This window comes from Canis aureus, chromosome 6 (assembly GCF_053574225.1).
Source record: "Canis aureus isolate CA01 chromosome 6, VMU_Caureus_v.1.0, whole genome shotgun sequence".
Taxonomy (NCBI): domain Eukaryota; kingdom Metazoa; phylum Chordata; class Mammalia; order Carnivora; family Canidae; genus Canis; species Canis aureus.
This window is the reverse complement of record NC_135616.1, coordinates 61,350,788-61,422,876: the sequence shown is the minus strand read 5'-3', so window position 1 is coordinate 61,422,876 and position 72,089 is coordinate 61,350,788. Positions and strand designations below refer to the sequence as shown.

Genomic DNA, 72,089 nt, shown 5'->3' with positions numbered 1-72,089 from the left:
TGTATATTTAGTGTTCTGTGTATATTTTATATATATATATATATATATATATATATATATATATATATATATATCAGACTTTTTTTAAGTTAGTCTCCAAAATGTATTGGGAAATTCTCTCTATGAAGAAAAAATAAGAAAGCATATTAAAAATCTGCCAGAGTATTCTGTTGAGTTTTACTGCCCCCTTCTGCTGCTTGAATTTCTATCAACTTCTTTTTCTTTGTGATGCTGTGGAGATTGGTAGGTAGATTTCTGTGTCTGATGTCATAATAGTCACAAAAGTCTACATGTGCAGTACTTATTTTAGATTTAACTCCTGAGTATACGGAAAAGGAATTAAATATTTATTAATTGAATAAGCCATTATATGAGTTAAAAGAAAATTTAAAAAAAGTCTTAATACCCCAAATTCTGAATGGGTAACATTTTTTAAAACGATATTTTTTTATTCATTTGAGAGAAAGAGAAAGGAAGAAAGCAGGGGAGTGGGTGGACAGAGGGTAAGGGAGAAGCAGATTCCCTGCTGAGCAGGGAGCCAGCTGAGTGGGGCTGGATCCCAGGACTCCAGAATGATGACCTGAGCTGAAGGCAGACTGTTAACCCAAGTGCCCCCTAAATGAACTAACGTTTTTGAGACACATATTTTTATTGTTGAACAGGGTTTTACCACTCAGACATGCAAGAATGCTCTGATCTACTATCTCCGGCATGGAGGCTCTTTCCATGACCCTCCCTTCCACTTTGGTTGATTTAGTGATTCATTCAGAGGGAGTGGAAGTTGCCCCACATCTTTTCATTCATGGCATGCTGGCTTGAAGAGAAATTTTGCCATCCTGCTTTAGGGTTATTCTTATGAGCTTCTTTAGCAAAGGTATGCCACAGAGTCTATCTGTTCCGTAAAGGACAGAAATGCTACTTACAAAAGGCCATTCCTGGCTATATAAAATAGAAGTTTTAAGGCCATAAAGAATATTTTTTTAATTAAAAAAATATTGTCACATAAACCCATGAAGAAATACCAGATAATAACCATTTCTGAGTTTTATGAAAAGCTGGTCTTCTTTCTGTCAATTAACCCTCACCCCTGACTTTTCTTTTTCTTCATTTTTCACGGTTGCATGTCATAACTACTCAGATGAGCCAAGGTAGACTGAACCAGTCCTTGTATTAGAGTTGGGAATCTCAAAAGGGAATAAGGAAGTGCAGGGGTGTGTAAGCAGGTCGAACAGTGGGCATAGTGAGAACACACTCACCTATTAAATATCAGGATTGGGACTTCCAATCTCTTCACCAGTACATAAGGAGCTTGAAACTTACCACTTTATCCTAATAACAAGTAAAAATCTGAACAAACTGAAAGCTCAGTACTCTTCTTAGATCTCTTAGGGCAGTGAGGTGATAGGATAAAATGCTTCCCCTGCCCCCCAAATTTGAGAGATAGGCCATACGGAGAAGCACAGCTTAGCAGAGCAGAAACTCAGATGCAGAAACCTCCATTGAAACCAGTACTGGGACTGGAAAATTCAAGGTATAATTGACAAAGTCTGGATGCTCAATGTGGAGAAGTCTGAGAGTTAAAAACCTCAGGGAAAGGAGCCCATGCTTTTATGAGTTTCACCTCCTGAAGCTCTACCAGGTTCTCACACAGCAAATATCAGAAGGAAAAAAAACCCTTGAGGACCCTTGAGAGATTGATAGGGAAAGGGGAAAAGTAACCATCTTGAAATATGCCAGAGCATTCTGTTCTTTTCAATAAGGCCTGCATTCAAGAGAAACTATTTCACCAGAACCAGAGCCTCAACTTTTGGGATTGTATCAGAATGAAACTAACCTAGGGGAAAGGAAATACCCACCTCCATCCCCTCTAGCCTTCCATCCTGCCTACTTACTCAACTCCAGCTTGGAGCCCTTAGCCCCATCTATAAGACATGGGACTGGGGGACTGAAAAGCAGTGTGACATTCTCAGTTCAAGGGCTTAGGCTCACTAAAAGACTGAGTCCTAATCACAGGATTATAGAACCTTCTCCTCACCTCATACCTCACCACCACATTGCCAGGGTCCTATACGAGAGTTCCTTTCAACCCATACACCATGTCCAGCTCTCAACAAAAAATTACGAGGCATAATGAAAGGCAAAAAATACAGTTTTAAGTGACAGGACAAGCATCTGACCAGACACAGATATAATAGAGATATTGGAAGTAACAAACTCTTACTTTGAACAACTATAATGAACACGCTAAGGTGGCTTGTTAAAAAAAAAAAAAAAAAAAAAAAGGAGATAATATGCAGAAACAGAAAATATAAGCAGAGAGAACGAAATTCTAAGAAAGAATCAAAAAGAAATGCTAGAGATCAAAAATACTGCAACAGAAATGAAGGATATCTTTGATGGGCTTATTAGTAGACTGGACATGGCTGAGCAAAGAATCTCTGAGCTTTGGGATATGTTATAAAAGTTTTCAAAATTGAAAAGCAAAGAAAAAAAATACTGGACCTCCCCCCCGACCCCGCCAGAATATCCAAGAGCTGTGAGACAGCTGCAAAAACTTTAATATATGCATAATGGGAATATAAGAAGGAGAAGAAAGAAAGAAACAGAAGCAATATTTGAAGCAATATTGATTGAAATTTTCCTGAAATTCATGTCAGATACCAAGCCACCGATCCAGAAAACTCGGAGAACACTAAGTAGCAAGAGCCAAAAACAAACAAACAAACAAACAAAAAAAAAACATCTAGGCATATCGTATTCAAATTGCAGGAAATAAAAAAGAAAAAAATCTTGAAAGAAGGTAAAGGAAAAAAAACACCTTACTTTAGAGGAACAAAGGTAAGAATTACTTTCTACTTCTCCTTGGAAACCATGTAAATAGAAGGGAACACAGGAAAATATTTAAAGTATGGAACAAACAAACAAAAAAATAAAAAAATCTAGAATTCTGTACCCTTGGAAATTATCCTTCAAAAGTCAAGAAGAAAAAATTTCTCAGACAAACAAAAATTGAATGAAATTTGTATCCAGTAGGTCTGCCTTGCAAGAAGAGTGTTAAAAGATATTCTCCAGAGAAGAGGAAAATGATGATAACTCAGAAACTCGAATCTACCTAAAGAAAGGAAGAGCATTAGGGAATAGGTGACAGTAAAATCAAAATTTTTATTTTTCTTATTCTTTGTTGATCTAACAGATAAGTTTGTTCAAAATAATAACAAAAATGTATTTGAAGATTATAGCTTATGTGTAAGTGAAATAAATGACAGCAATGATACAAGTGACCAGGGGGAGAAATTAGCAATATTTTGTTACTATAAAGTACTTGTACTACCCATGAAATGGTATAACGTTATTTGAAAATAGAGTTGGATTAGTTGTAAATGTATATGGCAAATTCTAGGGCAACCACTAAAAAATGTTTTAAGAGGTGTAATTGATGCATTAAAAAGAAATAGAATCCTATGAAATTCTCAATTAAAATCACAATTAGCAGAAAAAAGAGTGGGACACAAATATAGGAACACAAAACAAAAAACAACAAATAGAAAACAGTAAAATAAAATGGTAGATATTAATCTAGCTACATCAATAATTATTTTAAACAACAAAAAAGAGATTATCAGGGTGGGTCATAAAAGACCAAACTATATGATTTTTACAAGAAACCCACCTGGCTGGCTGCCTGCTCAGCGACAAGACTATTTCTCCTCCATCTGCCCCTCTCCCCTGCTCGTGCTCTTTCTCACACGCTCTCTCTAAAATAATAAAATAAAATAAAATAAAATAAAATAAAATAAAATAAAATAAAATAAAAAGAAATACCTTAACAAATTTAGAACAATAAAGAAATGTATGCTGTCACACTACAATGGAATTAAACCAGAAATCAATAACAGATAACTGGAAAATCCCCAAATACTTGGAGATTACACAATATGCTTCGAAATAACACAGAAGTCAAATAGAAATACTAAGAGAAATTTTAAAATATTTTGAACTAAAGGAAGATGAAAATACAATTTAAAACTTGTGAGTTTCGGCAAAAGCAGTGCTTAAACATTGAATGCATATATTACAAAAGAAGGAAAATCTAAAATTAATAATTTAAGTTTCTACTTTAGGAACCCTAAAAAGAAGAGCAAGTTAAATCCAAGTAAACAGAATAAAAGGAATAATGTATATTAGAGCAGAAATGAAATTCCAATTTCAATGAAATTGAAAATTGGAAATCAACAGAGAAAGTCAATGAAACCAAATTCTGGTTGTTTTAAAAATCAGTAAAATCCATGTCTCTAGCTAGGCTAAGAAAAAAGAGAGAAGACACAAATGACGAATTTTAGAAATGAAAAAGGGAACATTATGACATATCTCATGGCAATTAAAAGGATATTAACAGAATACTATAATCTGAAATACTTATGATACTGTATAAGTCCAAGTATATGATATTCTAGAAAAGGCAAAATTATGGAAACAGTAAAAGAGTAATGGTTGCTAGGAGTTAAGGGAAGGGTAGGGATGAATAAGCAGAGCATGGAGGATTTTTAGGGCAGTGAAACTATTCTATATGATACTGCACTGGCATATATGTGTCATTCATTTCACATTTGTCAAAATCCAAAGAACCTCCAACATCAAAAATGAACCCTAACGTAAACCATGGGCTTTGAATGATAAGGACATCTCAATGTTGGTTCATCAACTGTAACAAATGTACTACTCTGGCTGGGTTGGGGGTTGATAGTAGAGCAGGTTGTGTGTGTGTGTGTGTGTGTGCGTGTGAAGATGGGGGATGTAGAAACTCTGTGCTTTCCACTCAATTTTGCTGTGACCTTAAACTGCTCTAAATATTAAAGTTTATTAATTAAAAAAAGGAACCTCAGTCTATAAATCAGGGCTTTTGATTTTAGCTGTTTTCTTTTTTTAATTTGTTAACCTATGAATTCTATTCCCCTCACAGATGTTTCACTTCATTTTTAGGGATAGAAGAAAACAATCTCCACCACAGGAGCCACAAGACTGTTTTGCTGGAAGCAGTGCATATTTGTTTACTGACTATTCATTATCATTGATAAACATCTTCCAGGTTGAATGTTGCAGGATGAATAATGTCAGATGCTCATTTCTTAACTAAGATCTTACTCTACCCTAGGGACAACGATTCCCTTGCAAATATCTGAAGAATTTGTTCCTTCTCTCATTCCTTTCCTATCCAGAGATAGCATTCACAAAAGGCCTCTTTCTCCCTTTGTTGAAAATCTATATTCTCTTGTCTTAGATATTTGGTTCCTTTTCAATTGCTTCAACTGGAGCTTGAGTTTCCTGCTTCTAAAGTTGTATCTGTACCTCAGAATCAAATCCAAATTTCAAACCCACTTTTCCAACTGGATCTTTACATTTGACCATACTAAAAACCAAACAGGGTCGCCGTTACTCTGAGGAGAGAAGAGTCAGTAGCGGGGTGCAAAAACGCAGAGTAATAAAACCTTTAACTTGGAGAAGCAAAACCATACTCCAAGGAAGCATCATCAGCATCACCACCAGCAGCACCACCAGCAGCAACAGCAGCAGCCACCACCGCCACCAATACCTGCAAATGGGCAACAAGCCAGTAGCCAAAATGAAGGCTTGACCATTGACCTGAAGAATTTTAGGAAATCAGGAGAGAAGACCTTCACCCAACATAGCCGGCTCTTTGTGGGCAATCTTCCTCCTGATATCACTGGAGAGATGAGGAAACTATTTGAGAAATACAGGAAAGCAGGTGAAGTCTTCATTCATAAGGATAAGGGCTTTGGCTTTATCTATTTGGAAACCCAAACCTTGGTGGAGATTGCCGAAGTAGAACTGGACAACATGCCACTTCGTGGAAAGCAGCTGCGTGTGTGCTTTGCCTACCATAGTGCATCCCTTACAGTCCGAAACCTTCCTCAGTATGTTTGCAATGAAGTGCTGGAGGAAGCCTTTTCCGCGTTTGGCCAGGTGGAGAGGGCTGTAGTCATCGTGGATGATCGAGGAAGGCCCTCAGGAAAAGGCATTGTTGAATTCTCAGGGAAGCCAGCTGCTGGGAAAGCTCTGGACAGGTGCAGGGAAGGCTCCTGCCTGCTAACCACATTTCCTCGGCCTGTGACTGTGGAGCCCATGGCCCAGTTGGATGATGAAGAGGGACTTCCAGAGAAACTGGTTATAAAGAACCAGCAACTGAAGATCCCTGGGTGGCTCAGCGGTTTAGGGCCTGCCTTTGGCCCAGGGCGCGATCCTGGAGTCGCAGGATCAAGTCCCGCGTCGGGCTCCCTGCACGTGTCTGTGCTTCTCTCTGTCTCTCTATCATGAATAAATAAATAAATAAATCTTTTTTTTTTTTTTATAAATAAATCTTTTAAAAAAATAATAATAAAGAACCAGCAATTTCACAAGGAGCGAGAGCAGCCGCCCAGACGTCAAGAAGAACTTAGGAGCTGTACAACCAAGAAGTGCAAAAATGAAAGCAACTGGAGCTCAGACAAGAGGAAGAGCGCAGGCGTGGAGAGGAAGAGATGCGGTGGCAGCAGGAGGGATTCAAGGGAACATTCCCTAATGCAAGAGAGCAAGAGACACGGATGGGCCAGATGGCTATGGGCGGTGCTATGGGCATAAACAATAGAGGTGCCATGCCCCCTGCTCTAGTGCCAGCTGGTACCCCAGCTCCTCCAGGACCTGCCACTATGATGCCAGATGGAACCTTGGGATTGACCCCACCAACAACTGAACGCTTTGGCCAGGCTGCTACAATGGAAGGAATTGGGGCAATTGGTGGAACCCCTCCTGCATTCAACCATGCAGCGCCTGGAGCTGAATTTGCTCCAAACAAACGTCGCCGATACTAATAAAAATGTCAATGTCTAGTTTCCCCAAAACTCTTAAAGGCAGGACCTTTTTTGGACTACCCAGAATTCTGCCCTGGAAAAGTGTTACTGATTCCTCCCAATAGTGAGGTCTTTCTGGCCTGTACTACTTCGAGGGCGTTTACTGGAGGCTGAAGGCAAGGGAGGGGCGATATTTAACAAATCAGTTCTGTGTGGTATATCCTTTAACTAATTGATTTGGTGTGGTGCATTCCTGAAGTCTCATGTGATTCTTAAGGGCCTTGGGGTGGGGGGTGGGCGTGGAACCATGGCAAAATGGATCCAGTTAGAGCCCCATTAATCTTGATCATTCCATTCTTGTCCATCCTGTTCTTTTTGCTTTCTCATTCTTATATCCTCCAACACCACAGACACTGCTACATACACCACAAAAACAAACATCCCCCAATGACCTTAGCCCCATTCCATTCGCTCACAGGTGGGAATTCAGGCAAATGTCCACAAAGATCACAGACAACATACATATGATTCTGTTATATCCTGTATATTACCCCTTCATGTCCCAAGGAAGACCTTTCTCTTAGAGATTTTCATTTTAGTGTATCTTAAAAAAAATCTTGTGTTAGGTTGCCTCCATCTTTTTTTCTGGGTAAGGACAACCCAGGAAAGGCCTTTTTATGTCTATGATGCTATTCACAGCTTTTGATAGGCCTAGTACAATCTTGGGAACAGGGTTGCTGTATGCTGGAGGCCAGACGGTAGCTCTTAGCCTTGCCCATCTTAGGTAGTTATGCCGTGCATTTTTTTTTTTATTTGTGTACCATGTTTGATTTGTCCTTGATACCTTTGGAGTTTTTCTGAGAAATGGAGTAGTAATGCAGCATCAACTTTTAAAATACATTTTAAGCCTTAAAAAAACAAACAAACAAACAAACAGATCATCAACAAAAAGCTATTTTCCTTTCATATTCTTCATTGGAGTTAACGGGCTTACAACCCACCCAGAGTAATTATGTATTTGTATTAATCAACGTTTTACATGCTACCTATTTTACTTAGATACTTTGTTTACTGTTTTTCTTCCCCACCAAATATGTAAAGTTTACAAATATAGGTGCTTTTCTCACTGTTGATTCCAAGTGTGTGGAACAGTGCTTAAATCTTTTATTGAATAAATGGGTGAATCTATCTTTTGTGAAATAGACTTTAAAAATCAGATGACTTTTACTTCATCTTGTAGTCATTTCCTAAAGTTGGAATATCCAAGTCAAAGGAATCTACGTCTTTAAGGCTCTTTAAAATGCAGTGGTTATGGCAGACGCTGTGGGCAACATCTAGCTGTGTGAATCCTGGAGCTGCTTTGGCCGTCTTGTACAAGTCAATATATCAATGGTATAAGAATGGCAGGTTAAGAAATACCTGGGTCCTTGATGGCATTACTGAGATAGAGTCCTGGTCAATTTACCCTTGAGTTTGCCCTACCTATGGATTTTTTGCTAAATGAGTTCCAATAACTACACATACGCAGTTGGGCTGAACATACATCACTTTTACTAATCTTTGTTTTAAAACATATGGTCTTAAAAGCGGTAATAACCATCATGTCCCATCTGTTAGGTCTAATAGCTTCTCATTACTCTTGAAATAAAATCTAAACTCTTTACAATGGCCTATAAACTTTCTCCCTCACTATGACCCAGTCACACGGGTTTTGTGTGTCTTAATCACATCTTTTTGTTGCTGAAAGGCCTTTGGATTTGCTATTATTTACCCAGAGTGGTTTTTCTGAGTTTTTTTTTTTTTTCTTTTTGATTCTCAGCTATCAGCTCAAATAATGTAACCCCAGTTACTTTCTCCATTATATATTCTTGTTTTTCTTCATCTTACTTTTTACAATCTAATTTTTAAAATTTACTTAGTTGCTTATTGTCTTCCTCTCTCAAATATACTCATTGTGAGAGTATCATCCTTGTTTCTTCAGTTCACTCCTGTGATCTCTAACACCAAATACATGTACCCAATACATGGTCTGTTCTCAAAATAATTTTGTTTTGTTGTTTTATATATATATATATATATATATATATATATATATATATTATTAAAGTTCGATTTGCCAACATATAGTATAACACCCAGTGCTCAACCCATCAAATGCCCTCCTCAGTGCCCGTCACCCCGTTACCCCATCCTCCCACCCACTTCCCCTTCCACACTACCCTTTGTTTCCCAGTTAGGAGTCTCTCATGTCTTGTCACCTTCTCTAATTTTTCCCACTCATTTTCCCTCCTTTACCTTATAATCCCTTTCACTATTTCTTATATTCCCCGTATGATTGAAACCATATGATGATTGTCCTTCTCTGATTGACTTACTTCACTCAACATAATACCCTCCAGTTCCATCTATCAAAGCAAATGGTGGGTAACCATCCTTTCTAATGGCTGAGTAATATTCCATTGTATATAAATATATACACGTATATGCCATATCTTCTTTATCCATTCATCTGTTGATGGACATCAAGGCTCAAAATAGTTTTTGAACAAAGGAATAAGAATATGATAACAAGTGATGATCAGAGTGCCTGGGTGGCTCAGTTGGTTAAGCATTTGCTTTCAGCTCAGGTCATGATCCAAGTGTCCTGGGATCGAGCCGAACCCCTCATTGGACTCCCTGTTCAGTGAGGAGTCTGCTTCTTCTTCTCCCTCTGCCTTGCCTCACTCATGCTTGCTCTCTTTCAAAAAAAAAAAAAAAAAACAATATGAGATGATCAAACCAATAGTTATATAAAAAAATGTTGACTAGATAAAATTATTTATTTTTTATTTTTTAAAGATTTTATTTATTCATGAGAGACAGAGAGAGAGAGAGGCAGAGACATAGGCAGAGGGAGATGCAGGCTCCCTAAGAGGAGCCTAATGTGGGATCCAGGATCACACCTTGAGCTGAAGGAAGACGATCAACCACTGAGCCACCCAGGTGTCCCTGATAAAATCATTTTAAATACTTATGTATTTTTTAAATACAACAAAAAATAAGTAAAAGAAAGATTATGGAAATTTTATTTGTCAAATAATTGTAATATTATTAAATAAAGAACACTTACAAATGAATAAAAAAATCTGAACATGCCAATTGGTATACAGGCAAAAGCCACGATCAACTAATTCAATAGACAATTGCTTAGTAATCATAAGAAAATAATAAGAAACTAATCATAAGACTTGGTTAGTAATCCCATAAGAAAGTCATAAGGCAATAATCATAAGAACATATAGTCTGCACTAAGAAACAAAGAAATGCAAATAAAATTCAGAAATAACTGAAAAATTAATAATTAGTAATGAAATGAATACTATGTACATTTTTGCAAACATATCTGTAATGAAGAGAGATTTTAAATGCAAATAAATCTTTTTATATCTTTACACACATATCTGTAATGGAGAGAAAATGGTCACTGTTAGGAATGTTCAAGGAACAAGAAGGCCAATATGCCTGGTAGGCAGGGAGTGAAGGAGCTCTTAGGAGATGAGGTCTGTGAGACTGTGTCCTATCTGGTAGATAATGAGCACTTAATGTTTGTTTGGGAGTAACTATTTCTTAGTGTTGCTACCGAAGATAATCTTAAGTTTTATCTTTTTGCTAATCTTTTGTTTACATTTTTATTTTTTTATTTATTTTTTTGTTTACATTTTTAAACAAATGTATATCACTTTTATAAAAACAAGTATTTTACAAATTTTATTTAAAATTTAAGTGTCAAAAGAGTGTGATACAGTAGACTGTGTTCTGTTAGATACTAAGAATACTTCATTTTGTTCATAGATACAGGCAATTTTTTTTCTTTCTTTGGAGGGTGGGTGCAATTGCATCTTTATTGGGCTGCAAGGGCTCAAATTGTTCCACTCGTTTGATACACATATACACACTGGAATTTTTTAAATTCTAATATAATTAACATGCAGTGTTATATTAATTTCAGGTGTACAGTATAATGATTCAACAATTCTATACATTACTCAGTATCATCACTGTAAGTGTACTCTTAATCCCCTTCACCTATTTCACCCATCCCCCCCACCCACCTCCCTTCTGGTAACCATTGGTTTGTTTTCTAGTGTTAAGAATCTCTTTTCTGATTTGCCTATTTTTTGTTTGTTTATTTTGTTTCTTAAATTCCACATCTGGGTGAAATCATATGGTATTTGTCTTTGACTGACTCTTCTTTTTTTTTATAATAAATTTACTTTTTATTGGTGTTCAATTTGCCAACATACAGAATAACACCCAGTGCTCATCCCATCAAGTGCCCCCCTCAGTGCCCGTCACACATTCACCCCCCCCCCGCCCTCCTCCCCTTCCACCACCCCTAGTTTATTTCCCAGAGTTAGGAGTCTTTCATGTTCTATCTCCCTTTCTGATATTTCCCACTCATTTTTTCTCCTTTCCCCTTTATTCCCTTTCACTATTTTTTATATTCCCCAAATGAATGAGACCATATAATGTTTGTCCTTCTCCGATTGACTTATTTCACTCAGCATAATACCCTCCAGTTCCATCCACGTTGAAGCAAATGGTGGGTATTTGTCGTTTCTAATGGCTGGGTAGTATTGCATTGTGTACATAGACCACAGCTTCTTTATCCATTCATCTTTCGATGGACACCGAGGCTCCTTCCACAGTTTCGCTATTGTTGACTGACTCTTTTCACTTAGCATTATTCCCTCTAGATCCATCCGTATTATTGTAAATGGCAAGAGATTTTATTCTTTTTTTATGGCTGAGTAATATATATTAAAAATTATATATAAATACAATATATTATCAATATATAATAAGCAAAATAATTTATATCATGATTATAATAACAATTTATATAAATATATATAAGTATATATACATTTTATACAGATTCACACAACACCTTCTTTATCTATTCGTCTACTAATGGACACTTGGGCTGCTTCCATATCTTGGCTATTGTAGATAATGTTGCAATAAATATAGGGGTACATCCATATGTCTTCTTTGGAAAAATGTCTATTAATGTCTTCTGCTCGTTTTTCAATTGGATTGTTTGGTTTTTGGGTGTTGACTTTTACAAGTTCTTTGCATATTTTGGATACTAACTACTTACCAGATATGTCATTTGCAAATACCTTCTCCCATTCCATAGGATACCATTTAATTTCATTGATTTTTTTTTTTTCCTTTGCTGTGCAGGAGTTTTATTTTGATGAAGTCTCAATGGTCTATTTTTGCTTTTGTTTTCCTTTTTTTCTAAAGATTTTATTTATTTATTCATGAGAGACACAGAGAGAAGCAGAGGCATAGGCAGAGGGAGAAGCAGGCTCCCTGCTAGGAGCCCGATTCAGGACTTGATCCCAGGACTCCAGGATCATGACCTGAGCCAAACAAAGGCAGATGCTTAACCACTGAGCCACCCAGGTGCCCCTGCTTTTGTTTTCCTTATCAAAGAAGACATATCTAGAGAAGTGTTTCTATAGGTGATGTCAAAGAAATTATGGACTATCTCTTCTTCTAGGATATTTATGGTTTCAGGTCTCACATTTAGGTCTTATCCTTTTTGAATTTGTTTTTGCGTATGGTATAAGAAAGTGGTCCAGTTTCCTTCTTTTGCATGAGCTGCATGGTTTTCCCAGCACCATTTAATGAAGAGACTGTCTTTTTCTCACTGCATATTTGTGCCTCCTTTGTTGTAGATTAATTGACCATATAATTGTGGGTTTATTTCTGGGCTGCCTATTCTGTTCCATTGATGTATGTGTCTATTTTTGTGCCAGTACCATATTGTTTTGATTACTACAGTTTTGTAGTATATTTTGAAATTTGGGATTGTGATACCTCCAGCTTTTTTTTTTTTTCTTTTTCCTTTCTCAAGATTGCTTTGGCTATTCAGAGTCTTTTGTAGTTTCATAAATATTTTAGAATTGTTTGTTCTAGTTCTGTGAAAAGCGTTATTGATATTTTGATAGGGATTGCATTTGTGCTCTTTATCATGTGCTAACAGAAAAGGGCAAAAGCTTCTTGTTTATTAAAAATAAGCTTTGGGCTTTGTTAAGTTTTTAGAGAAAGCTTTACAGATATATTTTTTCAAACATTCTACTTAAACAGAAATGTAAACTCTTTTAGGGAAAAAAGTAGAGCATTTACATAAGGATTTATTTAATAGAGTCCTACAAGAACACTTTTCTTAATTTTTCTCAGGATGTTTATTTCATGACATAATAGTATTTATTATATTATATTATATTATATTATATTATATTATATTATATTAATTATATTCTCACTGTAAAAATCAACCTAGTTAGCCTAGGTATAAACTACACAATGGGTGATTACTTTGGCCATGTTATCTCTGAAAAGAAATTTATACTAGATGATTAATATTTTCCTCTCGCCAAATCACAATTTATTTTTAGCAGGTCAGGAAGCTCATGCCAGATGAAATCTAACGGAAAGATTGTTTTGTACCAAAGAGAACCCTTGACTGCTTGCTTTCAGATATGTGGCATTCTAGCAGCCTCTGGTACGAAGTTGCACTAAATCTTGGATAATGCTTTTCATCTCTATGGGCCAGAGTCCTCACATCAAAAATGTTTTCTAGAGTTTATTTCAGCTATAAAAATTCCTATAATGCCTCTACTAGAAGGAAATAAACAAATTAGAAAATAAAAGAGTGCATTTAAAATTCACGTAGATCAACAATATAGCTTATATGTAGTAAGAAATGCTGAGACATCTATTTATTAATTTGTAAAGCTGAAATTAGAAAAGTGCTAAATTTAAAGAGTGCCTGAAATCAGCAATGATTACAAATTAGACTCTAGATAAATATGATATAACTGCTCTGAGAGCATTTGGGATTGGTAAAGTAACACTAGGGTTAAAGAAACAGCTTTAATAGATAAGATTAAAAATATGACAAATACCTTTGATAAACCAAGAGAAACTTAACAGGAGACCATCACTCCATTTTATTATATTCTTACCTGATTTTTATTTTTATCTATGTATATTTTTTATTTTTATCAAACGTGAGAACACTATCCTCACTGTCTTGCACCATACTTCTATCACTACAAAATATACCTTGGAAATAGTTCCTCAGTACATCTTATCACTTCCTTTAGAGTAGCTGCATGGTACTCACTGCATCATGTTGTTCTGTGATTAAAGTCAGTTACATATTTGTAAACTTTATAGCATTTTCAGTCTTTTAATATTATAAACTGCTGCAAGTAATATCCTATCACAAATGTTTTCTTCATCTATGTGAGTATAACTGTAGGAAAAATTCCTAGATATAAAATTGAAAAGCTAAAGGATATAATACATTAAAAATATTGATAGATATTGCCAATTGGTTGAAAGAATTGTCTTATTTGTTTGATTTATTTATAAGGTTTTATTTATTTATTTGAGAGAGAGAGCATGCACATATATGCATATTGGGGGAAAGGGGGATAGGGAGAGGCAGAGAATCTCAAGCAGCTTCCACATCAAGGGTAGACCTTGAAGCAGGACTTGAACTCACGACCATGAGATAATGACCTGAATGAAATCCAAGAGGTGGACACTTAACCAATTGAGCCACTCAGACTCCCCTGTTTGTTTATTTATTTATACAATCATTCAACCAACATCTTTTAACTAGTCATCTATTGAATCTATTTTTCTATATATGCATCTATCTATGTGTATATGTGTATGCATGCATGTATGTGTAGGGATATAACAGTGAATAAAATGCAAGTTTGAGACTGTTCAATAGACTTAGGTGACAAAAGTTATATGTTCGGAAAATATTTTTTCTACATTTCTTCATCTCTAAATCAAGGCTTTTCTGAGAAATTTAATCCCTCAGCTTTTGGGAGGGCTGGTGGCTAACACCTGTTAGTTCAATGACTCCACTGCTTACTACTACTCCCTTGACCACCTAAGGATGCTGTTTCTCAGAGCATTCTTTGGAAAAGTGCCTTTGTGAAAGCCTCCAGTGTTTCCTGAGGAACCTGAGCTAAGACACTGTCTACTTGTACCCAGCAGGACCCTGGAGCTAGGCGTCAGACATTCAAGACTGGAGGGGAGGCTTTTGAATAGACCCGGTCTCTCCTTGAGCTCTTCCTAACTCCTTCTCATGTGTGATGGTTCATGTCCCCCATGAGGAGAGACTGGAAAGAGAATGAGAGAGAATGAGTTTCATCATCTTCCTTTCTATCTTCCTCAAGGTTTAACCAGGAGTGGCTCAGGCTTTCTCAGGATGAGCTCCTGCCAGACTTGCTCTCAGGGTGTTTTTATCTCACGTAGTTATTGGCACTTATACAAACAGACATGCATACACACATAAAATGTACACAGACATACTGCTATTTGCAATTATACATTTGTGTATACATAGTTGTTATCATTGTTTAGAACTGTTTTATTTTAATGCACTCATATTTGTCAAACTATGCCTTTTATAGTTTGAATGTGAAGAAAGTCATCTCCACTAAAACCCTTTCATGCTTTCATAAAACACTTTTAGTAAAAAAAAAAAAAAAAAAAGAAAAAGAAAAAGAAAAAGAAAAAACCACTTTTAGTTTTTATTTATTTATGTTAAATGTTGGATATATTTAGAATTTATCAACATTTGAGGAATTGGGTAGGAATAACTTGTTTTCTCCTTTCTTAAGTAGCCAAACAATTTCAAAATAGATAGACAGAATATCCATATATTGGATAGTTTGCCATTTTCCACTATTGCAAACGCTGCCTTAGCATAAAGAAATTTCTCTCTTTGGCTCTCATTCTGAATGCCTCCATTGCATTGATCTTTTTTATTTGCTAATATCATATGCTGTAATTACTGTAATTATATAATGGATTTAAATATCTGATAAAACAAAACTAGTCCTTCATTACTTCTATATTTACCTATTCCCATCTTTATTTTTTATACAAATTTCATAGTAAGGTTGTCTTGTTCCCTCAAAAGACATTTTATTTTTATTGGGATTTCATTGCATTTGTAAAATAACTTGAGAAGAGCAAACACAACTATAACAATGAACCTTCTTTTCCGAAATAAATATATGCATTGCAATGCATTTAATTTTGTTTATGTCTCTTTGGCTATAGTTTTCATCATATAATTCTACACTTTTAAGTTTATTCCTAGATATTTTTGTTGTTACTATTGTAAATCAAACCTTTTCTTTTATCACATTTTCCTAACAGGTTATAAAGAAAGGCATTGTAGGAAAACTGTTGATGTTGATATTGCAAATTGATTTGTTCTTAGCCAGCTTAGTTATTTTTATTTACAATCGAAAATCAATTGATACCCTTGAGTTTACAGACATACAAACTTACCATCTGAAATAAATGACACTTTATCACTTGTTCTTCAATTTTTATGACTCCTTTTTTCTTTTTTTAAAGATTTATTTATTTTAGAGAGAGTGAGAGAAAGCTGGGGGAGGCACAGAGGGACAGGGAGAATCCTGAAGCTGACTCCCTGCTGAGCACAGAGCCTAAAGTGGGGCTCAATCCAAGGACCTGGAGATGACCTGAGTGAAACCCAGAGTCTGACTCTTAACCAACTGAGTCACTCAAGGGCCCCTCTTCTTTTTTCTAGTTACTTTGTCCAGTTCTTATTATGGTAACAATTAAGGTAGTAGGCATGCTTATCTTGTTCCTGATGTTAGTGAGCTTATGAATATAGTTTCCTTGTTAGATATGAATGTAATTTAAGTTTGAAAAAATATATTTTATTATGTTAAAAATATATTCTTCAAGATTTATGAAGATTGTATTTTGAATCAGTAATGGATCTTTAATTTTATCACATGTCTTTTTGGCATCACTTTAGTGATGATTATTAAATGGTTTATTTCCTTTGACCTTTTAACTATATCAATTATAGCTGATTTCCTAACAGTGAGAAATCATTGGAAAAACCCCTCTGAGTCATGATGAATTATTCCTTTTATAAGCTTCTAGATTATATTAAATGATTTTTACATTAACATTGATACTTGCATGTGAGATAGATCTGTAGTTTTAAAAGATGTTTCTGTCAGCTTCTGTTACCAATGTCTTATTGTGCATCAGTCTGGATTTTTTTTTTATTTTAAATATTTTTATTTATTTACTTATTTGAGAGAGGGAGAGCATGAGTGTGGGGTGGCGGGGGGCAGAGGGAGAAGCAGACTTCCTGCTGAGCTGGGAGTCCACCAAGGGGCTCAATCCCAGGCCCCCGGGGATCACAATCTGAATAGGAAGGCAGATGCTTAACTGACTGAGCCACCCAGGCACCACCAGTCTGGATTCTTAACTGGAAGAAATGGAAACTTATTGAACAGTGGTAGAAAGGGGATTCATGAAAGCATTTGTGAGGCTCAGAGGATATCTTGGAATACCGAGAACTAGACCAGGAGACTACATAGCCAGAGCAATGACCCAAAGACACTGTCCAGGATAGTGTAGAGAAACTACCACATCTGCCACTGGGGAGCACCAGACATTGTGACTTGAACAGCCCACATGATGAACACGGGAATCTCAATGGTGCCACAGAGGGATCTGCTTCCACCATTATCTCTGGAAAACAGAAATGGCTACAACCAATTCTGCTGTCATTTTATTCTGCTGTTAGATTTTATTTAGTATAGGCTCTGGTTCTGGGTCACTGGCTGACTCACAGTCTACCTGGGAACATCTGCCAGGCAGAAACTAGGTGTTTTTGTTTTGTTTTGTTTGTTTTTAAGATTTTATTTATTTGTTTGAGAGAGAGAGAGAGACACTGTGCACACAAGCAGTGGAGGGTAAGAGCAGAGGGAGAGGGAGAAGTAGACTCCCCGCTGAGCAGAGAGCCCAAGGTGGTACTGGGTCCAGGACCCTGGGATCATGACGTGAGCTGAAGGCAGATACTTAACAGACTGAGCCACCCAGGTGCCCCAGAACCTGGGTTTTATTCTAGCTCTAACTGTACAGGAGGCTGGGAAAATGAGTGACTGGCATTTCCAGTTTCTATAGCGGAAGTAGCTGGCTTGGTGAATGAAGAATGCCTCAGTCAATGCAGAGGTTATAGTGTTGAATGACAAAACCAGAAGCCCTGGCTCCTGAAAAGTAGGAGGCCTGTTTTCTAATATTCTCCTTGGAATAAGTAAAATAATACTGAAGTTATTTGAGTAACTGATAACTGGTATAAATTACTTGAGTGCTTTGTGAAATTGTGTTTATCTGATACCATTTTAGGAAGCAAGTCTTTGACCACTTGCTCATTTTTTTCTATTACAAACTGAATTTCCTTTTCTTTTTTATTTCAGATATGTTTTACAACTTTTGAACACAACAGATTTTTTAAATTCAGATAGTCAAATGTTTTAATAGAATGGAATAAATAATTTAATTTTTATTATTGCAATTTCTAGTACATAAGTGTGATGATTTTTTTCTCTCATTTAGATTTCTTATTGTTGTTTGGGGGATTTTTCCTTTTATTAGCTATGTTAGCTAATGGTTGATTTGTTAATTAGTTTTTGTTTATAAAAGTAGATCATGGGCTTATTATTTAGTTTTTCCCTTGCTCTTATCTGGTTAGTATTTCCTGACTTTATCATGTTGATTTCTTCCTTCTGCCTCCCCCGTGCAATTTATAGTCTTTTTCAAACTTAGTGGATTATTTATATTAATTTATTTGAATTTGTTCTTTTTCTTGTTTGTCAAGAGTTTTTGTATGTAATATTTACATTATTGTTATCTTCTAAATATTCTGCAATTTTGATTCTGAGAGTTTTTCTTATTTAAATATATTTGTTAGTGGTTTGGAATTTTTAAGTTCTGTTAGTATTTATTTTTAATTTTATTACATTGGGATTAGAGAATGTATGGTAGATAGGACTGAACTTTATGATTTATTGATATTTGCCTACTTTTTAATATTTTATTATAAGAATTATCAAGTATGCAGTGAAGTTAACCAGTCTTTACATAGGACCCATTATCTAAATTACACCATTTTAATATACTCACTTTTCACATATCTATTCATCTATAAATCTGTCTATATATCCATCCATGTCATTCCTGTTCTCTTACTTTTAGTCTTCCTTAAATGTTTTTAAAAAATACATGTTTTACATATTCTTAAATAGTAAAATATTTACTATTTAATATAGTAAAATATTTAAAAATATGTAAATATAAAGTAGATAGGTTTTGTTTTTATGATCTACCTGAATTTTATACCTCTCACTTAACTTTTAGCTAACAAATCTACTTATCACTGAGAAATTCTGAAATCTCTTTCCAAAATGCTCTTGATCCCATATGATATTTTATAGTTCAGGGATTCTAGGATTATGTACATGTGTTATTATTACATGGTGAGTGAGTTCATTGTCTAATTTGAGAAAAATAATCTGGAAGTCCGGCTTTTTATTTTAGTTAGTACCTGTCAGGATCCCAAAATTCCTTTGTTTACAAAAGTTTCTCATGCCTTGTTACTCCATAAACCATTTTGGAAATTAAATATAGGGCTATACATATTTAAAGTAATAAAAGAGGCATATATTATACAATATGGAGTAAAATAATAGAACAACTTTGGAGATTTTTGAGACCTCATGATACTTAATCTCATAGCAGTAGAAGATGCTGTTGATCTTTTTCTCTTTTAGTATTTTTTAAAGATTTATTTATTTGAGAGAGAGAGAGTGTGCACATGTGCATGCAAACCTGGAGAAGAGGGGCAGAGGGAAAGGGAGAGAATCTCAAGCAGACACCCCCTGAGCTCTAAGTCTGACATGGGGCTGGGTCTCATAACCCTGAAATCATAACCTGAGCCAAAATCCAGAATCAGATGTTTAACCAACTGAGCCACCCAAGAACCCCAATCTTTTTGTCTTTCAAATTGCTCTTTTGAAGAACACCGGGGTGACTCCAGTGGTTGGTTGAGCATCTCTCATTGGCTCAGGGAATGATGCTGGGGTCCTGAGATTGAGTCCTGCATCAGGTTCCCCACAGGGAGCCTGCTTCTCCCTCTGCCTGTGTCTCTGCTTCTCTATCTGTGTCTCTCATGAATAAGTAAATAAAATCTTAAAAAGCCTACTTATTTCACTTGAATATTATGATGCCAGTTCAGACCTGGTGTATCCAAAATGGGACTAAAGCTTTAAGAGTCCTTTGCCCTCTCCTTATCATCAAATCTGCCTGTCTTTGTTTCTCCCTTTTGAGTGAATTATAGTATGATCTGTTTAGCTAGAAAAGCTTTCTTTATTATTTTACTCCCTAAATATCTTTTCTGTGTGTGTAATTTTTGTTCTAAATCTACCACCACTATTCTGGCTCACTTATACCTTCTGTCTCTCTTATACCTTCCTTTGTCTCCTTTATGTTCCCTCTGACAGCCAAGGATCTTTTTCAAATACAAATTTGACAGTTCATCTCCATAAAACTTTTCAATGTTTGTGGATGCTCTTAGGATAAAGAAAGAATTCTTCACATAGTTGACAAGGTTTGTATAACCTGGTCTCACCTACCTCCCACCACAGCTTCCTCTCTATTACTCATACTCACCTTTTTTTAGTTTTTACATAGAAATGAGCATTTACACAGACTCTTCTTTTTGCCTGGCATATTATTCTTACCTCTCTTTACCTAATGAATTTTATTCATCTTTTAGACCTCATTTAGTGTCACTGTCTCATAAAAAATCTTCCAATTATAACCCCTTATATTTGTCAGCATTCTCCAAGAAAACAGAACCAAAAGGATGCATAAAGCCCACACTGGATTAAATGCCCCCACACTGGGGAAGGCCATCTGCTTTACTTCATTCATCAATTTAATGCCAGTTTCTTCCAGAAACTTACCATTCTGGGTTTAATATCATATCCAGAAATTGTGTTTAATCAAATACCTGAGTATCTTGTGGCCCAGTCAAGTTGACACATAAAATGAACCATCAGACCCTTCATGGTACTATTGCATACCTTTTCTTTATGGTACTAAAAGTTCCATTTTAACACTTATTTATATGATTAGTTGAGTAAGAATCATCTCTCCACCTAGACTGAAACCTTTAAAGAGGACTTGATGGTTTTATTCATCATTATATTCTTTTTTTTTAAATTTTTATTTATTTATGATGGTCACAGAGAGAGAGAGAGAGAGAGAGAGGCAGAGACACAGGCAGAAGGAGAAGCAGGCTCCATGCACCGGGAGCCTGATGTGGGATTTGATCCCGGGTCTCCAGGATCGCGCCCCGGGCCAAAGGCAGGCGCCAAACCGCTGCGCCACCCAGGGATCCCCATCATTATATTCTTAATATAATATATATACTCCTCCAATGATTGCAGGAAAAATTGAATGAATGGTAAATGACTATTGCTATTCTAGACATTAAACTATCATGTTCAAATTTAACATCAGAAATATCTTCTTGGAACAGTTAAACTTCCTACAAAAATGGTAGATAATCTGCAACATGATGTAACATGTAACGTGAAACAGTGTCAATTACTACACATTTTTGTGATTGTGTAGGTGGGCTGTTCCAGCCTATAAGATATAGTTTTATTGAAAAGGGTTAAGTTGTTGAAGCTTCTACTTGAAAACTACATCTATACTAAATATCACTAGAAGAGATGATTCACTTCAGGCAAATGATCTATATTCAGAAGCCCAGTCTTGAGAAATAAGTAAACAATCATGGTCCTTAAAAAGAAAATCTAACGATTTACACAATGCTGTATATTTCCACTCTATTCACCTCATGTGGCATTAATTAGAATCAACAATTTTATGGCTCAGAAGTACGTCATTGTTATAATCACATTAACTTTGGAGAGCAGTTTCAGTGACAACATATGTTATAACTGCAGCCAACATGAATATGTAGAAACATGATATGTGGAGTGAAAATACATGGATAGACTTAAGTTCTAGTTTTGGCTCCATTATTTTTCAGTTCACCAAGTGTCAGTTTTTTTAGTTAGGGAAAAATAATTTCTATCTCATTGGAACGCCTGTGTGGATCAGCAGTTGAGCGTTTGCCTTCAGCTCAAGGCGTGATGCTGGAGTCCCAGGATCAAATCCTACAACAGGCTCCCTGCATGGAGCCTGCTTCTCCCTCTGCCTATGTCTCTGCCTCTCTCTCTCTCTCTCTCTCTGTGTCTCTCATGAATAAATAAATAAAATCTTTAAAAAATTTTCTATCTCATCGTGTTGCTGTGATAAATTGCTATCAAGTGCTTGGTCTGGTTTCTGTCTCAATTCTCTATATTTTATCATTTCAATGCTAAAACAAGAATAAGAGGAAATGTTTATATTCTATAAATTAATCAAGGATTTCCAAATCTAGCTGTTCATCACAATCACCTAAAACATCTTGTAAAAAGATTCCCAGGCTGTATCTATGGAGATTCAGATTCTACAGATTCAGATTCAGATTCTCTTTGGGTTGGGGCCCAGAAATCTATGGTCTTCCAATGTTCTACAGGTGACTCGGATGATGAATCAGATTTTTCCACCTCTGCTGGGGTATCTGGCTCTTTTTACAACTGCCATTGTGTAAGTGTTTATAATGAGGCAGGTACTTTACCTTTACTACTAACAATAATTCCATGCAATTTCTATGATACAGAAATGTTGAATAATTTGTCCAAGGTCCCAGAGCTAGCTAGTTTAGAAGATAGGATGTGAATCAAGTCTTGACAAAGTCCAAAGCTCATTTTTTTTTTCCCTATGCTATGTAGCATTTCCTCTGTCACTCATTTTAAAACATATTCTTGGGGCACCTCAGTCCGTTAAGCATCTGTCTTCAGCTCAGGTTATGATTCCAGAGTCCTGGGATCAAGCCTGAGTAAGACTCCTTACTCAGTGGGGAGTCAACTTCTCCCTCTGCCCCTCCCCCTGCCTATGCTCCCTCTCCTTTCTCTCCCTCTCTCTCAAATAAATAACAATCGAAATTAAAAAACCCTATTCTTGGTAACTTGCTCAAGTTCTGTACCATGTGTGGGTTCTAGGATTATGTCTGAGAAGCTACTTTTCACTGGGAACAGAAGCAACCTTTATGGAATAAGCAATCCCAGACTCTGGGCAGAAGACCAGGAAGGAGTCTCATTCCTGACACTGTAGCTTTGTGGCTTTAGGCAAATCTATTAATTTGTCTGAGTCTTAGTTGTTTCCTCATTTGTAAACATAGATAATATATGATTACAAAATTTCTCATCAAGTTTATTGTGATAATGAGAGAATGTAATACTAAATGACACATGAACATAAGGTATATTATTATATGGGTTTGTAAATCTTGCAAAATATATTCATGGCTACCTTTCATTAGCTTGGGAATTAAGCACTAAAGCATTACCATTAAGATAAACAATACATGCAAAGCAATATAGCTCCTATTTTACACTTTATTCAGGAATTATTCTAATATAAAAAAGTGTGAGAGAGAGAGAGAGAGAAAAAGGGAGAGAGAGTGTGTGTGCACACGTATATATGTTTTAATTAGTTGCTGGTAGTTTTACATTATTTCAGTTTCCTCATCAGTAAACATTTTCTAGGACTTTAGAAATAGGTTGGGTAATTCAACATTTAAATACATTTTTACAAATAATCATATATCATTTATTTTCAGAGAGCTAAAAACAAACCTATGGGTGTCCAGGGGTCATTCTTAAACTTGAAATGATAACAAAATTCCTGTTTTGTATGAAACTAGTGACAGATATGGATGCTTGTTTTCTGGGAATATTAGTTGTTCCCGAAATAAATGAAGCACATCTTTTCTAGATAAAGAATGAGGAAGGAAGTTAACTGAGGAGAGAGTGGGTAACTACACATTTTAAATTAGTCAGTGGCATAATTTAGTACTAAGTTTATAGGGAAAAGAGAGAAGCAATCTGTTGCCTACAGTTGTCACCTTTCATGACATGCTAGTTTAAAAGATCAGATATTAGCAGTCATAGATGGTCTAGATTTCTCAGAGGCTTCTTGAAGTTTTCAGAAGTGATGTCATCTGATAATCTTAAACTATATTTACTATTTGAAGTGTATATTCTTAAAAAAATGAAGTGTATATTCTTGTGTGTGTGTTAAACTAGTATTGTAATTTTTTAGATTGATGGGTATAAGCAATAGAGATTCAAACTTTTGAGCCCTCTATAATGAAAGCTGTTTTCAGATCAGTTACCACCATCTCCAAGAATCTAACAGCTTTATGTAAAAATTTAGAATGATCGAAACCTTTTGTGAAACTTGAAAATATGATCTTTAACATTTATCTGACTCAGCTGATAGGCACCAATTTCCTGTGATTTAATTTGTCCTCTGTAGACAACATAATGCAGGAAACCAGCTTGGCTTTTTCTTCAAGTATGATCATTCTTACTTGAAGTGGGACATTAATCTCAAGATAAAATTATATGTAAGAGTACAATTAATGAGAAATGACGAAACAAAGAGGAAGAGGCCACTAAGGGGAATAAAAGAAAATTTTCTTCATATACTAAAATGCTGATAGATCATTGTTGAAGGATATAAGCTTATAATACTGAATAGTAAAGCTGAAAATGGGTATTTTTGCTATTATGGCTTAATTTCATATTAAAAAGGATTATGACTGACTATAAAATATTTAGTCTCATAATATGTATCAAATGCTCACTAATCTGGCTTCTAACTTCTTAGAGTTTTTAATGTCTCAGAAAATATACCTTCCTTAAGATTTCTTAGGTGATAGGAAGAAAATTCTAAAAATAGCAGTCTTCATTTGTATGAAGTTTAGAGTGAATTTTATTGCAGTATATGTTAGTTATGTGGCAGGGAGACACTGCACTTATCTTATAAGCATTAATACAAAGTTCAATTTTTAAGCAAAGTGTGTTTCCCAAACTGTCTGATATCAGAATATAGATTTTCAGGAAAAGAGCAACACAGTTTCAAACATCAGGTCCCAACTGATAAGGAGTGAATACTGAGGGGGGAATTCTAAGAGATGCTATATTTGAAAACCTTGGCTGTCTAGCAATTTTTTAGTCCAGGAAAATCAGAAAGTGAGGCTTTAATTCATTTAGTGGGCAATCTCTCAGGATCATACCACTCTGAGTAGGGGGTATGGGTACCAAGAAGAAAATAGAGCCTTAGGCCTAGGATGGGGAGGTCCTAGGATCACGTTTCCATTATTAGAAGGCAGCTTCTATCCAGAGTAGAAATTTAGTTATAAGACGTTGGGCACAAGATCAGGTATAGTTTACCATTAAGAATAGATTGATGCAAGGATGCCTGGGTGGCTCAGCCGTTGAGCATCTGCTTTTGGCCCAGGATGTGATCCTGGATTTCTGGGATCGAGTCCTGCATTGGGCTCCCTGCATGTAGCCTGCTTCTCCCTCTGCCCCCCTCTCTCTCTCTCTCTCTCTCTTTCTCTCTGTGTGTGTCTCATGAATAAATAAATAAAATCTTTAAAAAAATTTATTAAAAAAAAAGAATGGATTGATGCAAAATCCAACCATGTGTTATATCTGTTTAGCACATCTTGATTTTGAACCTTGGCTCCACCAGATCACAAGCTGGTCATTTCAGACAAGTAGCTTATCTTTTAAGCCTTATTTTACTCACTTGAATACCTCACAGTAATCATAAATAAATATTAATTTATAATTCCTTTTTTTTTTTTGCAAAATGGAGATTATACTTTACAGAAATGTTTTTTGAGTATTTAACATCATAATATTTGAAAAATGCCTGGTGCATAATAGAATCAATGAATAGAAGTACGTGTCCTCTTTTCTCCGTCATTTGACTTAACCAGCTTAGTCCTGAGGAGTGGGGAATGGGATAAACTTGCAGGCTCCACATTTTAAAGCTTTTATTTTTAAGACTTGTGGAGGCCCATACATGAAATATAAACTTCAAAACAAACCTTGAAGCGACAAGTCACTGCCCTGGTGACTTGCTACAGGAACTTACACATCATCTTTTTAACCTCCAATGTCCATACAACTCTCATTCTTGTTTTCACCTATACTGAACAATTATTCTGTTTTTCCACTATCAGAAATGGGCTTGTGCCATACTCTACCTTCAATCCATAGAAATGGTTTTGACACTTGATCTACCCTTTCTATTTCTTCAAATTGAATCCATTCCTCTTTCTGGAATTCCTGTCACCTCTCTATTTCTTGGACAGAAGTTGACAGAATGGGTTAAGATCTCCCCAGTTTTCCCCAAACCCTTGGCACATGCCTAGGACCTATACAGGAAAGCACTCCACACAGCTCATGTTAGGCTGCATTCTGAAGGGCCACTGGAAGGCCATTTTCTAGGACATTATTGTTCCAACATGAAGAGCCATTTGGGAAATTTATTCAGCACTAAGTTCTAGGAAAACACAGTCTAAAAATGCTACTATGTTTTCTCCATTTAATGCAAAAGACCTAAAATGTAAGCTATATCCCTTTCTATTGTGTTACCGGTAGCTTTAAAATCAGATCTGAAAAAGCACCTATGTGTGATCTATGTTTAAACTACATATTAGGGTTTCTAATTTTTTTTTAAGATTTCATTTGTTTATTCATGAGAGACACACAGAGAGAGTGAGAGACATAGGCAGCAGGAGAAGCAGGCTCCTTGTAGGGAGCCTGATGCAGGACTCGCTCCCAGGACCCAGGATCGTGCCCTGAGCTGAAGGCAGACCTCAACTGCTAAGCTACCCAGGTGTCCCTGGGTTTCTGATTTTGACACACTAATTCAATTCACATTCACTTGATCTTGATTTTTTAATTTATATTTAAATTTTACACTTTTATTCCAAGTTGCTTTTGTTTTTGTCTTTTTCTGAAAATGCATTTGGTCCCTTACAAGAAGTAGGATATGACCAAACAAATGAATCCATCCTACTATCATTCTTATTACTCTAATAATAATTTCTAATGTGTTATTTCCTCCACAAGACTTGAATACATCTTTTAGTTAACCTTTACAGTCCCTGAATTACTTATTACAAGTAAATACCAACCATATATTTATTGTATGAAAGAATAATAAAGCAGCCCTAATATTGGGAGATGTAGATCCTGGATAGTTATTGCCATTCATTTGTTTATTCATCTAAGCTATTAAGTAACTGTAGTGTATCAGATACTCCTCTAAGTGCTAGAGATATATCAATGTAATGATATATATGAAGTGTTATTAGGTGGGGGACCTGGGTGGCTCAGTTGGTTAAGTGTCAGACTCTTGGTTTCAGCTCAGGTCATGATCTCAGGGTCCTGTGATTGAGCCCTGCATCAGGCTCCATGCTCAGTGGAGAGTCTGCTTGAGGTTCTCTCTCCCCCTCTCCCCTTGCCTATCCTTCTGCCCTCTCTCCCTCCTTCTGTGCACTCATATGCATATTTTCTCTCTCTCTCTCAAAAAATCTTTTTTTTTTTTAATGTTATTAGGATCTGTAGGACAGGATGAATGTCACTTCATGGTAGGTGACAAATTCATGACAAGAAATTTGGGGAATGGGGGAAAGCCTGATTTAAGCATGTAAAGGTGAGAGTAATCTATCATTTTTGTGAGAGTGGATCTACTAAGGGATACAGGCAAAATCAAGCCTTCTAGCCTTTTGTATAGAATATAGAATATAACTGATAACTAAGGATTACTATCTATAATATACAAAGAATTCCTAAATATCAAAAAGAAAAAGACCAACAGCTCAATAAACACATGGATATACAGACATTTCACAGAAGAAATACAAATGGTTAATAAATATATGAAAATCCCTACCTCTTTAGTTATTAGGTATATGCAAATTATAAACCCAATGCTATACCATTTATATCTACCATACTGTCAAAAATTTAAAAAGTCAGAGTCTTGAGGGCAAAGACAACCCCTTTCTCTAATTTTGCTAAAAAACTACTGCAACATTGAAAGATAGCAAAGTCTTATGCTTGAAACAATCTTGAAAACATCCTGTTTCTGAGACATTATCCACAAGACTGTTTTTGTCACAAAAATGAGATATAGGTATGTTTTATGTTTGTTTCACTGCTTTATCCTTAGCACTTGATATAATCCTTAAACATATTGTTGAGTGCTCAATAAATCCTTGTTGAATGATAATGAACAAAAATTAACTTCAAATGAGACAAGTCTAACTTTGTATATTTTCAATGAGAATGCATTGTCTCCAAGAAGAGCCTCTTAATGAATCTGTGTTTTTCCATCCTTATTTGAACATGGTGAGAACATGGAAAGTGGAAAATTTCAAATCCTCAGAGACAGTTTTTTAAAAAATTATTTAATAAAATCATGTGCTTTTAATGATCTCACGATTTATGGCTACCAACATGCTCTAGCAGTTTTTCTTTTTCTTTTTCTTTTTTTTTTTTTAAGATTTTATTTATTTATTCATGAGAGACACACAAACAGAGAGAGAGAGAGAAGCAGAGACACAGGCAGAGGGAGAATCAGGCTCCATGCAGGGAGCCTGATGTGGGACTCGATCCCAGGTCTCCAGGACCATGCCCCAGGCAGAAGGCAGGCGCTAAACCACTCTAGCAGTTTTTCATTATAAATAGTGCTGGGAAAATTTAAAGCTTAGCACAGTGATTGTAGAAAGAAAATGGTTTTAATGACTCTGAACAAACTTTCCCTCCTATGATATTTTGATTTATTCAGTCTGGCATGGTAGATGCAACACTGAATTCATGGGCAAGGAAGTGCATCTTAGTAAACATCCCAAGGAAGTGCATCTCACTTCCTTGCCCCTACCACTAAGTCCCGTGCAATTTTATTTATTTAAGTCTTGATGCAAGGTGAGACTCTTGTGACCTTTAAAGTCTCTACAAATGCAAGGAATAGGTTTATCAACAAGGTTGGTTGGTGGAAGGAAGCTTATTTATTGTATGGATTGACTTGGGATATTTATAAAAGTCAGGTACAATAAATGTCATTGCTGGAATCAAAGATATCCCAAATCATAATTTAAACAGGAGAATTTTACTGTTAATGGATCCCATTTCTTTCTCAGTCCCCCTCTTCTGGCTTTCTATTCTGTTTTGGATCATTTTTACTTTGGGACTGTTGGCCAGGCATGTGAGGGATTTTTCTTTCCTAATTTTTCTCTAAAGTCAAAAAAAATTCTGTAATAAAAATCTTACTGGAATCAAAATGTAAATTTCCAGCTTATTATTGGTCTATGATACATCCATGATGCATTTATATGACATCACTCAGTGCCCTTTCTCCTATTCCCAACTAATCCCAAACTATTCATCCTTTAAAGCTCAAATGTTATGTTTTGCAAAATACCTGTTTCCTTCTGCTTTCTGCTCTCGTTTCTTCTCTGCCATTCTTTCATGTGGCTCCCTTCTTGTCACCTGACCTGTCAGCTGTCACCTTAGTAGGGTAGATGCCATACATTGTTCACTGTTCAATACCAGATGTGCCCTGACATTCAAAATAGGGCACATTGAATGAATGAATGAAACACATTGAGTCTTTATTGTCTGAAGAGGTTTTCCTTCGGTACACTCTCCTTTCCAGATACTTACTCAGCATATCGTTTATTGCTACTAGGCCCTATTACTTATACCTCTTGGAAAAACAATTCTGCTAAAATTGAAAGGTAAAACTTGTGCTCCGTCCCAGGATGTTTATTGAATGAGTGAATGGTGGAACAATCAGTAAAACCATTTCCTAGATATTTATGAATCCTTTTAAATTTCTTCTGCATTCTGCTTGTATTTCTGTTACAAGCAAATGATGTTGGGTTGAGAATGGTCTGCTCTAAGTACAATGAAAATTGTGAATTTGTTGTGGTGGATTGCAAGTGTTAATGAATGCTCTGACCTTCAGGAGGGAGCTTAGAGAAACATAAGCTTCTGCTAGGTCTAAAGCTTTTGGTGGGGATAGTAAAGGAATTATAAAGAAAATTCCCCAAATATTTATCTTACACTTCTGTGTCATGAAATTCTTGTGAAATTGTAGGCAACCTATGCATGGGTTCCCATTCAGAGTCACCATTCTTTTTCTTGCAAAACTAGGAAGGGACGAGTAGTAGAGCTCAAGAGAAATACTGATTAGATTCATGGTAGTCCAGGTTAACTGGAACAAAACTATATTAGAGTAGAATGAGATTGGGTCTGGGACCCAAGACTTGAGCTAAAAATAAAGAATAAGATACATTTTGTTGCTCTTTATGATATTGTTCTTGCATTTCTAGCTGTGGTATCATTCACTTTTGCAAATAGCTAGTCAAGAATTAGTGGATTTGTCCCTAATTTCCTCTTCCAGAAGATAGAACTATAGTAGGATGTCTTAGTACATTTTTTGGATTAAAGAGTGATATGATGACAATGAAGTGCTGCAAAAATTAAACTTGTAGCAGTATTCAGGGACAATTGAATGAAGATGATACTGGAACTGCGAAATTAACCAAGAAGTGGTTGCAGAATGTGGTAATGAGTAATCAAACCAATGAGTTCATGGGAATGGAAATATAAAGTAAATAAAATGGGGCACTTTGATTTCATGAACACAGGAAATAAAGACAAATACTATTTGCTCTAATTTCCCATTATGCAACAGACTAGATTATAAGCAGAAAATTCACTTTTGGCTTAAGGAAAAGTTTGAAGAGGTTTTGAAATATATGCCATTTCTAAACCAAATGTATAAAACACACTTTCTTAATTTACCATGTTTCTTCATTTTGCATTCCTTCCATATTTATTTCTTAATTATTTTATCCAACTTTAAGATAGAGATACATATTAACTTAATTTGAATTTTCAATCAACCATTAGTGAAGATTCACAAAGCTGTAAGCAATCTATCAGAAAATATATATGAAGTACCTGGAATAAAAACTGGTGTAAAGTAGGTGTACAGTAGTAATTGGTAAATGTTAAAAAGCACTATTAAATTGGCACTTGATATGTCTATGTTTAGGCTAAGATTTCAAGCAATAGGAGCCAACTAATCCCAAATTTCAAAATGAGAAGTTAACTTCTTTTATAGGACTTCAGAGAAGATGGTATCAAGTAGTTTTGCTATTCTTAGCTCCTCACCCCCATTCAGATATGAAATGGTGAAAAGTGAAGTGGCTTGGAGTTGCTGGAAATTGAGGGTTTCTCTGAGGAGAATTATTGTGTTATGAGGCCCATCTATGCTAAGAGATAGATGGAGGTCCTTTACTCTCACTTTAAGCACAATAAGAAAGAATTTGTGAAGATCATTTGAAGAACTTTCTGTGGATCTCATGGTAAAGGGCCACACAGACTTATAATATTTGATTTATTCATGAAAAAAAAGAAGTTCATAGGATAGAAGCTGGCTAAAACCCTCCATGGCAAAGGAGCCGAGGGGTATTTGGAAATATATCCTCTTGAGAATGTTAAAGAGTAACAGATAATTTTAGAGATCAGATGTGGAATGTGAAATAGGAATTTTATCCTGGAATTGTTTTGGAAAGGGTCCCATTACAGAATCCACTTATAAGGGGACAGGCAACCTCAGCAGAAAAATCCTAAAGTAAACCTTTGGATGCACAAGGGGGTCATACGTTATTAGTTGAAGACAATTGCCTGAATCAAGGTGCAATATGATAAGTCCTACTACAATGCTCTAGACAGAAGAAACTCTGGCATCAGACAGAAGAAACCAGTAGCCACGTATAGTGGTGTGAGTCTAGTAAGACATTTACTACCTCTTATTTCTGCCACCTGTCGATCCCTTCTTCAACCCTGGAGGAATCAGAGGCAGCCTAGTAATGGAAGATGGAAAATGAAAATCCTAGGTGAGATTTCCACTTCCAGTAATGGGACTAGGAAACCAAATCAATCTTCTCATTGACAGCAGGGAGAAAGCATGGTGAAAATGTTGTTAAATGATCTGCTTAATAACATGAGAAAGCTGACAAGGCATTGAAGATGTATATGGCCAACATTTGAGGGAAGAAAGCCCGTAAAGATATGAGTATACGCATGCTGGGCTATTTGGGGCTGCTCTTTTCTTAGAGATGTCTTCTAATTCTAGAGAAGGCAGCTGAGAGGATGAGAAGATGAAAAGATATTTGGATGGTCTCTCAGAAAGAGCTAGATCTATATATATAGATAGAGACAGAAGAATAGATATATTGATATATATACCAGCAGACTTCTTAAACAGTATGTCAAGCAGATTCTGTCTATCACACATCTATCAAAAATTACATTAAATGCAAATCCAGTTAAAGGACAGAGAATGTCAGATAGGATAAAAATACAAAATATAACTATATATTACAATACAAACACGATACAAATATAAACACAAAGATACATAAATACTGGAAGTAAAAGGATGAAATGAAGATAAACTGCAAAAAACCAAAAAGGTCATTAAAGCTGTAGTAATAAATTAAGCTGACTTTAAAGCAAAAATTTACCATAGATGAAGCAGATAGAGTAACTCTAAGTTTGAATGCACCTCACAACATAACATCAAAACGTGTAAAGCAATTGGGGCATCAGGGTGGCTTACTCCATTAATGTCCCACTCTTGATTTGGGCTCAGGTCTTGATCCCAGTGTCCTGTGATTGAGCCTCCACATCTGGCTCTATGTTCCCTGCTCAGTGGGGAGTCTACTTATTTCCCTCTCCCTCTGCCCCTCTCCCTACTCATGCACACTCTCTCTAAAATAAATAAATAAATTTACCAAAAAAATGTATAAAGCCAAAATTTATGGGGGCATAAGGAGAAAAAAGCAAATGTACAATTATAGTTATGACTTTAACACATCTGTATTAATAACCAAAAGAAGAAGTGGACAAAACTGTAGAAATGATATCAAAGATTTGAACAGTTTGATTAAGAAACTCAAACTAATTGACTTTAGGTAGAACACAGTACCTACTGGTTGTAGAATATATATATTTTTTTCTCGTATAGAAAGAACATTTGCAAAAATTGACTTTATCCAGGGCCATTAAACAAATTTCCAGGATTGAAATTATTTATTTATTTAATTTATTCAAATTTTATTTATTTATTCATGAGAGACACAGAAACAGAGAGAGAGGCAGAGACACAGACATAGGGAGAAGCAGGCTCCATGCAGGGAGCCCGACGTGGGACTCGATCCCAGGTCTCCAGGATCAGGCCCTGGACTGAAGGCAGTGCTAAACCGCTGAGCCACGCAGGCTGCCCCAGGATTGAAATTATTTAGAGAATATTCTCTGAGCACAGTGCAAGTCAGTCAGAAATCAGTAGCACAAAGATAAACTAGAAACACCAGGTAGAAAAACAGAAAGGAAGAGAACCAGCCCCCTCTTCCCTTTTTTTCCCCACTTTCCAGCAGGCTCTTAACAGGAGGCCCGACAGAGGTTAGGGGAGGAAGAAGTTTTAACTTGGAATGCCTTTGGCATCTTATCTGTTCAGTTCTGGACATGTTACTTACAAAAACATAACCAGTTTAGATGGTAGAAATGACGCTTCTACTTACTAAAAACAAAAAGAAAAATTGTCCTACTTGCTAGATTTCAACTAACGGAATAGAGCAAAGGAGAGAACAATCTAAAAAGCAAAAATGAGACAAATAGGGGAAAATGAAATGCTGTTTCTTTAACTTAGCACTATTTGAAACCCTCTTGTCCTGACTAACCACCACATTATGGCTCTCTACAGCTTTATCAAAAAATACACTAAGTGGAAAAAAAAGTAATCCAGATATTTTATCTTCCCAGGACTAACAATTCATAGCACTTTGCAAGTAGCCATTTGATTGCCTAGGTTTAATGCTGTAGTCGTGGTATTTGGTAATAAACAAAATGTAACAAGTCACATAGAGATTTTAGCAAATCCAACTTTAGCTCAGACAATGGCATATATAGAGTTAAGCAGGTAGTGGTTAAGAGGTTGGACTCGACTGCCTGTGTCCAGATTCTGGTTCTGCCACTTACTCCATGTGCGACTCTCAGCAAATTTTTTAACCTTTCTGTGCCTCAGTTTCTTAATTTAAAAAGAGATAAATAGCACTAGAATTTGGTTGGGGATTTTAAATAATATATGGAAAACAATGGCAGATAGTAAGCTTTTGGTAATTAATTATTAGTATTTGTTACCATATCACTTTGAGGTAATCCCCCAATAGCAATTTGTATAGCTCTAAGTCATTATTTTCAATGGCTGCATAATAGACCATCATATGGATGTACCGTTGTGTGGAACACCCTCTCTTGATGGAAATAATCAGTTATTTGCAATAAAAAATGCACTGATCATGAAATGAGTTGCTATGACTCATGTACTGCATCATTAAGATGAGTCCTATCATGTAGTTACTGCAATGATTTAGAATAATTTTAGTATGAATGTATTCCTGGCGAGAAAAAGAAGACTGATGACAGCCCCTCCCCACCACACCTGTAGCAGCATCTCTTGGGTGATTAGTGACAGTCCCTGTACAGTTGTCTATTGCTTTATAGAATGAAAAGTGGGGGAAGGGATGATGGATTCATAATTAGCTAATAAGAACAGCTGTATATCTTTAAGGCCAAGACATTGTTTACAAAGTGGAAAAATAACAAAATTCTTGGCATGAAACCCTACTCATTTTCCTTAACTGAATTTGAAGCCTTTTCTCTCTTCAATTACTATTCATTTTCTCTTGCCTAGACCCAAAATTCTATTACTTAGTATTCAGATAATCAATTCTTCAGCTTAACCCTGTCATCCAAATTTTGTATCTTATGTTATGCCCTTGCCAGCCTGGAGTATTTTTTTCTTTTCCCACTATGCTCTTTCCTCAGTTGGGATATCTCTTCACCTACTTCCCTCAGGATCAAGCTCAAAGGCCACTTCTTCAAAGCCTGTTGTTTCCTGCTTCGTTCTCCATAGAGATCTCTTTTCTTGCTGATAAATAAATAAATCTCTCTCATGACTTCTCGTATATTCCATTCGGGCTATGTGGCAATATGGTTGCATGTTATTGCTTCTGTTAAATTATAAGCTTGTTGAAAACAAAGCGTCTCTTACTCTTTAAATTGGATTAGCATCCTGCCTTGCAAATATTTTATTCTCAGTAATGTTTAGTCAAATGAATGAGCTAAAAATGTAAAGTAGTTACACTTTCGGATAAATAAATAAGTACATAGCCAGGAGAAACATCATCACCCTGCCTAATTGTTTGCTAATTCATGGCTAATTAGCTATGCTTACTGGTAACCACAGAAAATATAAATGGTCATTTGAATTTCAGAAGTACAAAAAATACTCAAATTAACTAATTCACTTAGAAAACAAGACATCAAAATAAATGTATTTGATTTAGGTGAGTTAATTGAAATACCTTCCTTTAAATTTAAAAGAGTAAAAAAAAGAATCTTCCAGGAATAGGTTAGAATATTAAGACAATGTGCAGTTGCTTTTAATCTCTGCTGAGAGCATTCTTCTAATGCTTTCTATGTTGCATATTTTAACTGTTTATTAGACATCCTATAGAGATTTGCCTCAATGTATACATTTCTTTTTTAAAAAGAATGTCAAAAAATAAAAAATAAAAAAAAATAAAAAGAATGTCAATGTCTTTTGATTAATTATACAATTATTGAAAGAGTACCACCCTTTTTTTAAACCTACTTTCTACATTTGCTTTTTTTAAAGCTGCCTTTGATAAATATTAAAAGATCAGAAAAGTTGGAGAATTTTAGTAACCACACAAGGCCAGAGCAATGAATCTTTTAAGTAGAAATTAATTAAATGGCCACTGTCCAGTTGAAATCATTTACACTGGACTGTAAGGCAACCAGACTGGATCGTGAAGAACTTAAAGACAAAGTTCATATCCATATTTGTCTGAATTCCCAGTTCCTCGTGTAAAATTGATGTTCAACAAATGTCTGCTGAATCAACAAAGCATGACATGAGTGAATGAGTACATGAATGAATGAATGTCAAGCTTCCTGGCAGCTTTAAAACTGGAAGTGACATATGTGTTAGTAGAAGAAAACAATTAAGTTTCATCTTCAATTGTTAGTCAGATGAAGTCCACACTATGTTAGACCCTGTTTCAATTAATTGTCCAATGACATTTTGTGAAGTATAATGAGTTTTAAATAGGGAGAATTTCTACTTTATGCTTTATCCATCTTTTAGTCCCACTATGCCAGTTGTTTAGAGACTATTGTTTCTATTTGGGCATAATTTGACTTTTGGTCAATGATGATTCAGATGGGCAACTGAGGTGATTCAGAGATATGTGCTGCACCTAGGTGACCTGGCATTTTCAGAATACCTTTTCCATTTTTGTCTAGAATGGGCAGCTCACTAAGTCACGGGGCTATGGCTATGGGCCAGCAGGAACTTAATCACTGCACATGTAAAATCAATTTATAAAATCCTAACCTTTTTGTGGGAACTTCCACAATTGTTAAAAATTTGGAGTGTCAATAATGAGCATTTCTTCTCTATTCCTTCATGCATGACACAAAAAATGATGAAGTCTATCTTATCTTTACTCCAAAATCATCATTATCATAGTCACTCATTGGTTGACACTTATTGGCCATCAACTATTTATGTAGTCCTGACTTAGAAACCAGCAAAAAGAAATCCCTTATTTGAGAGGATTCAAATCTAATCAGGAAGGTACAGCACATAATACAAACAAGTGAAAATAGCAATACGTTTATTTTTATATTACATTCTAAATGAATATGTCTCAGGAATTATTCATGAGAAGGTAGTCACTGAGATCTTAGGGGTTCCATTCAACCAGGATCAATCTTGTACATGCTGTGTTCATTTTTAGGAGTAGTCTTAATAGGCTGCCACAGTTCTTCTTTCTGGGCCATGTCTAGGAAAGGTCTCACCACCTTGAATTCTGCTACCTGGATGCAAGGGTAATAATTAGATAGGAGCCACTTCAAATTTCTAATATCACACTTATATATATATTTAAACCTACCTACTTTTCCTTTTTTCTTTTCTTTTTTTTCTTTTTTTTACTTTTCCTTTTTTCCCTTTAGATCAATGGAAGAGAGAACTACCCACATCAATATCCTTCACTGACTGGTACATGAGTCCCAGTCTCTCCATCCTTCACTGGGAGCTCACTTCTCCACTTCCCTATCGCAGTTCCTTACCATCAACATTTAGGTGTCCTCAAGTCAATGTCTCATCTCTAATAAGAAAATTCCTCTCAGCTTTATAATGTCATTTATCTATTGCTCTCTTCCCCTTTCTACTCCACTTTAAAGAATAGTTTCATTCTCTTTCTCTTCTTCTCAATAAGCATCTCCTCCCCCAACATATACCTTTTTTTTTTTTTTTAAACAGAATCCCTATTTTTCCCCAAAGATGTGGTGACACTGTATTCGAGGCAAGTCATCTCATTTTCTACTACCAGTGATTGATTTAGGAGAGGACACATTACCTCATTCTGCCAAATAAGGCAGAAAGAGAACTCTGGTGGAGGGCTGTTGGCAAACTCTCTCCACCCTTGAATGACTTGCTTGAGGAAGTGATGCCTAAAGCTGTGATAGTCATCTCAGGAGTAAGAGGAAAGGCAGTGCAACACAATGGTTGATGGCACGAACTCTGGAATCCAGCATTCAAATTCCAGCTCCTCGATATGCTGTTTTAGGACTTGGGCAAATTACCGACTGTCTCTGTGCTGACCTTTCCTATCTGTAAACCAGGAAGGATGATAATAACTTTAACTACTTGATAGTTAAGGGAGGTTTAAATAAGTTAAGCTTTCTAAAACAATGGGACTGGGAGAGGGTTTGTTAGATATACCTGAGAACAAAAGCCAATAGAATGAGGAATGGATAGAGGCGGAAAAATCTGGGTTCTGGAGGCCTCACTGAACCACTGAACTACCTACTTCTGGATAGTTTGTTTGCATTTAGTAAGCTACATTTGGTAAGATATTCTGTTATTTTCAACTAAAAGCATCCTGATGTGTCTCACTCTACTAGTTTGCTTTTTTTTATATATATTTCAGGTTTTTTGTTTTGTTTTTATTTTGTCCTATTTGATGGTGCCAGGAGCACTGTCTATCCCTTGGCTTAAAAAGGGTTTATAGGGCAGCCTGGGTGGCTCAGTGGTTTAGAGCTGCCTTCAGCCCAGGGCGTGATCCTGGAGACCCGGGATTGAGTCCCACATCAGGCTCCCTGCATGGAGCCTGCTTCTCCCTCTGCCTGTGTCTCTGCCTCTCTCTCTCCTCTCTGTGTATTCTCATGAATAAATAAATAAAATCTTTTAAAAAAATAAATAAATAAGACTTGTAACTTCCATTGATTGCTAGGTCCACTCCCCAGTCATCTCATCAAGTTTCATGGCTTCAATTACTATATAAGGACTCCCAAATATAAATATATAATACAGATCTCTCTGAGAGATTTCAAATATGAAATGATTACTGCATCTCCATAGATATATCAGAGGCAACTCAAATTCACCATTTTTAAAACTATGCTCATTACCTCTCCTCCCATCAACTCTAAAGCAAGTCTTCCATTCATGCTTTCTTCCTTGGTGAATGCATAATCATACCCCTGGTGGCCAAAGCCACATATGTGGATATTATTCTTAATTCCATCTCTCCTGTATCCATTCTATCCAAATTGACCATTAAGTCTTATCAAAAAGATTCCCACCCTGGAGATCACTAAAGCTGGAGCAAAGTGAGCAAAGGAAAAAGACTAGATGGAGATTAGGTCAGGGAGGTAAAATATGGCCATAACACAAAGGCCTTCTAGGCCTTTTCCTTTTCACTTGATGAAATGGGAAGCCATGGGAAGAGGAGTGGGTTTTAAATAAAGGCATAATATAATCTGCCTTCTTTTTTGATAATAGACTGAATATTGGCAAAGATAAAAACAGGCAAATTAAAAGGCTATTAAAATAATGCAGATGAGCAATGAAGGTAGTTTGGGCAAGGGTTGCTGTAGATGTTAGTAATAAGTGATTGATTCCATTTTGGATATATTTTAAAGGAAGAGTCAATATGACTTGTTAACAGATTTATGTGAGATGAAAGAAAAAGAGAGGGAGCAGAGATTACCTCAAGGTTTTGGTCCTAAGTAGCTGGAAACATGGAGTTATTGTTAACTGAGATTGGGAAAGATTACATAAAGAGCAGATCTGGGGAGGGTGTGTTAGACGTTTATTTTGGAATAGGTTGTTTGAGATGTCTATTAGCAATCTAAGTGGAGTGTCTGAATAGACTATTCAGTAGACAATTCTGGATTCGGGGCTGGAAATATAAATTTGGAAATCATTAGCACATGGACAAAATTTAAGATAATGAACTAGATGCATAATCAAGGCATTGAACATATTAAGAAAAGAGAAATTATCTAAAGACTGAGCCCAGGAGGATACCAATATTCCTCAGAGCACCTGAGGAACAAAGGAAACTGGGTAAAATAAGACTGGAAAGCTAGGAGAATTCAGTATTCCAGAAGCCAAGTGAGGAAAGCCGCATAAAGATATGGATGTAAACAACTATGTAGAGGTTGAAGAAAGGTTAGATAAGGTGATGATTGCTAACCATCAGAGTTAGCACCATCGAGGACAATGACAATCTGTGCTGGTTATTAAGTCTACTTAAATTAAAATGTCTCATTTAGATTTGTACCTTTTTTTTTTTTTTTTTGAAGGTTTTATTGATTCATTCATGAAAGACACAGAGAGAGGTAGAGACATAGGTAGAGGGAGAAGCAGGCTCCCTGTGGGGATTCTGATGCAGGACTCTATCCCAGGACCCCGGGATCATGACCTGAGCCAAAGGCAGATGCCCAACCACTGAGCCAGGCACCCCAGAATTTTACCCTTTTTTGGGAAGTCCTCTGTGACCCTGCAAAGCTGAGTTAAAAACCCCTCAATGTGCGCCGTATCTCACCTGTCATTTTACACTCATCCCAAGGTTTTGAAATTGCCCTTTTACTTATCCGTCATCACCTCTAAAGCACACATGCCTCAAGGGCAAAGACTTGAGTGTGATCACTGTTGTACCTTGCACAGTAACTGGCAAAAAGAAGGGATAATATTTGCCAAATAAAATTTAATTGCATGGCCTCTCATTTGTGCCAGAGAAGGCCATCCCTGCCAGGTTTAAAAAAAAAAAAAAAAAAGGGTGGATAATAGGGAGTAGCCAGATCTAGTAAGTATCAGTGACTCATCCTTGGATGACAAAGACTAAAGTTTTCACCTCATTTGCTTTACTTCCGATTCAGAGATGCTTGTTATGACAATCCAAAATGAGCTTCTAATGGAATATTTAGGTGTGCCGGTTACCTGGGGGCAGGAGAACAGCCCAGAGCCAGCTAAGCAAATTAGTGTCATTAGTCAGCCATGCCTACCTCAAGGATACCTTATCAATGGATGGATAGCTTGTAATTTTCCTAAAGTTTTCATGAAAGAGGGGCTAGCAAAGGGAATGAGATGTGCATAGTTCAATTCTACAGTCTACTAACTGAAAGGTTGGCCAAGGCTTCATTGAAACCAAATGTTTTTGTTGGAATCGAGTATTATGAATTGGTTTCCTTATTATTTCTAGAGATTTATATATTATTTTTCCTATTTCCTTTTAGTGTGGAAATATTCCTAAAAATAGGCTGTAGGACTATTATAATAGTAATTAAATTAGCAATTACATAATGATGTTATTGATAATCAAAGGATTAAATAGTAATTGTAGTAGGTCATTTGATTTTTTTTTTAATTTTTATTTATTTATGATAGTCACAGAGAGAGAGAGAGAGAGAGGCAGAGAGAGAAGCAGGCTCCATGCACCGGGAGCCCGACGTGGGATTCGATCCCGGGTCTCCAGGATCGCGCCCTGGGCCAAAGGCAGGCGCTTAACCACTGCGCCACCCAGGGATCCCCTCATAATGGTTTTTTAAAAAACAAATACAATCCAGCAATTGCATTGCTTGGGATTTACCCCAAAGACACAGATGCAGTGAAACACCGGGACACCTGCACCCCAATGCTTATAGCAGCAATGTCCACAATAGCCAAACATGAAATGTGCTAAACTAGACAAACTTCTACCTTTCTGATCTCATCTTTGTTACTTTTTTATCTTGCTCATGGTACTGTAGCCACATTATCTCAATCACACTCTTCCTATTCCTTAAACACCCATAGATTTATGCCACAGTACCTTTGCTCTTGCTCCCCCCCCCACCATAAGAATGCTCGCCTTCCATATTTTTCCTTACCCAGGTCTTAGCTCAACTGTTAGCTCAAGGAGGCCTTCCCTAAATACCCTTTTCCTCCACCCTGCCTCCAGATGTTCTTTGCCACATCATTAAAAATGTTTTATTTTATCTTAAAAAAAATTAATGTTTAAAATTTATTTATTTTTTTGTTTGAGTATAGTTGGCACACCATGTTACATTAGTTCCAAGTGTACAACTTAATGATTTGACAAGTTTATGCATTAGGCTATGCTCACCACAAGTGTGGCTAGTACATTGACTATGTGCCTTATACTGTGCCTTGATTCCTGTGACTTATTTATTCCATAATTGAAAGCCTGTATCTCTCATTCTTCTTCACCCGTTTTAGGATTTTTTTTTTTTTTTTTAACATCAGCTAATGCTTACTTTTCCCTATCTCCATTCCGAAATACCTCCCCAATTTCATTTTAAGCACTCTAAGTAAAGCATCTCTGGGCACCTGGGTGGCTCAGTGGTTGAGCATCTGCCTTTGCCTCAGGTCATGATCCTGGGGTCCTGGTATCAAGTCCTACATCAGACTCCCCACAGGGAACCTGCTTCTCCCTCTGCTTAGGTCTCTGTGTCCCTCATGAATAAATAAAATCTTTAAAAGAAAAAAAAAGCATCTCCAACTTACATCAACATCTTATATTATTACATAACTGTGAAAATAAACCAATATCTCAATTTTCTTCTCCTCTTTCTCTTTTCTCTCTCCCTTCCTGAATTCTAACCTCTTCTTGAATCAACCCATCCATCAGTCTGTCTTCTATAGCAGTCAGGAAATTTGTTGTTACAAATGTAATATGGTTATGTAAGATGTTAATAGGGGAAACTGGATATGTTACATATTACTATCTCTGCAACTGTTATATTCATCTAAAACCATTCTAAAATTTTAAGAAAGATTATGTTAATAAAAACTACTAGGTTCTAGCTTGTTTTCTACAATTTTGCAGAGATATTTGTCAAAATATTATCACCTTTCTTTAACTTGTTTCTGTGGTAATCATAATTTAAAAGTCTGCTTCCTGATGCTATAATAACAAATATAAGATATCTGATACACAGGGACATGTGGGTGGCTCAGTGGTTGAGCCTCTGCCTTCAGCTCAGATCATCATCCCGGGGTCCTGGGATCAAGTCCCACATTGGGCTCCCCACAGGGAAACTGCTTCCCCCTATGCCTGTGTCTGCCTCTTTCTGTGTGTCTCTCATGAAGAATAAAAAAAAAAAAAAGAAAAAAGAATCTGATACACATGGCTCGGTAAATGTCCATGAATAATTAGCAAATTAAAAAAATCTGCAAGGATTGGCATTCATATCATCCCAGGTTTTGCATATTAAGCTAATTGCTGCCCTTTCTCTGGAAACCATTAGAACATTAAGAAAATTCTGAGTTAACATGCTATTTTAATATCTTTCTGATACTTTGATATATTAATCCCTAACATAGTTAAGTCAAATATATTTACTGATGGAAAGCGAATAAGGAGAGCATTGTTAGCTTTCCTTTAATTCACTTCTCTGATTTGCTACATGAACTTGTATTCTTAATTGAATATTTTTAATTCAAAAGTCAGTAAAGAATGATTACAGAAATATCAATCTGGACAAAAATGACTCATCATTGATGGATATAATCCTGTTGATGATGTTAACTATAGTGTGTGACTTAGAGAATTACATATGGAATAAATATTAGAGATGGAAAAAAGACAATTACTGAAAGTTAACATTTATAAAGCTTCATCTGTTAATTAACTGAATAGATTAATATAGTGTCGGGGGATGGGACAAGTTAGTAAGATTTTGAACTTCAATTTTGGCCTTCTTTCATAAGTAATTTTTTGCTATGATAGTTCTTTTTCATTATTTTTTTTCCATTAGTCGGAGCTTTCGGAGGAACAATTATTTATGGTTCTAAAATTGCTGGCTTGCTGCTATTTATATTCATTAACTGCTAAACTCTCAGGGAATATGTGCCTCAGGGAACTGGGTAATGGTCCATGCTAACCAAGAACAGTGATAAAATGTTTGACAAATAAAACTTTCCACTTCTACTTCCCTTGTAGGAAGTTTATTAGCATTTACAACCACCATGATGTTAGGAACCAACACTTATTAGAAACCACTTTTGTGTAGAAATACTACTGGCTTCATGCCAACTCTTGAGACTGAAGGGACCAGTTGGCACTAAGCACAAATGGACTTTATTCTCATCTGCTAGAGTCACTTAGAGTTTAATATAGGAGCGACTAAAGCAGTTACTAGTTCATGAGAGGGCTAAGGCAGCCAATATTTTGTAAACATTTCAGGAGTGTTTGAAAATCTTGGTGAAAGACTTTGCTCATCACAAGTCTGTTCAAAAATGAAAGGTATTAATAATATAATAAAGTAGCCAGGCTTTGATCTGAAAGTAAATAGTAATTTGTTTTTGTTGTTATGGAAGGGAAATTAAAACATGTTACCTTCACCCATATATTAAAGCATCTGTTTAAATAATAAATATAAAATCGATTACTATTGAGTTTAAAGTCTGTGGAAGTTTAATCATAATGGCTTTCTGAGTCTCCTTTACTTTATTTGTAGTAAATGGGGGAAAACAAGAGAAGTCTCATAGATCAGTATAAGGAAAATTTCAAAAACAATGTATGTTGAAATGCTTTAAAAAATGTAAAGCACGTGTTGCATTTTCTTCATGATATATTATCTAGTAGATACAGGAGAAGGATGAGGAAATTGGTTTTCATCTTTTTTTTTTTCTTGACTACTTTTGCCACCTAACCCATATGAGTACAATACCAATAAAAAAGATTGCTAAATTGCTTTAATCATGAACAAAACCTCCCATTGTTAGTCTCTTTCAAGAAAACTGAAACAAATGACTCAGTAGAAACCTCTGTGTTTTCGTTATTTTCTTTGGTATATACAAGCTGTGGGTTTGCAAAAATATTGGGTACTAAATATTTAGCTTAATACAGGGCATTTGAAATAGTATTTCCTTTCAAACACTTCTGCATAATTAGTGCCAAATTAGGCTTTTTTACATATTCCTTTCTCTATTTGGATTTTAGTATAAAAACTAAAACTCCTCTTTTGGGTGTGTTTTTGTGTGTCTGTATATGCCCATGTGGGTTTGAGTATTTTACAAATATCCTTGTTTTGCAGATTTCTTTTCCAAGCGCATGATCATCAACTACTTTCAAGAATTTGTACTTATCACAATTAAACTAACTTTAAGAACAACATTTAGGGATGGAAAACAGGTATCTTACTGTAAAAAATGTCTCACTAAATTCTTCTTGAAAAATCATAATTTATTTAGTCCTCATGAGAACTTATAGACTCCATAGAAGTTTATGAAAGTCACCGTTTCTGGCATTTATTTAGCAAGAGTTTCAGGTAAGTATAGTCTTTGAATGCTAATTAACTGATTATAAATGTCCAACTTTTTTCCCCTCAAGTGTTGAATACTGTCCATTCATCAGCCATAGACTGACCAAATCCCTATATTCATTTTGTCTACCTTTTGCCCATCTAATAAGGCATGGGCATTTTTCCTGATTGGGAAACCACCTATTTGTTAGATATTCTAAATTTAAAAATAGGGAAGAGAAATTTCAAAACATCAGAGTCCTACAAAATATACAGCTGAAATATGTATATAAAATCCATCACTAAAATTGTTGTTATTAATAAACACATATCCATTAACTGCTAAGTTACCAAATTCATACTACTCAGCAGCACAGTAATGCTGACTAATAAAAAAAATCAGCATTTTTAATAAGCATTATGGAATTCTATGATCTGGTCATGAAAATAATCAGGTGTTCACATGCCCAAGGTGAGTGCTAATAGGTGCCTCCCAAATTCTTGCACCACCCTTTACTTCTCCTAGGACAATATGAGTTAAGGGTTAGAAAGACAGGACAACAATGCAATCTGAATTTTTAATCTCTTTGCCTTGTCCCTTCATAAACTGAAATCAGCCTGTTGATCTTCCTTTGATAAGTAAGTTGAATTATGCCTTTCAAGGAGCTGGCCGTCATCCATGTGATGTCAGACTCAAGTTCTAGTTTAGGTCAAAGCTTTTAAAACTAGGAAATGGTTGAGAAAATTGGTTACTACAACCCATTGAAACTTTCACAGCAATTTGTTGATCGCCTAAGTTCTATTGACTAGTATGTGGCAGGTCTGGATGGAGAAACATGACATTTCAACAAACTCCTATCACTGCCTTTAGTTCCTACCTACGTGGTGTTAGAATTCAGGCCTAGCTGTGTCCTCACCTCTCCCAGGAAGGCAAAGCTATGGAAAGCATAAATCCTGCCCTCAAACACTAGCTTCACAGAGAAAAGCATACACATGGAGGCAAAAAAGAAAATAACTGAGACTAAAATTACTTCTTTCTCTCTTAAGAACAATCAGAATTTAAGAAACTGAATGATCAATGTGGGGAGACCATCAAAGTTCATTGAAAAAAACTGGATTTTAAAGGCCTTAAAGAGTGAGTAAAAATTAGTCAATAATTCTCAACTCTGGCTGTGCATTTGAATTGCCTAAGGATTTTTTTAAAAAACTACCTGGGCCCCACCCTCAAAATTTCTGATTTAACTGGCCTGGGGTGTGGCCCAGGAGAGCTTTACAAAGCTCTCAGGTGATTTTAATGTGCAGGCAGGGTTCAGAACTTTAGACAAAGAAGAAACAAAGGAAGAGGGAAAGTAGAGTGTAAGAACATGTGCCAATCCATTCACCCATTTACTCATTCAATAAAAACATTTATGGAGTGTCTACTCCATGCTAGTCATTGAACTAGGTGGTGGGTCAAAGTCAAATGATTGAGAAATGATGCTTGGAGTTTTCCATCTAGTAAAGAGTTTCATGTATAAACGAGTTATTACAATGTACTGTGACACTTCACAGAACATTACAGGACCATGATTATCTTTTTTTTGTTGTTGTTGCTTGGCATGTTGGTTCTCAAACTCGTAGGCAAATCAGAATTGCCTGAGGAGTGTTAAAAGTAATGTTTTCTGCGTCCCACACCCAATCTGATTTGATTGGCTTGGGAATCCAGATTTAAAACAAAACTAAACTAAACTAAACAATACAAAATACTTCCCTGTGTTATTTAAATACACAGTATCAGACGAGAGGAATTGGCCTCTCATTGATATGACCCTCAACATCTTGGCTTATTCACTCCCATGTTCTTATGCTAGAGCATCATTCCTAACATACAACAGGTACTCCCAAATATCTGTTCGTTAACATAGTAGGATCAATATATTATTAAATGTCATACTCCACAAATTTGAACCATTCTTTGGAGAAAAGTTAGGTCAATGAAGTAAAATTCTGAATAGCCACATTGTTTTAATGAAATTAAATTACTTCTCAAAGAATTCATACTTCCTATAGGTTAAGATACAGATAGGTAAAGACCTTGCAGTTCTTGATAGATCTCAAAGAATTTTTGTTACTTTATTCATTCATAATTGACAGTTCCAAAATAGAAATGCCTCAGCAAAAAAACCCCACATTTCTTGAACTTTGCATTATGAACAAGATTTTGGACATTACAGCATATGCTGTACTTCTCTTTCTGCCAGAGTTGGAAGATATATAAACCCACATTGGCTACACATCTAAAGAAACTTGAAGAATGTAAACTAATCATTCTAAAATCTATGATAACGTTTCTCATAAACTTTTTTTTTAACAGATCCATCTGTTCACATTTAAAATACACTTCCTTTATCTTAAGTATGATCAAACTGAAGATCTGGCTGTTCATTTGTATTTTCCAGGAAGTCCCAAGTTCCAAAGTGCTATTTCAGCTGGGACACTTGTATAAAACCTGTTTCTATTCAAGAAAGAGGAGTATTTGAATTACTTTCAATCTATGAGCTAGTTATTTTTAATTTAGTCCCTAAAGAGGAAGTATATTCACTGTAAAATGGCCCACCACACTTGAATCTTAAAATCAATTGGGCTAGTTTTGCATCTCCAGAAAGTATGCTGTTCCTTTTACCAGGATAGCTTTAGGTAAAAGATCATCTCCTCAAAAGAGAAGTTATTAAACTGAGATTGAGAAGGAGAATTTGCTTACTTGAGTTGAGAGTCTTATGGGTCGCTATGGAAAGGTTTGGTGGGGGTGAGGGAATGGATAATGGAAAAATGGATCAGGTGGAAAGACATTGTAAGAAAAAGAGAGGAAGAAAATAGGAAAGATTTGGATGATCCCAAAAAGCTACACTTGAACCCTCAGTGTGGCAGGCATGTATGTCATCATGTAATTAACGGATCTTTAGCCTCCGTTGGAAATTTGGTGTCACATCACATCTAGCTGTGAGAAGGGCAAGGTTTTTAAGGCAGAGTTGGAAGAGAGGTTCCAGGGTATTTTCTGAACTGAACTCCAGAGAAGGGAGGTTTCCAGTCTTCTGATAGTGACTACAAGTAAAATTACCGTGTAGGATGAGGAATGACTCCAACAGAGGCAAGGGAGAGAGTAGGGGCACAGTTTTGTAGTATGAGAAATTAGAGCATTCTTGATGTTAAAGGAAATTATTAACCTTTTGTGTAGGGAATGAAATAGACTCAGAGGGAAGACTTAGAGCTAAGAGACCTTGGAGATCATTATGCCAGCCATCTGATTTTTTAGGTGAAAAAAGCAGCATGGTACAGTAATTAAGAATGTTGGCTCTGGAGAGAGTAAAACTGCCTGGGTTCAAATTTTATTTCTACCACTTATTACTTACCCCTTCTGTGTCCAGTTTCTCTAATAGTAGAGCAGAAGTGATACATAGTGTTACTCCTCTGCTGTGAGAACTGATGAACACAACTAAAATGCTTAGGACAGTGGCTGACATGTAATAACTGCTCATTAAATGCTATAAGGACATAGCAGTTGCATATTTGCAGTTGCAAAAACTTGGCCAGGCATCGGCCAATATAGACTGGCTTACATCCAGATTTCCATTGTTTTCCCATCTGGCCTTGTTGGTGTCTATACGTTAGGTAGTAGAACTTTATTTTTTATTTTTATTTTTTTATTTTTATTTTTTAAAAAATATTTTATTTATTTATTCATGAGAGACACGGAGAGAAAGGCAGAGACACAGGCAGAGGCAGAAGTAGGCTCCATGCGGGGAGCCCAACGTGGGACTTGATCCAGGGTCTCCAGGATCAGGCCCTGGGCTGAAGGCGGCTGAGCCATCCGGACTGCCCGGTAACAGAACTTTAACACTTGCTCCTTTTTTTTTTTTTTTTCTTTTTTGTTTGGTTTAGATATTTTGGTTTGGATGGTTTTCTGATTACTTGTATAACTTTATTAACCCACTTATTAGAGAAGTAATTAATCTTTTATTCAATAAAGTCTTTTCCTCTAAAGATTATAAAAGATTATGCTGGTATCAGTGACAAAACTGACTCAAGCCAGCAATGTACTGAAATCCCTGCATGTTGAAAGGCCATGAATACTAAGCCTTATTTTGAGACCTCCCAGCAACTGGCAGCTATAGATCTCCCTGTGGGGCAGCCTGGGCTCAAAAGACCCTCTGCCGAGGCAGAGTCTGGCTGAGAGCAGTTGGCTTTTCCCTCAGGCCTCAGAATCTCCTGCCCTTTTAGAAAATGAAGTAGTCAACTGTTGATCTCAAACCCAGGGCCACACACATTTACGTGCATGCACACATACTCCAAAACACACACATACTCACTCTGACACGTGTGAGCTGAACTCTCTGTAGGAATTGTACTAAAGGGCACAATATCATAATTTGATATTAGCTGGATCCCAGTTAAAAAAAACAAAACTGCACGAAGTGAGTAAGGAGAGCTTCATAAAGGGACTGTTTACAAACATGTGGGCAATGTTTCAGAAAGGCACAAACAGTTGGTGTAGTACTCTGCCGGAAGTCGCCATCTTTAGGTCTGAAGCGAGGGGTCAAGGCTGGAAGGCATTATCAGGACCCAGAGAGAGTGCTACATAGGGCAGGCCACACAAGAGAAGCTGTGGCCTTCATTAAAAGAATGCAGTCATCTTAAAATGCAGGAAGGAAAGCTAGAATATTGCAGTAGCTTCCCTTTCCTCATGCTCCTCAAATTGCTGCCAGCATCTCCCATGGGCTCAACCCAGCCAATCCTCAGAGGTCAGATTCCTTGAGCAAAAAAGTAGGGTGGAGATTGTATCTGTAGCGGTGCATTACAACTTCTTGTTGCTTACCATCGATCCTTATATGGGTGGAAAAAACTGCATCCTCAAAACATAGGGAAGGGAAAATCTACTCTCATATCAATTTTATCATATTCTCATTTCAAACCTAAAATGTTAGCCAGGATCAGTGGTGTTCAAATAAAGTCTTAGGAAGGAAAGGAGGGGCATGACAAAATAATTTTCAGATGTCAGGTTGGAAATGTTTTCAGATACAGTGAGAGCTAGCAGTGACAATCTTACAGATTTTCCTTGTTATAGTTCAAATATTTATCATCTTTTTGAGTGGCCAATAGACAACAGACATTCAGATCTATATGTGAGCTATTACAGTGATTTCTCTAAGTTTACATCAAGTCGTTCATATTTAGTTTGTCTTTTATGAAAAGGGGCAGTTTTAGTTCTGAAATGATTCCGACTCAGAAAGATGAAAAAATGTACTCACACCCAAACACTGGAGAAAACTAGAAGAAATAAGGATCTAGTTCAGTTTAAAATGAACAATATTAGAATCTATGGGGTGCCTGGCTGACTCAGTCCATTAAGCATCTGTCTTCCTTTCAGGTCATGATTGCAGGGGGAGATTGAGCCTTGAGCCCTGCCATATCCCATTCCCTGCTCAGTGAAGAGTCTGCTTCTCCCTCAACTTTTCCCTCTTCCCCTTCCCCTGCTCACGCATACACTCTCCCTCTCTCTATCTCTCAAATAAATAAAATCCTAAAAAAAAAAAACCAATCTAATAACTACACAGATATGTTACTGAAACATAAGTTTTCTCTATATAATCACTCTAATTTCTACAGAAGATAGCTAAATTAATACTGATTTATCTGCAAAGTAAGCCTAGTTTTAAAATAACTTGGCCTGATTATTTACATAAATGCAACAAGAGTAGCAGTTGACCATGTAGGCTCTTTAAATCCTGTTTTGTTGGGGAAATTCTTAACAAAATATTAGCAAATGGAATCCAACTATGCATTAAAAACCATTTACCACAATCAAGTAGGATTTGTTCCTGGGATACAAGGGTGATTCAGTATTCACAAATCAATCAATGTGATACTGACATCAACAACAGAAAGGATAAAAAATATATAATCATTTCAAAAGATATGGAAGAGAGGTGATTTATTTTGCCAACAACTCCATTTTCCATTTCACTGATGAAGAAACTGAGTCATACTGATGAAATGACTTGTACAACAGGCTATTGGAAACTCAGCTGGCAAGTTGCAGAGTTGGATTTGAATATGAGTTTATCTGACGCCAAATCCCTTGATCTCTGCCAATATACTCCCCTGCCTCTCATGGGCAATAGATACTGCTATTTAAAAGGGGGATAGTAGAAAGTTACTACCTTCAGGGTAAATGGATAGATTTACCTTCTAGTTATATATCTTGTATGAGTGTTGATGGTTTTTGTGCTGTACCCTCTGTGGAAGCTTCAAGTGGAAAAAAGAAAAATTAAAAATCCTGTATTATGTATTCATAGTTGGTATGATTTATAATTGTTATTAATAGGATGCTTAAATATTTACCTGCTAAATACTAGACATTATTCTTCATTTTGTGTAAGAAACAATCCACAGATGGTTTTATTTTTACATCGTGTGCTCCCTAGATCTGACATTATGTCTAAAAGTACCTGTTGCCAGGTACTAGGAATCAATCACTGATCTGGTCTTCGGTATCTTAAAGTGAAATAATTAATTCTATCAGAACCACAAAACACTAAGACAGCTTTGAATGAAACATACAACATGTACATAAATCTACAATTGCTTTGGTTTTGATCATCTCATTTTACTCAAATATGAAATTTCTTATAACCCTAACAACAAACTGTCTTTTATCCTGATGCTTTCTTGGTGTTGTTCTTGCTAGATCAAGTATCAAAATTGGTAGCAGATAATTCTTCATAAACAAATTTTACTACTCCAATATTCTGAAAGTTACTGGACAATATGGTCCATTAATTTTTCTTAAACTATGACTAATACTTAATCTTGTGCTGTTTTCATAGAACTCTTGGTATCTTATTCTGTTTGGATTTGAAAATTTGATCAGTGTTGTCTCCCTCTTGCTGTGAGATGTGACTGTATTTTGAATATTCTATGAACTGCTTGAAAATAGATCCTGTATACCAGGGTTTGACATTTGTCTTGCAATATCTTTTAAAAGAGTTGATATGCCATGAAATATAAATAGAAAGGTGATGGTTGAGATATGAATTCAGTAAATTATTGAAATTTCTGCTTTATTTTATTTCTTCCATGTTATGGATTCAAATTTAGGCTATCTGTAGTTAGATCTGGAAACAAAGCCTATTTATTCAACCTGTCTGCCACCAGTAGTCACGGAATTTCCTACTGTCCAGACTCATGGTCTAGTGTGGCAACAGTAATATCGTCAAAGGAAATAAGTACAATACAGATTGATAACCTTTAATCTGACAATTTTGCTAAAGTGACCACTTTTAACCCTTTACTATTTTTATTCTATTCTCTCTTATGAGTGCTTGTGTACTCAATTGTATGTTTGTTTCCTCTTTCGTAAAATAGCTCACAGGTAGAAAAAATGTGGCACTATATTATTCATTCACATTTAATCATATTTAAAACCAATTTAGACTATCTTGTATATCAAGGAAATTCAATTATTTATATGATTCCATAGCAACCCAACATTAAGGAAAATATTGAACTGAGAAGCTTGCACACACAAATAACCTTGCCTCCACAGTGGGAATTCTACAAATTTCCAAACAGGAGTTGATATTTTAGTAACTACAACAATGTTATCAAACACAAACATACAAGGAGTTCTTTTCCAAAGTAAGTCTACAAACATTGGGATTTCCTACCTAAGGCTGTTTTCATTGGAGAGAGCTTTCATAGGGTGAAAAGTTTAAACAGTAGGAAGCGATGCAAAATAAGAGTTTCAAGTCTCAGAATCATATCCTTTGTTTTTCTTTTCTTAGTGTGAGTGACTTCTATAATAAGTCACTTTTCTTACTGTGAGTGACATTATTTTATGACTTAGTGACTCATTTGGCCTCTTCGTGCCTCAGTTTACAAACCCAACTTAGAAGATGATACTGCTATTATTTAGACTTATGCCTTTATTTATTTTTGAGATTCACCCATGGAGAGTAAGTACTAAAAAGCTGTATTTAAAAAAGATGTGGATTTGTTGCTGTAAACAAGTTCCACTTATAAGAAATCCTCAGAGGATTTCTCCACGAATGTCTTCTGAGAAAGAAATCCAAAGGATGAGGTGAAAGAAGAAGAAATGGCCAGTTCTCAGGGACTGCTGACATTCAGGAATGTGGCCCTAGAATACTCTCAGGAGGAGTGGGGATGCCTGACCCTCCTTCAGTGGGGATTGTACAGGGATGTGATGTTAGAGCTACAGAAACCTCTTCTCCTTGGGTCTCATGTCAAAGCCAGACCTGGTTATCTTTTTGGAGCAAAATAAGGAGCTTTGGGATGCAAAGAGAAAAGATGAGAAGCACCCAGGGCTTGCTGCCTTTAAGCTGCATCTGGTCACTTTCTTTGGAAAAGGAAATGGCCCTGGCACATGGAGAGAAAGGAGACGTTAGGCGCACACCCAGGTGAAGTGAGGACTGCATTTTCACCAGGAGTTGAGATCACAAAATCACAAACCCAAAGTCTTCAAAAGTGCTGAACGTAGAAAACTGCAGACCAAGAATACCCTATCTGGCATAGTTGTCTTTCGAAAAGAAGGAGAGTGCTTCCTGGACAAGCAGAGGCTGAAGGAGTTCACCAATATTGGCCTTTTAAGAAATGGTAAAAGGACTTCTTCAAGCTGAAATGAAAGGACACCTGATTAGATTTACAATTTCGAGGATGCCTGGGTGGCTCAGTGGTTGAGCCTCTGCCTTCAGCTCAAGTCATGATCCTGGTGTCCTGGGATCGTGTCCCACATCAGGCTCCCCACAGGAGCCTGCTTCTCCCTCTGCCTATGTCTCTACCTCTCTCTGTGTGTCTTTCATAAATAAATAAATAAATAAATAAATAAATAAATAAATAAATAAATCTAAAAAAAGATTTACACTTTCACATGTTTTCCTGTTACTAACCAGGAAATGTCTATATATAGGTTAAATTCACGATACTTTAATGTTGTGCTGGTGGTGGGTAAATCACATAACTCCAGTATGGAAGTTAAAAGTACTAAAAACAACTATAACTGAAATAATTTGTTAACAGGTCCATAAAATAAAAGTATATAAAGCATGACATCAAACACAAAACATGCTGGGGGAGGGTAATAATGTAAAGCATTCTAGTATGCTTTCGGATTTGTTTTCTCAGCTTAAAACAAATTAAATAAAACACCTGATATTGAAGAAATCCTTAGAAAAGGCAAAACTATAGAGACAAGAAGCACTTTAATGGTCGCCTGGGGCTCCAGGTGTGAGTGGCAAGGTGCTGCCAAAGGGAATAAGAGAACTTTCTGAGGGGATGGAAGTGTTCTCAGACAGGGTTGGGATGGTTGCACAGCACACCTGCATAGATTAACTGAAAGCCATTGAACTCTGTACTGCCCGTGGTATCCAAGTTATACCTCCATAAGAGGTAATTTTTATGTGACTCCCACTTTCCTTGGAGTGAAGGCAGAGTTTTCACTGTGCCCCAAAGGGCTGGCCTTAGCTGGCCTCTCTTTGCCTCTCTGATCTTACTTATTTTCCCTCACTTCATCTACTCCAATCATATGGACCTCCTTGCTGCTCCTTCACCACACCAGGCCTCTCCTACCTCAGGGCCTTTGCACTGACTGTTCCTTTAATGTCAAATACTCTTTCCCATGTACTAGTGTGAATTTCACACATCCTTCAGGTCCTTGTTCACATGTTACTTTCTCAGAGAAGTCTTCCTAGACCACCCTTTGTAAATTGCAACCCTTCTACCCATTGGCCTTCACTTCCTATCCTCTTCCTCAACTTTGTTTCTTGCCATGGCACTCATTGCCATCTGACCTGCTATATATTTTTCTTATTCATCTTGTTCATTGTTCATTCCTGTTCCTCTCCCCCTACTGTACCTTTGCCTTTTATTAGAACTGAGCTCCCTGAGGACAGGGCCTCTGTTCTTTCATAACTGTACTCCAGCCATAACACAGGCCTAAGAGGTAGAGGGCTTCAATACACAGTTGAAGGAATGAAGGTCAAAGTGTGGCCCCATGTCTGAGCCGCTGGGTGGGTAATCTGGCTAATGGAGGAGCAAGCTGGCTGGACATGAGATTGGGCCAAGGATCCTGCTCTGTGCCAGGTCTCTCTCATGTACAATCCCCAGAAACATCTGTTAAGAGGACTCTGAGGGCTGGGCAGGGGCTAGAAGAAGCAAAATTTAACAGCAGCACCTTAATCACTGCTGGCATCCACCATCCACATCAGGGAAGTCCACAGCCTAACCTCTGTTTCAAGATCCATTCATTCCACAAACACTGAGCTCTTGTTTTGTACTTGGCCCTGAGCTGGGTAGTGCTGGGAACACTGTGATGAACACTCTATCCTCCTGGGACTCCCAGTCTTGTGGGGAAGACAAACTGGTCCCCACATAGTGACAATCCCAAGTATGCAGAGCTGGAATAGAGGAGCCCAAAGGGCTATGGGAGACCAAAGCGGGTACCTGGCCCAGTCTAAGAAAGTCAGAGAGGAGTTTCTGGGGGGAGAGAACTCTGAGATCTATAGGGCTAATAAGGATCAACGAAGTAAAGAAGGGAGAAAAGGCTACAGGAGGAAAGAGTAAGGTACATTCCTGGAAATGAAAGAAGTTCAGAATAGCTGCTTCTCCTCTAGTCCAATGGATCTGAAGCAGGGATGATTTGGCCCCCCAGGGGGCAGACCTTTGGCAATGCCTGGAGACATTTTCTGTTGTCACAACTGGAGAGAGGTATGTGTGCTATTGACATCTGGTATGCAGAGGCCAGGGGAGCTGCCTCACATCTGATAGTACATAAGACAACCTCCTCTTCCAATGGAGAATTATCCAACTCCAAATGCCAATAGTACCAAAATTGAGAAATTTCATTCTGACTGTAAAGAGATCACACAGGCCTTGATCTGCTAAAGAATCTCTACTTTATCCTAAGGACACGGGATGAGCTTGAAATGTTTAAAGCAGAGATGGGTGTGTTTAAAAGCTCAGGGCCATCAGGTCAGCCTGACCCCTAGTCACCCCAATACCCTCCCACACCCTGACCCAACACATGATAATTTAATAATCAACAAAAACTTGGAGGGAGAAATACTTCCTTTCAGCAAGACTATGAGACCTCTGAAGACATTTCTTTCTTTCTTTTTTTTTTTTTTTAAGATTTTATTTATTTATTCATGAGAAACAGAGAGACAGAGACACAGTCAGAGGGAGAAGCAGGCTCCACGCAGGGAGTCCGACATGGGACTCGATCCCAGGTCTCCAGGATCATGCCCTGGGCCAAAGGTGGTGCTAAACCGCTGAGCCACCCAGGCTGCCCTCTGAAGACATTTCTTGAGCTGCCTCCAGGCCAGGCCAGGCCCAAGTTGGGGTGGTAAAAAGGTTCAGACTGGTTCTATCAAACCAATCTCATCCAAGTGTCCTCCACAGGTGACATTATTTGCCCCTCGTCTGGGCTCCTTCAGTCATTGGCACAGACTTTTGCCACCATCCCAGTTACCTAGGATTGTAACTCTGTTTGCACATCAATCTCCTGTTCCACTCCACTGAAGGCAAGGACCAGGCTGGAGTCACCTTTGTGACCCACCCCTGGGCTGGCCCTCCTGGCCAAGCCCTCCAGTTACCACTGGAGAAATCATACCCCAAAGAGAAAAAGAAGGTGCCCAAAGTCTTACGAAGAGAGACTCCCTACCCCCCTCTTCTCCCCTGTACTGGCTCCCACATGGCAGTGACATCCCAGGGAAATGGCTCCACCACATTCCTCTCACTCTATCAACTGCCTGAAACATGGCCATCTGAACTGCCTGGCATGCTCTGCAGCTGCAGTTCAGTGGAGGAGGCACTGGGTCAGAAGTCATCAGCACTGGACTAACTGCCCCGGAAGACTAGTTTATGCTAAAAGCATGCCCATTCCAGTTTTGACCACCCTGCGTCAGCAATGTCTGGCAACTTCTATATGAGATGGACCTCAGACCTACCTGGGGTGACCTTCTGGAAGCACTTTGCTGTAGTCTCCCAGTTCCTTGACTTCCATCCGTCCATCAGCCTCCACAGGCCATGCCCTTAATTACGACAATTGCCTGACTTTTCCAGAGCCAGAAAACCCTAGTTAATCATTGCCTTCACTGCAGGCACTGTGAGAGAGACCTAAGAATGGTCTCTAGAACTGGAATCCTAGAGTCAGGAACCGGGACATTTGGGCACAAGTCTGCGCCCCTCTGGACCACTGTCTCCCAGGCTCAGCAAAGAGCCTGGTGGTCTTAGGCACGAAGGTTCCCTTCTTGTGACAGCATGAGCAACTAGGGCTAGCTGTCAGTATGAAAAGTCTCTCTGGGTAAGGGCCCCCAGTACCCTGGATTCTTCAAAAGGAGGCAGGATACCTATCCTGGGAGGCCATGCCTTCTCATCCCCCGGCCCCCAGGAGGGAAGAACTCCCCAGGTCCACCTCTTTCTTGGCACCTACCCAGAGCTGTTTCTCTGGCTGCCTCCTGCACCACCGCTGTCCTCTAGATTTTTCGATATATTACTTTTAATGAAGCTGAGACCCTCACTGTCCCTTGAAACATCACAGAACGGTGGGCAACGCTGTTCTAATTTTTCAAATCTCTCAAAATCAATAGAAAACCACACATAAGACTAAATTTCTGGATAATAACATTAAACATTAACTTTCTTGGTTGGACACTTTTCCATATTATCTACTAAAAACAATCCACATTAAAAATCTTTTTTCATTTATTAAACTTGTGAGACACAATTCATTAAAAATGAACTCTAAACTTAAAAGTGACTCCTTGAAGCATAGATTTGGCAATAGATAACTTTTTAGAAGGTCCTGGCCAGTATCCTGATCTAAAATGTAACTCTCTCTTTGTCATCTACTATTAATAAAGCACCTGATAAATCATTCCCATTTGAACCCCACACTGCCACACAAAAAATCAAAATAGACTTTTTTTTTCATTTGAAAAACTGAGAAATTGAGATTATGAAGAAAATGACACCTGTTCAGTCAAGTCATAATGATGGAGCTAGAAGTTCAATCTAGTTTTCTCACCTTTAGGTTTTATTAACAAAATAAAATAGATAAGATCTTAGTTCTGCAGCCGGAAGAAAATGGGTTAAAATACTGGCTGTGCCATTACATGCTGGAGGGTACTGGACAAGTTAGGTAATCCCTTTATCAGTCATTTTCTTTATCTTTAAAACGGGGATAGCAATCGTGTCCATGTCAGTATTGGTATAAGAATTAAATAATGACCGAAGCAAAGTACTTAATATAGTCCCTGGCTTGTAATAAGCACTCAGTAAATGTTTGCAAATGTAATCAGCCTTGTCTTTTCTCCTCAATAGAGGGAGCCTCAGGGAAGTGGTAAAAGCTTGGCTTTGGTATCAAACAGATGCTACCTGATTTCTGTTTTATCACATGACCTGTAAAGGCATTACTTACCTGTAACCCGTTGGCCAGTTTTGTTATGTGTGGAGCCTTAAGGAATATTCTGAAGATTAAAGCTCTGATCTACAGAAGGGAGCATTTAATAAATGTGCAATTTCTTTTATTCTACCTTGAAACTTCTGAAAAAAAAGTTTATGTACTAAGTACTTATTTCATCCTATGCATTTTGCCCTAGTGCTTACATAAACCATCGTATTGAACACTGTATCACCAGCACCTAGGACAGTGCCTGCATCTTAGTAGGCACCCAACAGATACATGTTGAACTATGTATTTCATGCAATGGGAGACAGAATTCTCTGCAGGTTAGGATGGCCAGAGAAGACTCCATGAAGGAGATAGAATTTAAGTGAATCTTGAATAATATTTGGAAAATATGGTCACCATATAAGAACAGTGAATGATAGTTGGGTGACTTGCTCATGAGATCAGCAGCCCACGAAACCTAAACTTTAATTATGTGGAGGAATGATGACCCTTGTAGAAGTCCTAGAGATGATATCTCTCTCTCTCTTTTTTTTTTAAGATTTTATTTATTGGGATCCCTGGGTGGCGCAGCGGTTTGGCGCCTGCCTTTGGCCCAGGGCGCGATCCTGGAGACCCGGGATCGAATCCCACATCGGGCTCCCGGTGCATGGAGCCTGCTTCTCCCTCTGCCTGTGTCTCTGCCTCTCTCTCTCTCTGTGACTATCATAAATAAATTAAAAAAAAAATAAAAAAAAAGAAAGGTTAAAAAAGATTTTATTTATTTATTCATGACAGACACAGAGAGAGAGAGAGAGAGGCAGAGACACAGGCAGAGGGAGAAGCAGGCTCCATGCAGGGAGCCCGACTTGGGACTCGATCCCGGCATCTCCAGGATCATACCCCGGGCTGAAGGCAGCGCCAAACCACTGGGCCATCGGGGCTGCCCATCTCTCTCTCTCTTTTTTAAGATTTATGTCTTTATTTGTGTGTGTATGAAAAAGGGAGAAAGAGGGCTGAGGGGCAGAGGAAGAGGGAGAGAGAGAGAATCTCAAGCAGACTCCCCGCTGAGCATGGAGCCAGATGTGGGGCTCAATTGTAGGACCCTGAGATCATGACCTGTGCTGAAATCAAAAGTTGGATGCTTAACCAACTGAGCCACCCAGGCACCTAAGAGATAATATCTTTCAAATCCGACACAGGAGATATTCAGCATTCCAAGGCAGGAGCAATACAAATCCTAGAAAGAGCATAGGGAAAAATGAGTGCAGATTGGTAATTTTGGAAATGGAAAAAAATTAAAGTTATCTTTTCCATCTTTCAAAAGTAGTGGTAGAATGGTTCATTAGGCTGTGTTCACAATTCTGATTTAATGAAATTTCAAAAAACCAGTTTCTCCTTCATATACTTTCCTTTGACTCTAATTTTTCTTTCTTTTTTTTTTAAGATTTTATTTATTTATTCATGATGGACAGAGAGAGAGAGAGGCAGAGACACAGGCAGAGGGAGAAGCAGGCTCCACGCAGGGAGCTGATGTGGGACTCGATCCCCGGTCTCCAGGAGCGCACCCTGGGCCAAAGGCAGGCACCATACCGCTGCGCCACCCAGGCATCCCCAACTCTAATTTTTCTATATGACTATAATCATCCCATTAATGTTAATGAATATTCTAGGCATACATAAAAAGGAGCTCTGGGAGCGTTGCTATCTTGTAACTATGGGTTGCAATAGGAGGTAAAGTTTTGTTTTAATAATTGGAAAATATTCAAAGGCATTGGGCTCCTACCTGAGGTAGGGGAAAGACAGCTTCAGAAAGTTCATTGAGTTTTCTTCTGCATGGCACCCTCGATTTTGGGTCCAAAGTTATCTCACTGCTAGAGGTAGGCTGTGTTAGGTAAGAGTTCAAAGTGCTAAGGACATGGAAACTATTATCAACAGAGGTTTTTGAGAGGCATAGGTACATGCATCTTGGTTTTGAAATTTCCTTTTGAGGCAACCCTAGACTGTATTAGAAGACTGTCACTGATTTCTCTGTTGAGGTTGAAGACTTATGCTCTTTTCCCCCTTTCTGAGTCTCCTGGACACACTCCATCTGTATCTTTATCAGCTCTTTCTGTAGCTTTGATAAACTCTGCTTTCACCTCCACCTCCACCCCCTGAAAGAAAAGAACAGAATAATGAGGTTAATCTGAGAACTTCACATTACATTTTGACTGCTTACTTGAAAGACCTTTACCTATTTATTAACTTGTTCATGTCTTTATTTCATTTGTAAAAAACATCTCATTCCCATTCCTATTGACCATAATCTGGAGCTTGTCACCATCCAGAACTGCTAATACTTAAAGTCTTCAGTTTTGTCAATCTACTTCCTGGCCCTGTAATTACCCCTCATCATCTGTTCTACAAAGCCCACACAGTTTATAATTCCAGGACACTTCTCCTTTATCTTCACCTATCAATGTTGTCAATAACTCACAGCCTTCCCCTCCAGCCATGATTCCATGCTTCACATTCTAACCTCTCCTCTCCCCAACAATCTAGATTCCAATCTGCTGCCACCACTGCCTCGTAAAACACCAGACATAGAAGAATCTAGTGTTTCCAGCACTGCACCAACAAAGTAAACTTCTACCCAGTGCCTCCCCAATTTCTCCTCTATTCTTAAAACACTTAGTCCTTAAGAAAATGTAGCTATTAGGGACGCCTGGGTGGCTCAGTGTTTGAGCGCCTGCCTTTGGCTCAGGGCGTGATCCTGGGGTTCCAGGATCGAGCCCCACATCGGGCTCTTTGCATGGAGCCTGCTTCTCCCTCTGCCTGTGTCTCTGCCTCTCTCTGTGTGTCTCTCATGAATAAATAAATAAAATCTTAAAAAATAAAAAATAAAATGTAGCCATCAAATAAAAGTCCTCTCTCCACATCTGTCTCTCAATCTAAAGATTCACTTGTTTCCAAACTCACTATTCTCTTATTTTTCCTCTTTTAAAAGAAGGGGTGTCCCTGCTCCTAAAGTTAATCTCTGCCTGAGCTCTTGCGTTTCTATCTCAGCCAATCTCTCAAGGCCTTTACCTATTAGTAAGCCCATCTCCCTCCCGTATTCTCAAATCTATATTTTCCCCCTTCCTATCAGCATTAAGGTTGCTTGAGTCTCTCCTATCTTAAGAACAACAAAAATTCCCCTCAACTCCACATTGGCCTCCTTCTACTATCATCTTCCTTTCCCATCCGGAACACCTACTCAAAAGGGTTATCTACTCTCACTTCACTTTCCAACAACCCCTCACTCTTCATACTTTTCTATATTGTTTCTGCCTTTACAAGTCTATTAGAATAGATGTTCTCACTAATGATTACAGTGATTTCTTAGAGTTAAATCCAATGGATCATTATCAGTCCTTGTAACTCTCTGTAGAACTTGACATCATTCTTCTGTTCCTTTCTCCCAGAATCTTTCTTTCCCTGGCCTCTGTGACATCATACTCCTCTGCTTTCTTTTGGTACTTTCTCTATTTTTCCTTGCTAACCCCTTTTACTCAGATTTTTCTTGCTAGCTTGTCTTCCTTTGTCTGTTCCTTAAACATTGATGTCTCTATGGGCCTGATTCATCATCAGCCCTCTTCTCTTTATTACAGACACTCTTGTCAGTCAATCCCATTAGTTTCCATGGTTCAACTTTCTACCCATAGGTTGATAACTCCCGAATGTATATTTCCATTCCAGTGGCTCTTCTGAGTAACAGGTTCATACTTGCAACTCCTCTTGGACAGGTATGTCTGCCTTAGTTTGCAGAGCTATTGAAAACTATTTTGTAGTTGTTACGGTGATGGTGGAAAGGGACTGTGGAGACCGTGGTGCTGGTGTGGTAATCTGCAATTGAGAACATTTAGTAAATTAGACCTTTTGAGCTAATGTGCCCTAGATAAATTGCTGTGATATGAAAGAGTTGGAGACCTATTAAATCTTGATCCCCTACCCCTAGGGATGTTAGGTGTGATATTAGGCCAATTTCTCTAAACCTAACAAAATACTATATACTGGTTGGTTTAAATTACAGAATTTATTTTTTCACAGTTGTGGAGGCTAGAAGTAGTGGAGGCTCCTCCAGATCAGGGTGCCAGTGTGGTTGGGTTCTGATGAGGCCCTCTTGCTGATTTACTGAAGGTCATGTATCTTTTTTTTTCTTTTTTTTAATAAATTTATTTTTTATTGGTGTTCAATTTGTCAACATACAGAATAACACCCAGCGTTCATCCCGTCAAGTGCCCATCTCAGTGCCTGCCACCCAGTCACCCTCACCCCCTGCCCACCTCCCCTTCCACTACCCCTAGTTCGTTTCTCAGAGTTAGGAGTCTTTCATGTTCTGTCTCCCTTTCTGATATTTCCCACTTATTTTTTCTCCTTTCCCCTTTATTCCCTTTCACTATTTTTTATATTCCCCACTGAATGAGACCATATAATGTTTGTCCTTCTCCGATTGACTTATTTCACTCAGCATAATACCCTCCAGTTCCATCCATGTCAAAGCAGATGGTGGGTATTTGTCATTTCTAATGGCTAAGTAATATTCCATTGTATACATAAACCACATCTTCTTTATCCATTCATCTTTTGATGAAGGTCATGTATCTATCCTCACATGATGGTGGGCTGGGGCAGGGTGAGGAGAGAAAGTTTTTTCCTTCCTCTTCCTATAAGGCTACAGTCCTATTAGATAGGACCCTACCCCTTATGATCTCATTTAACTTTAAATATCTTCACAAAATCTCTATCCCCAGAAACAGTCATGTCAGAGGTTAGAGCTTCAACAGGGACATAATTCGGTCCAAGATTGAACTCAACTTCATACTAAAACCAGCTCCATTTGCTGTGTTCTCAATTTTAGGGAGTAGCACCTGAGACAGTATAACGCACCCAAGTACTAGTAAAGAAAACAGATGCTACAGCCAATCTTCTTGGGCTCAATTCCAGGTTCTAATCTTTCACTGATAATTTGTCCTTGGGATCCACTTCTGTCATCTGTAGATGGGTTTATTATGTAGTATCTATCTCATAGAAATGTTGTTAGAATTAAATGAGTTGATACAATTCTTGAGATGGTGGCATGCCCATAGATAAGAGTATTAAAACAGTGTTTAATAAACATCAGCTGTTCTTATTATCATCCACCTTATTGATTAAACCAAATGCCTGCAAGCCATCCTTGACCCTTACCTTTTGCCCTCCTTACCTTTTAAGTAAAATTATTTACTTAATTTCCAGGTTCTACATTCCTTCATTCTTTAATCTTTTCCCCAAGCCAGTAACCATAATTCTGAATTGCTAGAATATGTTAACCAATCTCCCTTGCTGTTTGTCTGCCTTCCTTCTGATTTATTCTGTCCCCGCATCTAATAGTGGTTTTCCAAATATGTGAATTTCATGTCAGTTCTATGCCTAAATCCATTCAATGGCTACCTATCATCTTTATAATGGTTTACAAGGCCCTTTGTGATCTTTCCATGGTCGCTTTGTATCCTCATTTTCCTCCCTCACAAATTTTCACTCCGTGTGGTAGCCACACCGGCTCTGTGCTTCAAGGTGGTGCTTTCCAAGAAACTTTTCTACTTCATAACACACGCAAAGTCATAATACATATACTGCACATGAAGAGAAATCAACAAGGTTGCTTATGTTGAACAAAAACTTGGGACGCCTGGGTGGCTCAGTGGTTGAGCATCCACCTTCGGCTCAGGGTGTGATCCCAGGATCTGAGATGAAGTCCCACATCGGGCTCCCTGCCTGGAGCCTGCTTCTCCCTCTGCCTATGTCTCTGCCTCTCTCTGTGTGTCTCTCGTGAATAAATAAATATATCTTAAAAAAAAAAAAAAGAACAAAAACTCAACTGAAGAAATTTGGAGATCTAATTGGCTTTTACTAAGCAATTCGTGAATCAGGCAGCATTTTGTCTAGCAAGTAGAGGGGAGCCCCAAGGAGTTGTAAAAATGGAAGGTTATTGGGGATCCCTGGGTGGCTCAGCGGTTTAGCGCCTGCCTTTGGCCCAGGGGCAGTCCTGGAGACCTGGAATCGAGTCCCACATTGGGCTCCCGGCATGGAGCCTGCTTATGTCTCTGCCTGTGTCTCTGCCTCTCTCTCTATCATAAACAAATTTAAAAAATCTTAAAAAAAAAAAAGGAAGGTTCTTGTATGAAGGACTTTGAGGCAAGAAAGATATGAGCCAAAAAAGCAAGGTCGCCTTCCCCTAGGGGGAAGGATAGAGGATTTTATAAGATGGATTATGTCATCTTCCTTGGAGGAATAGAAAGGGCGCCTATGACAGATTACTTTACTGGTGCTGATCAGAAAATTCCTGACTGACTGATTAAGACTTATATTTCAGGGGGAGCTTGAAAGGCAATTGGGTTAGGTATTAAGCCCTGGTGTGATGACTTGGCCTAAGAATGACATTTTGGGCCTGTGATTTTCTTTTTAATATTGTGTCTAGGGGCAATTGGCCCCGATTGCATCTAGCCCCCTCTCCCATCAAGAGTTGGTAAATCAAGATTCAAATATATCTGTTAACTCACATCATAACACTAGATCTAGGGCACATTAGCTTGAAACCTCCGAATAATACACCAGATGTTCTGAATTACCAATTATCACACCAGTATCATGATCTCTTCTGCCTGTTTTCTACAGTCAGCATAACCATGACCAAAGCTCCTCTAAAATTCAAGCCAATCCTTCACATTTCAGTTTATAGATCACTTACTCTAGAAGACTTCACCTTATTACCCATTGGTCCGGGTCCAATGTTTTTCTTATGTGTTCCAAATAGCAGCTTGGGGGCAGCCTGGGTGGCTCGGTGGTTTAGCGCCGCCTTCGGCCCAGACTGTGATCCTGGAGACCCGGGATCGAGTCCCATGTCGGGCTCCCTGCATGGAGCCTGCTTCTCCCTCTGCCTGTGTCTCTGTGTGTGTGTGTGTGTCTCTCACGAATAAATAATTTTTTTTTAAAATGTGCAAATAGCAGCTTGTAACTCCCGTTTTGTAGCTTACATAAAAATATGCTCTTGGGGAACATGCTGCGTATATCGATAATGCAGTAATAGATAAATGCCTAGGATCTAGTGGGAGCATAGAAAAATCTGCAAAGTGTACAAGAATCCAGTGTTAATGTAAAGTTAATTCTCATTAGTACCTAAAAATTCTGACCAATGTTGTCACTTCCTGTACTTAATTAGGTAGATTCTTCATTGACATACTTAAACACTTTTTACATAGTAAACCAACTTCATTTTTAGCTAATGCAATTGCCTACCTTAAGTACCAGTATAAACTAGCAAGATAATCACTTTCCTTTAATAATCAGGAAGATGTAGCTTTGGATATGCCTGGCTTTTGGCAGCAGCACCAGAGTAAATCTAACTAAATGGTAGATATTTACATGCAGGTTCATTTTGGGGGAAAATCTTTAAATGCTCTCAAACATCAGAATCTCCACATATAAATGGAAATTCCACTAAACCTTCCAGAAACAATGTGTATTAAATGCATGATTAATTTATCCTTTTGGATTTTTGACTCAAGTCTATTTCCAGCTGTGTGAATAATCAAGAATTAACTTGACATTTTAACATCTCTATTCTTGGAAATAACAACAGTTCCACTAATTCCTTAGTGCTTATTAAAAATAAACTAAAAAAAAAAAATTAAACTCAGTTTATTTCACTTTTATTTTTTTTAAATATTTTTTTAAATTTTTATTTATTTATGATAGTCACAGAGAGAGAGAGATAGAGAGTCAGAGACACAGGCAGAGGGAGAAGCAGGCTACATGCACCGGGAGCCCGATGTGGGATTCGATCCCGGGTCTCCAGGATCAAGCCCTGGGCCAAAGGCAGGCGCCAAACCTCTGCGCCACCCAGGGATCCCCTATTTCACTTTTAATATCCTGTTAACATCTTTGGGACTGATTATATATATATATTTATATATATATATATTTATATATATATATACACACACGCACACATATATATACACAGAAACACAAATTAATCCCTGTTCTTCCTTTAAGATAATTTATCTGATTTTGAATTATTATGTATTTTTAAGCAAAACTTTTACATAAGAAAAACAACAGATATGAGAAAAGTGGCTAGGGGTTTTGGGGTTTTCTACTAATACAAATCAAAACCATATCATTAACTGACCTCATTACACAAATAATGCGAAGGGAAATTTAGGAAAATTGATTAGAATGAAATTAAAGCCAGCTGACTAGTTAACAAAGAGCTTTGAAACCCATTATTATGTTTGTGTGTGATCCTTTAAAGAAGAGGGGGTTAACCACATGACATTTTGAGGTTCTTCCAAAATTGTATTGCTATTCATCTCCTGTTAGCCGCCTTTTTGCTAACACATTCATAGCACCCCAATCATCAAGTAAAAAACAATATCCCTTGGCTCTACTTCCTTCTCTGGCCACCAGCTTATTTTCCTTTTTGCCTTAGCCAACCTTAGATGCCAACATTTCCTTTCCTTGTATATTTCCTTAACTTCTCTTTACTCTTCCACATTGAAGTCTGCCTTCCATTTATCTTTCTGCTGAAACTATGTTCACTGATATAACTGATAACCTTTTATTAATATTATCTAGGGAGATTATCTCAACCCTCTGTGTGCTCTAGGCAGTACTTGATAACTACTGAGTACATGACAGCATCTCTTCTTCCTTCTTTTGCTCATGAAATGGTAAAACCAAGACAGTGCATCTGGGTTCAGGCCCATCCAAGGATGATGGGATAAACAGTTGCTGGCCAAACAGCACATGAACGGACCGAGGACTGCAGGGCAGTCTGTGGTCAGTGTAGCTGTGCCAGCCACAGCCATAGTCTCTTTCTCAGATTGAACTCAAGTTCCCAAAGAGAGCTGAAAAAAAAGAAAGAGGACCTGACAAAGGGAAAGGGATTGAAAAAAACTGAACACGTATGTATAATTTGTAAGGTCATTCTCTGCTCTATTTGTAAGACTAGACTGTGAGCCAGGGTATGCTCATGCTTCTGAGGAACGCCACCAGGCTACAGTAGAAGCCCCCATGGTAGCCATCAGAAAATCATTGGAATCATCGAGAAGTTATACTACCTATGGCTGAAAACATCTATTATCTTATGGGCTCCAGAAGCAATAATGAAACTTGATCCAGGAAGGTCTTGGAAAAAGACTGAAAGAGTATCAGGACTGCAGCCAATTGGCAGGTATCCACAATTGACCTTTATCTTGTTTGGCCTTTCTTCAAGAGAACTCTTCCCTCACCTCCAATCTACATGGTATTCCCTGTCTTAATGTTGCAATAGTGTATAGTTGCTTTCCCTCCAGTATGATATCATTCATAAATAGCTTCAGCATATAAGTATTTTATTTACTATCTTATCTTAATTCCAATATAGTTAACACACTGTTATATTAGTTTCAGGTGTACAATATAGTGATTCAACACTACCATACAACACCCAGAGTTAATCATGACAAATGCCTTCCTTGATCCCCATCACCTGCATCTACCCTACCACCACCTGGCTCCCATCTGTAGCTATCAGTTTGTTCCTTATAGTTAAGAATCTGCTTCTTGGTTTGTCTCTCTTTCTTTTTTTTTTTTTTCTTTTGCTCATTTATTTTATTTCTAAGTCCCATATATGGTAAGCCCACAATGCCATTGGAAACGTGGTATAGAATACTGGTATAGAGTCTAATTCTGGACCCATGACACTAGAGTTCAAATCCCAGCTGTACCTTTTATTGTCTGCGTGTCCTTGGGCAAATTACTCAAATTCTCTGTGCTTTAGTTTCCCCATATGTTTAAAATTAGGGCCACAGAGGGATGCCTGGGAGTCTCAGTCAGTTGAGCATCTGAGTCTTAATCTCAGGGTCCTGAGTTCAAGCCTCACATCGACTCCATGCTGGGCATGGGGTCTCCTTAAAAATAAATAAATAAAATTGGAACTATAGAATTGTTGTGCAGGATAAATAAGCTAATGATTAGAGAATGCCAGTAGAGATGTTAGTTAAAAATTGCCCCCTGTTAGGAGAGACTCTCAAGATTTTTTCCAGTGTTGAATACTCAGCATAGGTAAGTCTGACTAATGTTGTTTTCTTCGCAGTTGGCAAGTTGATATGTATGTATTTAAATAAACGCTGACATTTCCAACTAAATTTATCATTTTTATTGTTGGAATTTATTAAATTCCAATTAAAGTTATTAAGCTTACTCTAAACAAAGAGAAGCAGCAGAAGGAAATCACCTAATGATTAAACTAGCATTGCATGTATATCTACTCACCCACTCACTAGGAGGCTCGTCTTTGCTTCTAGCAACTGATGTTTTTCTCCTATTCTTGAAATTGATATTTTGGTCTTTGGGGAATTGGATACTTGTAGGTTCTTGCATCCCAGTTTCATTCAGACTGCTCCAGATCTGGTGGTTTTGTTGTTTTATGATCTCCTCTAATGTGCCATGTGGGTGAACAGGTCTCTGTTACCTTGAGGGACTAAACATAGATGATAGATAGATAGATAGATAGATAGATAGATAGGGTTTCAGCTCTATTATTGAACTAACCTATTTATGACAGTTAAATGCATTTCCCCCTTTCCCTTTCCCACATAGCTTTCCAACCTAAATGTTGAGGGCAAAAATTCTCCTTAGACCCCCTGTTGACTGGGTTGTTCCCACCCTTGGGTCTTCTGTGTAATTTATCCCTGCTATATGCGTGCTGCAGTGGCCGGTCCCTGCACCTCAGTACAGGCAGAGTTTCTAGGGGTCATCTGGGAGTGCAGTGAAGACCTCCTCTGACGTGTAAAAGGTGAGGATGGGGTGACCGGCTATCATTTCCCCTTATGATGATCTCTGACTTAACACATGTGCATGCGTCATCTATGGCCCACAATATGTGCTTTCTCCAAAGCTGCTTCATGTATTTTAGAGCATGACACTTACTCTATCTTTTGTAACTGCCTTAAAATGTTATTTACATTACAATCTCATAGGAGAATTGCCACAAAACACAAAACCAAAAATAGAATAGAGGTGACAGAATGACAATCCCTTTACATGAGAAAGGGAGTGCATGCTCACCAATGCCATTCCTAACTCAGAGAGGCACCAGAAGTTGGTAGTTAGGAATTTCTTGCTGGTTACTTAAGGCTGGTTGCAGCCAGAACTCCGACCTGATGAACTGCATCTTGTCCTATCTTGCTTTTCATGGCTGTGGATAAACGTTCTATCCTGAAGACTCTTAGAAACCATATAACTGGGGTGCCTTGGTGGTTCAGTTCGTTGAGTGTCTATCTTCGGCTCAGGTCATGATCCTACGGTCCAGAGATCAAGCCCTGCATTGGGCTCCCTGCTCAGCAAGGAGTCTGCTTTTCCCTTTTCCACTCCTTCTGTGCTCTGTCACTCTCCCTCTCAAATAAATAAATAAAATCTTAAAAAAAAAAAAAAGAAAAGAAAAGAAACCATATAGCATACTGGAAAGCAGGCTGAGCCTTCATGGTAAAGAACAGGTACAGTGAGGTTCTGCATTTAGGAGCTAGAAAGGAATCTTAACAGTCATCTAATCAAAGTTCTGATTTTTTCAGATACAGAAACAGATCCAGAGAAGATGGAAAGCTACCCAAGAAAAGCATGTAGCCAGCCGGGGACTAGAGGCCTGCTTTCTTCACTGGAAGCTAGAATTTCTCCCACTTTGCCATCTTGCTTCCCCATTCTTTGGAAGAATTCATCATCTGGCTTCACAGTTCTGAGAGGCTGAGTTCTAGGATCAGCAGTCAGGAAATTTAGATTTGCAGCCAGGCTGGCATAGTATAAACTACATGGGTTCTAGAGTAAAACCCCAGCTGCTACTTCTCAGCTGCATCAGCTTTACTAAGTCACTTTCTCACTTTCTCACTTTTTAGTTTCATTATATATCAAACATAGGCATCAGAGAGTTACTATATTATACCCAGCCTTGTATACTCAGCATATCTTTTTGCTCCTTCCCTACATTTGTTTCCCTCCAAGGGCTCCATGTCTTTGTCATGGCTTCGAAGGAAGGAAGGAAGGAAGGAAGGAAGGAAGGAAGGAAGGAAGGAAGGAAGGAAGGAAGGAAGGAAGAAAGGAAGGAAACTAGCTAAGTATTATGAATACATCATTTTAAAGGTTGCCCTTGAGTGTAATCTAAGGAGAATTACTTATAATAATTATTCAATAATTACTGCCCGTTGCAACTTTAGGCTGGCAGGGCTGAAAGAAAGCATTTCAGCTTTCTGTTTTACTCAAGATTATAGTATTAGTAACCCCGAGTCTATTTACAAAAGGCAACTGGAATGGCGCAATTATTCAGATAAAAAACCAAGATAAAGACTAAGTTATTTTTCTAATTCTTTTAACTAGTCTTTCTTTTGGAAGACCCTATTTCTGTTCTCAGAAAAAAAAAGCCAACAGTAAACAAGTTGAAACTAGTCTCTCCTTTCTCTCACATGAAAGCATAGAGCACTTGGTCTCTCCTAGTTCTCAATTTGAAAGGAACTTACAGAATGCAACCTTTACCTTTTCCTGCCCTGTTTCTGCTTTTTACAAGCCCAGCCCACTCCCTGTGCCCTTGAGGTCTTCCTCCCTCTTGCTCAATGAACTGACCTTTCTGTTTTCATCTCCTTTCTTGTCCTTCATCCATAAACATGTTAATCTTTCTCTCAATCTAAAAAAATAAGATAAAATTAGACCCTGCTTTTTCAGTCACACATCCTTTATACATTATCCCTCTCGTGTCCTTCACAGACAATTTTTAAAAATACCTGTTTCTACCACTCTGAAGTCCATTATATTCTAATTTCAGCTTCAAAGCCTCTACTAAACTATTCCTGTTAAAATACCAGACACATCACTATTGCCCAAGTCAGTAATTCTCCCCAGTCCACAGGTAACTTGGTTTCTGTTAATGCATTTGATACTGTTCCCTTTTCCTTAATACTTTAAAAAAGCTTAAAAACAAAAGAAAACAAGAAATAGACTCCAATTTTGGAAAATTAGAAAGTACAAAGAAGCAAAAAGAAACAAAAATCACCAAGATTCCATGACCTAGGAGGAACAAAAACAGCTGGGTGTGCATCTTTACACTAATAGGTATGCTTAATATGAGCATGCAGGCGTGCACACACACACACACACACACCAAGAATATGCTATTTATTGTATTTGAATTTGTTTGGTCATAAATGTAGTGTGAACTTTGTTTTATGTCAAAAGGCATTTTGTCAGTGTTTAGAACTTATTTTTAACTTAACTCAATAAGTCCAAGGATATTTCTTTCTTTCTTCTTTTTATTTAGATTTTATTTACTTACTTGAGAGAGAGAGAGAGCGAGAGAGAGAGCACATGAGCAGGAGGCAAGGCAGAGCCACTGAGCAGGGAGCCCAATGTGGGACTCGATCCCAGAACCTTGGGACCATGACCTGAGCCAAAGGCAGATGCTTAACTGACTGAGCCCCCAGGCGCCCCTCTGAGGCATATTTCTTATAAATCTTTTCTAACAGTTGAGTATTATGCAAGCAACAAACAAAATAAAGCACATATAGCTATATTAATATTACAATAAGTAAAAATTTAAGCTGAAACATTGCTAGAGATTAAAGAACATCATTTTATAATGATTACAGTGAATTTCCTGGTTTAATTCACCAGAAAAACTTAACGATTCTTTGTTTGCATGCAAGTAAAATTATAGCCTTAAAATAGATCAAGCAAGCACTGCCAACTCCCAATGCAGAGACATTTTCATTGCTTTGCTTCTCCAAAGATGAAATATTTCCTTCCTCTTTTCCAAACGTGCTCACCAAAGTTTCCTGGTTTCTCTGTCTAGTTGAAATTTCCATATATTACCATAATAATTTCTAATACCTGTATTTCTATGGATATTGAATAATACAATTAAGAGTTTTCCAGTCCTTTATTACACCCTCAGAGATAATTTTCAAAAGTGAGGGTCTTAAATAATCTGGGTGTATGTGTGTGTGTTTGCATGTGTATGACTGCTTTCATATTTGTAGAAGTAGTTAGAATTTCACCTAAATGTGAAATACACACACACACACACACACACCCTTCAAATAAAAGAGAAACAGGGACAACTGGGTGGCTCAGCAGTTGAGCGTCTTCAGCTCAGGTCGTGAT

The 72,089-nt window shown here is 37.4% G+C and overlaps 2 long non-coding RNA genes and 1 pseudogene across 12 annotated transcripts; 2 read left to right on the top strand and 1 right to left on the bottom strand.

The window, feature by feature from the left end:
* The first annotated feature begins 5,433 nt into the window (after window positions 1-5,433).
* LOC144315230 (non-POU domain-containing octamer-binding protein pseudogene) lies at window positions 5,434-6,881 on the top strand (annotated as a pseudogene).
* A 29,636-nt stretch (window positions 6,882-36,517) lies between these two features.
* Window positions 36,518-61,395, bottom strand: LOC144316222 (uncharacterized). Of its 11 annotated transcripts, none has more exons than XR_013382077.1 (6): window positions 61,254-61,395; window positions 59,686-60,055; window positions 52,908-53,126; window positions 50,681-50,740; window positions 37,282-37,535; window positions 36,518-36,736 (listed from the first exon to the last, which is right to left on the bottom strand). It is a non-coding gene; the product is annotated as an uncharacterized LOC144316222 (long non-coding RNA). The 11 variants fall into 11 exon arrangements; XR_013382076.1 differs by having other exon boundaries at window positions 37,282-37,531; XR_013382073.1 differs by having other exon boundaries at window positions 52,964-53,126.
* Window positions 61,396-61,399: 4 nt separating this feature from the next.
* Window positions 61,400-70,300, top strand: LOC144316223 (uncharacterized). Its single transcript, XR_013382082.1, has 3 exons — window positions 61,400-61,666; window positions 66,911-67,137; window positions 69,518-70,300. It is a non-coding gene; the product is annotated as an uncharacterized LOC144316223 (long non-coding RNA).
* The last annotated feature ends 1,789 nt before the right edge of the window (window positions 70,301-72,089 follow it).